Here is a 70,822-nt window from a genome sequence, read left to right on the forward strand (position 1 = left end):
AACCTGTTCCATGGCATCCAAGAGAGGTGAGAATAAACAGACAACAAAAATGCATGAATGCTAATGTCTTAAGCTAAACGTTATGCAAAAATAAAAAGTAGAAAAGAAGAAAATAAAATCTTTTTGAAATTTTATAAAATAAAAAAAAATGAATGCAAATTAACTTAAACTAATATGTTATGCAACCTAACTAAAAATGCATGAAAAAGAGTAAGAAAAAAAAAAGGAAATGCCCCACCCCAAGCTTAAGAACAAGCATTGTCCTCAATGCTTAAGGAAAGGGCGGAAAGGACCTAAATCGGAGGGTCGGGCGGCGGGAAATGTCTGTGGCGGTGGTTTCGTGAAATTACGACCGGTAGAACTCCGCCAATCTTGAATTTTCAAGCGAGGTGGGTGCTGGAAGGTTATATGAGAGGAATGGAGTGGGAGATCAAGATGATTAAATGAAGAAGAAGAGAAGCTGAACATTTTAATCTATGAGTCAAAAAGGGTCAATTTCGGTCAATGTTGGTCAAGAAAAGTCAAAAGGTCAACTCATTAAAACCTTTGGTCAACACCTGGTCAAATAATAGCCAAAAATAGCCCAAATTGCCCAACACAGTGCGCAGGTCGCGCAGACCTTGCAGTTAAGTCTTGGGCCAATGTCGCTTCATCACACCTGGCCGCGCAACCCACCCGCGCAACAGCACGCGGGTCGCGCAACCCCCTGATCCTGATCTTCATTTTTGCTTCATTTTTCTTCGTTTTTCACCCGTTCTCGCTTTGGAAGGCCCCAAAAACCTAGAAACTCTTGATTTCTTCAAAAACAATTCTTTTGAATCCCAAAAGCATCTTCAAAAGTCATTTATTCAAATTAAAAACACAAAAACACAATGCTTTCCAAAAATGCCATTCTTTAACGTCTTTGGCGAGACGCCTCCAAACTTCACTTTAACACTTTGGGGCGTCCAAATGGACGACATCTTGGACATTTGAATCAAAAACTTCATTGAATGGCTTCAATCGATGTCCATTAACCTTGTAAATTTTCCCCGTGTCGACATTTTTTAATTTCCACACCTCCATTGAGACTCTTTTCTTGTATTTGACTTTCTTTTTACGGGAGAACCATACCGGACTCAAACCTTTGATAATAGCAATCATCCAACCATATTCTTTCTTGTACTTGTTCATTAAGGTGACCAACTCTTCCTTCTTTGACATGGTTTTTGAGTAGGTGACCGGTTGGGCGTCTTCTTTCTTGTGATACGTATCCTTTGAAGAGTCCAACAAATTTATCGCTTCCATCTCTTGTGGTTGGTCTACCAATGGAGTTAGTTTCTTATTGGTAGTGGGTGGCTCAATCACTCTTTCCTTAACCCTTATTACTTCGTTTATAGTTTCATTGACAACATTCTCAATTTCTTCTTCCTCTTTGACAACTTCTTCCACTTCTACTTCTTCTTCCTCTTCTTCATATAACACTCTTGAGCCATCAAAAGTTTTCTCATCTTTCAAAGGAATGCAACATGCGTTATGACATGGGCTCTCTTCAGATGGTAATTTGTGTTGAGCTTCCACTATACTCAATGATTGAGCAATTTGTGCTCTAAGCTTTTGAGGCTAGCTTGAGTTGTTTCTTGGAAAATTTGGGTAGAAGTGGCAATGCTTTTCACAATGTCCTCTAAGGACATGCTTGGCATTTCAGTTTGTTGAGGAGGGTAAGGATAGGGTTCTAGGAACAGTGGAGTTGGTTGGTATTGGTTATTTCCCCATGTTTGGTATGGATTTTGGTAATGGTTATTTTCCCAAACTTGGTTGTTGTCCCACCATTGATCATGTTGAGGCTTATCATAACTCCATTGGTTTGACCGGTAGTAGCTTCCCTTATCTTGCACTTCTTCCCATTCTCCTTGTAAATATGGACACGTGTCGGAATGATGTCCATTTTGGGCACAAAAATCGCAAAGAAGAGGTGTGGACTGCACACTTTGGTCACTTTCAATCATCATAACTAACTGAGCTAGCTCAGAAAGTTGGTCTTCAGTGCAAGGAGTGTTCATCTCCGAACCATACTTCTTTTTTTTTTTTTTAATTTCAGGATTTTAAATTTGAGTACCTGCACAATGAGATCTAGGCATACAGAAACAAATTGATTAAAAATAAACCAATCCCCAGCAACGGCGCCAAAAATTTGGTGGTTGTCGAGGCCAACACAAATAATAACCCTAAATATTACACACTAAAATAGTGTATAGTGGTAAAGGGATCGAATCCACGGAGACTGGTTCAATTTGATAACTCTATGAAAAATCTCTTTGTAAAATACTTGGAATGTGACAATAAATTAAAAATGGGGGTTTTGATGTTTTGAAATACTTGAAACAAACTAGAATTAACTATGATTTAAATAGACAATTGCAACAAAAATAAGAATTTGATGTAAAATCAATAAGGGAAAGATGGTTGACTTAAAGTTTTCTCACTTTGACTTTTGATGAACATATCATTAGAATTCAATGGTGCAATACTTGTTTTAAATCCTTAATTTGGCTATAGTAATCCAAGGAGCTTGAGATTACCTAGACTTTTCTTAATTGTTGAAATGGCTAGAGAAGCTCATAACAATTTCCTTAGTCAAAGTCACTAATTCCAAATAGCATGTAATTAGTGAAAGTCAACTAGCATTAAGAACCAAAAAGTCACCAAATCCAAGAGGGATCAAATGCTTTCACCACCATGTTGGAGGAAATGTTTTTATGATTGTGTGAAGCAAAAACAACACAAAAATCATTTGTTGCTTGCTAATTTGAGGATCCTTTACTTAATCAAGAAATTAGCCAACTAATCACCACAAACACATTTAAACTCATGAACTAAAACATACAAGTAATGATAAGATGTTAAAACACAAAACATTCCCATAAAGATTCAAGAACATGTTCATGGATTCTTCAACATTCAACCAAAGTTCAAAGGATTAACCAAAAGTCAACCAAGATTAGCTTAGCCAAGCATGGCTAAACCCAAAGAAACAAAGTTAGAGAAATTTGTACCAAACATTAAGCAAGAATCAAGAGGTAAAAATATGATGTTCTTCAAGGGTTCTTGGCCTTCAAAAGTCTCCAAAACTCCAGAGAGAATCTTCAAAAATCGGATGTCCAAGAGTATGCAAAAGATGGGCACCAACCTTCCTCAAATAGCTCAAAAGAAGAATTTCCGAAATTGCCCCTGCAGGAGGTTGCACGACCCGCGTGCTCTTGCGCGGGTGGGTTGCGCGGGTGGTCCCTGGATGTAGCATCTTTGAGGTTTTGGGCCTCCATAGCTTAGCCCACTTGGCCCAGATCGAATCCAATCACCTCCTAGCCCATTTTCTTCAAGTTTTTCTTCATTTTAAGCCCAATTTGACCTCTCCAAATCCTCCAAAGCTCGTGAATTCGCCCGATTAATAATTTACGTACGCTTGAATATTCCCCCGCATCTTGCAAATTTAAAGTTTATTTCTCTCCAAGTCTTCAAATAATCATCAAGATCACTCCATGCATCATCGCCACTACCCATCAAGCCCAACATCATTTTTGTCTACCAAATCTCATCGCCTCCTATATGTCCCGAACACTCCCGCTCTGCTAGACCCGAAAACCTGCAATTATGCTCACAAGATTCGAGAGTACCCGAAATAGTCATAAAATAACAAAAAGGAAAATATGCATGGAAATTATCTAAATTATGAATGAAATATGCTAAAATAAACTATAAAAAGAAGTAAATAAAATGAAGCTATCAGTTCACATCGGATGTGTATCGATTATCGGGAGTTGAACAAGTTGACGGTTAAGAACCGATATCCGTTACCTAGGATCAATGATCTGTTCGATCAGTTGCAGGGGGCATCTTGGTTTTCCAAGATTGACTTGAGGTCGGGATATCATCAGATGAGGGTTCGCAAGGAGGATATCCAAAAGACTACTTTCAGGACTCATTACGGACATTATGAGTTTGTGGTGATGCCTTTTGGGCTCACCAATGCCCCAGCCGCATTCATGGATCTCATGAACCGGGTGTGCCGACCGATGCTGGATCGGTCAGTGATCGTATTCATCGATGATATTTTGGTGTATTCGAGGACTAGGGATCAGCATGAGGAACATTTGAGGGAGATTCTTGGGGTTTTGAGATTGGAGAGACTGTATGCCAAGTTCTACAAGTATGATTTCTGGTTACGAGAGGTCCAGTTCCTCGGGCATCTTGTTAACCAGAAAGGGATATTGGTCGACCCGGCCAAGATTGAGGTGGTGTTGAGGTGGGAGGTGCCAAGATCGCCCACCGAGATCAGGAGTTTTCTGGGTTTGGCTGGATATTATCGCAGGTTTATCAAGGATTTCTACAAGATCGTTGTGCCACTTACTAGAATGACCCGGAAGGGTGTTACGTTTTCATGGGGACCGGAGCAGCAGTCCTCATTCAAGACGCTTCGTCAGAAATTGTGCGAGGATCCAGTGCTTGCACTTCCAGAAGGGATGGAGGATTTTGTGGTATACTGTGATGCCTCTATATCGGGTTTGGGGGCGGTGCTTATGCAGAGGGGTCATGTGATAGCGTACGCTTCGAGACAGTTAAAACCTCATGAGACGAGATATCCCACGCACGACCTGGAATTGGGGGGGGGTGGTGTTTGCCCTCAAGATCTGGCGACACTATTTGTACGGGGTTTGGTGTACGATTTACACGGACCATAAGAGCTTGAAGTACTTGATGGATCAGCCAAACCTGAATATGCGACAGAGAAGATGGTTGGATGTGGTGAAGGATTACGATTGTGAGATCCTGTACCACCCGGGCAAGGCTAATGTGGTAGCCGACGCATTGAGCCATAGGGCGGATAGCGCCCCGATCCGAGATATTTGTATAAGATTGACGGTATTGACCCCGATTCTGGATATTATTCGAGGAGCTCAGGTGGAGGCTGCAAAGCCAGAACATCAGAAGAAGGAGCGGGTTGTAGGTCAGGTATCAGGATTTATCACGGATGGTCGAGGGCTTATGACTTTTCAGGGTCGGATTTGGGTGCCGTTTGTGGGCGGTGCGCGCACTATTTTGATGGAGGAAGCACATCGATCGAAATTCTCGATTCATCCTGGTGCTACGAAAATGTATTTGGACCTCAAGAAGGAGTACCGGTGGCCTAGTATGAAAAGGGATGTCGCTTGGTTTGTCGAGAGGTGCTTGACTTGTCGGCAGGTCAAGGCCGAGCACCAGCGACCGCACGGTAAGCTGCAACCGCTAGAGATTCCCGAATGGAAGTGGGAACAAATCTCTATGAATTTCATCACCAAGTTACCGCGAACGGCGAGGGGAGTCGATGCGATTTGGGTGATCGTGGATCGGCTGACGAAGAGCGCTCATTTTCTAGCCATTAGCGAGAGCTCTTCTGCGGAGAAGTTGGCCGAGTTATATGTGAGGGAAGTAGTATCTCGGCATGGGGTGCCGATCTCGATTATTTCGGACCGTGACGTGCATTTCACTTCCAAGTTCTAGAAGAAGTTCCATGAGGAGTTGGGTACTAGGTTACATTTCAGTACTGCATATCATCCCCAGACAGACGGTCAGAGTGAGCGGACGATTCAGACACTCGAGGACATGCTTCGGGCATGTGTGTTGGACTTCGGAGGGAGTTGGGACACCTATCTACCTTTAGCAGAGTTCTCGTATAACAACAACCATCATTCGAGCATTGGTATGCCGCCCTTTGAGCTGTTGTATGGGCGGAGGAGTCGCACCCCCATCTGTTGGGGTGAGGTGGGACAGCAGGTTATGGGTAGCACGGAGATCGTGCTTCAGACGACCGAGAAAATTCAGATGGTCAGGCAGAGGTTGTTGACCGCTCAGAGCCGACAGAAGAGTTATGCAGACAGGCGACGGTCCAAGCTTGAGTTTCAAGTTGGTGATCTTGTACTCCTGAAGGTCTCTCCTTGGAAAGGAGTGATTCGGTTCAGGAAGAGGGGCAAGTTGGGGCCCCGATATATTGGTCCTTTCCGTGTGATCGCGAGGGTGGGCCGGGTAGCCTACCGTTTAGACTTGCCAGCAGAGTTGGGACAGATTCACGACACTTTCCATGTGTCGCAGTTGAGGAAGTGTATAGCCGACGAATCGGCGGTGGTTCCATTAGGGGATATTCAGGTGGATGCAAGCCTGAATTATGCTGAAAGACTAGTAGCCATCAGAGATCGGAAGATCAAGGTTTTGAGGAACAAGGAGGTACCCCTGGTATTGGTTCAATGGCAGCATCGGAAGGGATCAGAGATGACCTGGGAGCCGGAACGTGAGATGCGGGAGCAGCATCCGGAGCTATTTGCCTAGCGGGACTTCGAGGGCGAAGTCTTATTCTAGTGGGGGAGAATTGTAACAGCCCGCATCCCCAGGTATCTTTACTTTCATATTTTTGATATTCTGTGAGGAGACTCGGTGAGTTGGAGGTCGAACTCGCCGAGTCGGGTCGCGGTTTTGGGCGGAGGTTCGCGTCCGGACTCGGCGAGTCCAAGGGATGGACTCGGCGAGTCCGCGCTGTTTAATGAAACCCTAATTTCCCGGTCCTAAGCCCTATTTAAAGGACCTTATGGCCTTCATTTGCGGCCACCTTGAACCCTAAGAGCACCCATACGACTGTGAGCCCTTGTGAGTGTGTTAGGAGGCCATTTGTTCATCATTTTGTGTATTATTGCAAGAAAGGAGGGAGATGATCAAGCTTGAAGAGTTGGGGAGCTTGGATCTGCTTATATTTCATCAAGGGAGCCTTCTTGAGGTAACTTTCAGAGCCAAACTTCGTATTTTGGGTTGATGTGTCAAATCTAGGGTTTCTTCTTGCATTTCTTGGCTTAAATTGGAAGTATGAAAGGTCCCATGGAGATATGGAACCTAGATCTGGACCTTAGCATGTCCAAGAGGCCCCATATGACAAGCTTTATGTCCATTCTCTTGAGTTAGAAGCTAGGGTTGCCATATTAGAGGTTATTTCTCCAAAATGAGCCTTGTATGCGTTGCATGGCGACCAAGACTGAGACTTTACGTGACAAATAAGCTTGGGAAGGCCAGATCTATGTATGTATGGAACGGATCTTACCGCAAAAGCCAGTTTTAGCTGGTGCATGGCATGGACTCGCTGAGTCTGAAGAATAGACTCGACGAGTCACTTGAAGATTGTCCTTGAGACCACCCAGTGTGTAATCCTGACCGAGTTGTGGGTGACTCAGTGAGTCGCAGAGAGTTAGAAAGGTTTTGACAGGTGGACCGAGTCAAGTTGGGACTCGCCGAGTTGTCCTTGCGACTCGGCGAGTTGAGTCGCAGTGGCCCTGTGATTCGGACCCAGGTGGAACTCGTCGAGTCGGGGGAGTACTCGACGAGCCAAAGGGAAAATCCTTGCGAGTTGGTTAAAACGCGTAGACTCACCGAGTCACTATAGTGCACTCGCCGAGTCCGGTCCAATTGACCAAAGACTGTTGAACAAGTCAACCTGTGTTGACTTGATATGGATGGTCAACCTTATGGGTACAAGTAATAATTATAGATTCATGATATCATAGGAGGATTACAGCTCGAGGGTTCGAGCACGAGTGATTCCAGGATTCACGATTAGCGACTTAGCGAGGCATACGAGGTGAGTCTTCTCACTATACTGTACCCGAAAGGGTTTGACTATGTGACCGGAAGGTCGATTATGATATGAGATATATGTATATGTGTGATAAGATATTCGTTATATGTGCCATGTATGATATGCTTGATTTGGGCCGGAAGGCAACATGTTATGGGCTGGAAGGTGTGGTCATATGGACCGTAAGGTTGACGTGGGTAGGACCGGAAGGTTTACCCAGTCGGGACGGAAGTCCCCTGAGACACATGGACCGGAAGGTCAAGGCCTGGAAAGGCGTACGTGCGTAGGTTGTATTTTGGGGAACTCACTAAGCATTTATGCTTACAGTTGTTGTGTTATGTGTTTCAGGTACTAGCGAGGACCGTGGGAAGGCACCGACGTGATCGTACACACACTCGGGGAAACCATTTTGTGATCTTTTGTTATGTAATCGGTTGTGACTAAATTGTTACATTGGAACCTAAACTTATTACTCATGTTTTGATGATTGTAAAAATGAAAAAATTTTGGTTTGGAATTTTATGACGTTACATCGCCGAGTTCCATAAATCATAAATCCATGGAATCGCGATCCAACTCATCGAGTTCTTTCATGAACTTGTCGAGTTCCTCCCTATCAACATAATTGGGACTTCTAAAAAGCAACTCGTCGAGTATGTCCTTGAACTCGTCGAGTTCTTCATTTTAACATAATCGAGACACTTCGACCCAACTCGTCGAGTTCCTCTATGAACTCGTCGAGTTATTCAGTCTGTTAAGCTTTCTTAATGTATTAAGCCATCACTCTTCGAATCTAAGTCCCATATTCCATATATAGGCCAAATACACATCTAGGAGGGTAGAGTTTCTAACTCTACCCATTAAGACCCATCAAAGAAGAAATGAGCCCTAACCCTAACTCAAAATGGCTTAGATCCAACTCTAAAAGCCATTAAAACTTCAAGATAAGCTATAGGGTCATAGATCTAGAGTCTATGGAAGATTTGGTCATGTAAAGTTCCTATCTTCACTTGCATTCATGACCTACTTGGCTCAAAAGACCAAAAAGATGGTTTAGAAGTTGCATGGGACATCCATGGCCATAAACTTGGCACCTTTATTTCATGACGTCCCCTCAAGACCCTAGATCTGAAGGGTTTACCCACATGGGACGTCCAAATCCCAAAAAACCAACATACTTGGATCAAAACATAAAGAAAGCATCCTAAAACTAGATATAAGCATGATATAGACAAGGTAGGATCTTTATACCTCAGATGAACTTGAAATGAAGCCCAACTTCTGGATCTACTCTCTTTCTACACATCCTTGCTCCTTCTTCTTCAAAATCACAAAGAGCACACAAAAGTTGGCTCAAAGCTCTCAAAAGTGAGTTAGAGTTTCGTGGCTAGGCTTTGGGATAATGGAGGCTATAAATAACGCTAGCTTATGGGGGTTAAGGTGTTTAAATATGGTGCAAAACCCTGAAAATTAGGGTTTCATTCTGCCAGCCTACTCGTCGAGTTGAGGCTTCCCAACTCTTCGAGTTTTTATATAGAAATGAATAAATTATGATTTTAAATACATACCAGAAACCATGCGTTACAAATCTCCCCCACTTATCTCAGACTTCGTCCTCAAAGTCTGCTACATCTAGAAATAGATCTGGGTAGTGCTCCCTCATCTTATCCTCTGCATCTTATGTCTATTTTGAGCCCTTACGGTGTTGCCACTGCATCTTCACCAACTCTACCCTCTTGTTCCTCGGATCCTTCGTCTTCCTATCGAGAATAGCTACTGGTCTTTCGATGTAGTTCAGGCTATCATCCACCTGAATATCCTTCAAATGCACAACTGTGGAGTCATCCACTAAGCACTTCCACAGCGAGGAGGCATGAAAATTGTTGTGGATCTGACTAAGCTCGGCTGGCAGATCTAGTCGATATGCAACTCGGCCCACCCGAGCCAAGTTCCTAAATAGACCAATATATCTGGGGCCCAACTTGACCTTCTTCTTGAATCGGATGACACCTTTCCAAGGGGACACCTTCAGGAGGACCAATTCCCATACTTGAAACTCTAGGTATGATCGACGCTTGTCGGCATAGATTTTCTACCGACTTTGAGCAGTATGGAGCCTGCTCCGGACCTGTTGGGTCTTCTCTGTAGTCTTGAGTACCAATTCGGTACTCCCCATGACCCTCTATCCAACCTCACCCAACATATCGGGGTTCTACACCTCCTCCATAAAGCATCTCGAAGGGAAGACAGTCGATGCTGGACTGGTAGCTATTATTGTAGGAAAACTCTACCAAAGGAAGGTAGATATCCCAGCTACCACTGAAGTCTAGTACGCACGCCCGTAGCATATCCTCCAAGGTATGGATAGTCCGCTTGCTCTGACCATCCGTCTGCAGGTGAAAAGCCATGCTAAAGTGCAAGAGAGTACCCAACTCATCATGAAAATTCTTCCATAATCTGGAAGTGAACTGCACATCTCGGTCAGAAATCACAGAAACGGGTACCCCGTGTTGAGCTACTACCTCCCGGATGTAGATGTTACACGGCTTCTCGGCCAAAATGCTCTCATCAATAGGAATGAAATGGCCACTCTTGGTCAACCTACCCAAATAGAGTCCACTCCATGTGCGGTCCTGAGAAGCTTCGTGATAAACTCCATAGTAATATCCTCCCATTTTCACACCGTAATATCCAACTACATCTTGTCGTGAGGTCTCTGGTGTTCGGCCTTGACCTTCCTGCAGGTCTAGCACCTCTCTACATACTTGGCTACATCTCGCTTCATGTAGGGCCACCAGTAATTAGGATGAAGATCTCTATACATCTTCGTCACCCCGGGATGGATGAAAAATCTGGATTTATGCGCCTCCTTTATCAGGATTTGGCGCACACCACCCGCGTACAATACCCACACTCTACAGTGGAGTGTCAATAGCACACGGCTATCATAGTCGAAGGAGGAAATCTGACCCATGATACGCTCACTTTTTCGGTGTTCCTATTTCATAGCCTCCATCTGGGCCTCCTGAATTCGCTCCAAAAGTGGAGTCACTACTATCATCCTCAGGTAAATGTCTCTGATCAAGGTTGTGAATACCTTGCGGCTAAGTGCATCGGCCACAACGTAGGCCTTCCCCTGGTGGTAGAGGATCTCACGGTCGTAATCCAACACCATATTTAACCATCGTCGATGTCTCATGTTCAGATTTGGCTGGTCCATCAAGTACCTCAAACTCTTGTGATCCGTGTAAATCGTATAACGAACCCCATAAAAGTACTATCGCCAAAGCTTAAGGGCAAAAACAACCGCCCCCAACTCCAAGTTATGCGTCGATTAGTTCGCCTCGTGAGGCTTCAACTGCCTCGAGGCGTAGGTGATGACGTTCCCTCTCTACAAAATCCAAGTTGGACGCATCGCAATACACTACAAAATCCTCAACGCCGTCTGGCAGGGCTAAGATCAGCGCCTCGCACAACCTCTGCCTCAAAGTCTCGAACATTTCCTGCTGCTCAAGCCCCTAGTGAAAGACAATAGCCTTCTTCGTCAGCCGGATCAGGGGTGCCGCTATCTTGGAGAAATCCTAAATGAATCTCCGATAATAGACTGCTAAACCAAGGAAGCTCCGAATATCATCCACAAAATATCATCCACAGAATATCATGTGACATATATATATATATATATATATATATATATATATTATATATATATATATATATATATATATATATATTGGGTGAGGTTCAATAGAGAACCATAATTAACCAAGGAACCAATCTTTTTTTCAACTTTTAAAACTTATTTTTTATATTATATATATATATATATATATATAGACACAGAAATTCATAAATTTTTATCCTTTTTCCAATGATATCAAATTCGATTTTTTTTACATCAAGTTCACAATGTGAATTTTTGAAAATTCACAACGTGAATCCGGATTCACACGTTGAATTCGAAAAATATTTTTCAAATTCACAATATTAATATATGAATTTATATATTTTTAGATTTTTTTTCGATAAAGAATAAGGTATAGAAATTGAAAAAAAAATTGTTTCCTTGAAAAACAAATAATTATGGTTCTCTATTGTACTTTTCCATATATATATATATATATATATATATATATATATATATATATATATATATATATATATATATATATATATATATATATATATGGATCAAATTAGAAACACATAAAAGATTGAGAACGCGAGGATATGTATATTTATTTGTAATTCCATGTATTCATTTATGGAGAAATTATAAATTTTTATGTACAATCAACATTAATATGCTTTTTCTCTTTATTTGAATTTAAAGGCTTAAAAATCTATCATTTTTCCACAAATGAATACTTGGAATTACAAATAAATATACTTTGTTATCGCGTTCTCAACATTTTTGGTGTTCTCATTTGATCATATATATATATATATATATATATATATATATATATATATATATATATATATATATATATATATATATATATATATATATATATATTAAAAAGAAAAATATTTTAATGATAATTTTTAATAGAATAAGTAATTATATAATTGGTAGTGCCTTGAGAATTTTTCAACCAACTATTATCGAAATCTTTTATATGGGTAGTGACTCGTAAACAACAATTTTTTATCAAAAAAAATTATTCAGTATGAATCAATTCGTAGTTGAGAATGCACTGGAATTTGGTCTGCGTTAGTATGTTACAACATTTTTCGTTCTGTAATAATAACTCCCGTGTTCTAGCAGTGTATGATGCTTCTAATAAATAAGCTCACAATCTTTAATGAGCCCAACCTAACTGATAGTGGTTAGATATATGTCTCTTTCTTGAGTTATATATATATATATATATATATATATATATATATATATATATATATATATATATATATATATATATATATAGTGAAGCATCTAGGATATATACGCACAGAAGCCGCCTAGCTAGATGATTGAACAAATTCTTATACGGATTGTCTCTGTTGAATTGAATTCCCAATAGCTCATGCTACCCTACGTACACTCTAGAAACAGATGCCAAAAGTTGACTGAATATTGTATATATTGCAAACTCCCTCCATCAACTAACATCATTAGGCACAGCCAGATGGACAATGACATAGAACAAGCTAATGGTGTTTTGGGCAAAGAGATCACATGCACTGGTTGGTTTAGATAATGTAAATTATATGTGGTTTATCGATCTTAATGTTCATGATGCCTGAAGCTTTTTGTATATTCATGATGCCTGAAGCTGCTGTGGCTTGGGGTCCTGGAAAACCTTTCTCCATACAACAAATTCGTGTCCAACCACCTCAGAAGTTGGAAGTCCGAATCAAAATCTTGTACACTTCAGTTTGCCATACTGATCTTAGTGCATGGCAGGGCCAGGTACGTTTGTAACTAACATATGTATACTGAGATATACATATCATTTACACTTAGTTATTAATATATGCACATATGTATAATTAATCACATGTAGAATGAATCACAACGAGTGTATCCTCGTATTTTTGGACATGAAGCCTCCGGGTAACAACTTGAATTGTAATTTTTGTTAATGTACGTATTTATTAATTTTTACATTGTTAGCTGTGGTAAGTGAGTTATGTTATGTGTGGATTGATGGGTAGGGTGGTAGAGTGTATAGGCGAGGGTGTGCAGGATATGAAGGAAGGAGATCATGTTCTTACTATCTTCAATGGCGAGTGTCGTAAATGTGCTTATTGCAAGTCTGAAAGCACCAATCTATGTGAAAAGTTTCGTGTGGATCCATTACGAAGCGTGATGAGGAATGATGAGAAGACCAGGTTCTCAACACAAGACGGGAAACCCATTTACCATTTTCTCAACACATCCACTTTTAGCGAGTACACAGTCATGGAATCGGCATGTGTTGTCAAGATCAATCCAAAAACTCCCCTTGACAAGATGACTTTACTTAGTTGTTGTCTGTCCACAGGTTATAGTCAATATATACACATATTCGCTATTTATTTTCGATCATAATTAAATATTAACCTACTGATTTCAACATAAGTCCAACGATTAAAATATGTGTGTCAAGGATTTGGAGCTGTAACCAATACTGCCAACGTTCAACACGGTTCAACAGTCGCAGTCTTTGGTTTGGGTGCCGTGGGACTGGCGGTAATTATATTAATAGATCTATGATTTTGTGAAATCAATTTTCATTTTTTTTGAATGAGGCGTCTTTGATATCAGGTCATACAAGGGGCCAAAACAAGAGGAGCATCTAAAATCATAGGAGTCGACATTAATGCGGACAAGCATATCAAAGGTATGTTATAAACTACAACTAGAATAAAACTTTAGTAACTCTCCTTAAAAGTCTTAATATTTTACTCTAATTTACGAAAAAATCTAAAACTAAAATTCGTTTACGAGAAAATCCAAATTACCGGTAAAAATAACGATTTGATCCATTTTTCCGGTTTATCGGTTTAATTACTTTCCTGTTTTTAATAAACTCTCATAATTTACGAATAAATTCCAATTTATGGTAAAATAATGAGACTATAATGATAAGTATGATAAAATAATTAGACTTTAATGAAACCCGGTAAGTATTGAAACCGATAAACCAGGAAAAAATAATCAAATCGTCATTTTTACCGGTAATTAAAACTTTTTCGTAAACAAATTTTACTTTGAGACTTTATCGTAAACTAAGATTAAATATTATGACTTTTCTGAAGATTTTCCTAAAACTTTATTGTTAAAACTTAAACAAATATATATTAAAAATAATTAACTATATAATAGTACTTTTTTGCATTAATTTGCTTTTGTTAAAATTTAACAATTTAACCATTTTATAACATCTATTAAAATCCTTGTTTGCACTTGACATATGATTAAAACTTAATTTAATTCCAGCAATATTACTTTAATTGTTGTGATTAATTAATTTAGATATTATTTATTTGAGTTTTGATAACATAATATAATTTATAAGTTTATGTTATTTTATATTATTGTTATTGTAATTAATTTAAAAACCATTTATTTGGGAAATTTCCAATTATTATAAAAAAAATTTGTTTTTAGTTTTTTTAGTTAATTTGACATGTCGGGTTAGTTTTACATTAAAACATTTAAACGTTTTAATCTATTTAAAAAAATAGTTTTTGAACATTTTAATGTTTATTTTATAATTTAATTTATATTTTAGATTTAACATAATATTACATCCATCACATATTAGTTTATTGTCCAATTTTAATTTTTGAAGCTTTTATTCTTTAACTTTAGCCTTATTATTTTTTTTTATATATAATAATTGATGCAAAATATATGAATGAATTTTGTTTTAAATATTTTTTTCATTGCTATAAGATTCATCAACTGATATATAACACAAATAAAAATATTTAAGATCAAAGTTGATAAATAAATACTTTAAAAATAAAAAATGAACGATAAATATAAGATAAGACAGATAGAATATTTAAATTAACATTTAAATTATATTATAACAGATAATTCAAAAATCTACCATTAGTTTGATAATATTTCACAATTAAATTAGTAAAATAGATATATTACAATAAAATACGAAAGACTTTGAGTCTTTCAATCATGATGAAGCAATTCCTTTATAATATAGTATATATACATGAATTGTCTTTAAGAGTTGAATGAATCTACTCATCAACATTTAATTAACTAATATTTACCCATAAATCTTTCCACTTTAATAAACTCTATTAAAGTTTAGTAGAATGACATATCACCATATTTTTATATTTTTTATATGTATTATTAAAACATAAAACTAAAATATTAAGTTAAATAGAAATTAAAAGATAGAAATTACTAATTAAACATTACAAGTTACAAATAGTACATTAAATTAATGTACAGTAGTGATATTAATCATCTAATACGTTTGAGTCAAGAACTCATCGAAGAAGTTCAATATTAGATTCAAAGAAACTTTAAGCTATAGATTCAAAGAAACTTTAAACTATGTGATAGTGGGGTAATCATGTTCTTCGACATGATTTAATGGGGATATTTGGAAACGTTTTAATAACATGCAATTTCATTATGTTCCGTTAAAAAACAAATTAAAATTATTGTTTAGACATTTAAAAGTAAGTTATAAACAAAATATATTTGCCTAGAAAATTAAAATATATCATTTTAATTAACTTAATAAACTAATTTATTGAATATAAAATAAATCTTTTATATATATATATATATATATATATATATATATATATAGAGAGAGAGAGAGAGAGAGAGAGAGAGAAAGACTATTCAAAATAACGCGCCAAGACGTGCCATGGCACGAGGCGTGAAAAAGTGGTTATGAAAAAAATGCAAAAAAATTTCTAAGACGTGGCGCCCAAATAACATGGTTAGGCGTGTCTTAAGCATTATAGCGCGAGTTTTTTTTTCAGATCAGCAATGATAGAATTGACTTGTTAACTTTTTCATGTTAAGTGTTGATATCACACTTTTAAAAGCTTGTTATATATATATATATATATATATATATATATATATATATATATATATATATATATATATATATATATATATATATATATGATATAATTCTATAGTTATGTGATTAATCTTTTTCAATGTATAAAAACTTATCATGCCTGGCTTTAAACTTGACATTGCTACCACGCCACGTGCCCACGTCTCACACAATTTAGAATATATATATATACTTTAAAATCCATAATACCCCGTTCAATCACGATTGAACTCTCGTTCAATAAATTGAGGCTAGAATAGTGGGTTATATAGCCACATCATCACTTTTTATTTAATCATGTTTGCCTGTTTGGTGGTGGTCCAATACGTGCATGTATATGATAAACTTTTCATTCAAAATATATATATACTTACATGCATGCATGATATATTAACTTATTCAGTTTTATATTCATAGGTCAAACGATGGGAATGACACATTTTATAAACCCGAGGGATCTTAAAGTGTCGACACATGAGGTAATTAGCTAGCTAGTATATGTGTGTATCATAAAATGCTACTTTTCTCAAGTATTCGATGTCATTTATATAAAGACAATTAAGAAAAATGTGAACTTATATATATTAGAGATTGAAAAGTGATGGAATGCATACAGAAAATAAGGGAAATAACTGAAGGAGGGGTAGACTTCAGCTTCGAGTGTGCAGGAAATCTTGATGTTCTTCGCGAAGCCTTCTTGTCGACCCATGACGTTAAGTATCTTTATGCCATTTTTTTGAGTATGGCTATTCTGTTGTAAATTAAACTTGATTATATAGTAATTATTTGGTATTTGTATACAGGGATGGGGACTAACAATAGTATTGGGGATTCATCTAACACCAAGAATGTTGCCATTGCATCCAATGGAGCTGTTTGATGGACGAAGAATCACAGGATCAGTGTTCGGTGGTTTCAAAGGGAAATCCCAACTCGCTCTCTTTGCTGACCAGTGTATGCATCAGGTATATATGTTTGTATGTATGTGTGTATGTATGCATGTATGTATGATTGATAGTATGTGAATTGAATGTGGACTCGTTGTTTCAGGATGGGATAAAGTTGGAAGAGTTTATTACCCACGAGCTTCCCTTTAACAACATCGACCATGCTTTCCAACTATTAGTTCTTGGAAAATCAATACGATGTTTGCTTCATCTATAAGACTATAAATCAAAAGAAAAATAAGTGATTCATTAACGTATGGTTGTAAGCTTTTCAATGAACTTGCAAGTATGTGGGTCAAATCTTTTTTTTTTTTATCGATTTAGGGTTGTTTGTTTTATTTTCCGATGGATCATATAATTTGAAAACCATTTCTTTCTAAAGTTTAAACTGGGACTCATTAGAACCATTTGAAAAACAACAAGATTTAAATATCTAAAATATGTATTTGTTCGTTTCCTTAGAAATCACGTAGATAGATTCAGGTCTACAATAATTAAAAATGGTGGTGGAATAGAATATTACGAGGGAATGAAAAAATCATGTTTCTTTGCTACGAAGAGATGTAATGAAGGAGTTCTCATGGAATGTTATTCTTCTACTCGTTTTTTATTCTTTTTTTAGAACATCAACGGTTATTGAATGAAGTTGGCGAGTAGCTAATAGTTACAAAGGCATTAAACATTGAGACTTTGGGCATCTAAGCCATCTATTCCAATCAATACAAGAACCTCTCCCGACTCTTTTAAGTCAATTAAGGGCCAATCTTGGGATGCTAATAGTTATCCGCATTCCCACCATTTTCAATCTTGGGATGCATGGATGTGTGATGATCTAAGTTCACCATTTGTGGGACTGAGACGTCATCAGTGGAAAAGTCACTCCACCTCGTTTTGTATTATGTGTAGGAAGAGTTTATTTTTCATTTCTTTAGGTAATGAAATGACATATAGTATAAATATAAATTACTATTAATCACACAATATTCAATAATACTAAAAAAATTAGGACTTTATTTAAATGTTTTTTTTTAAATAAGGAAAAATGACATATAGAGCTATAATGTTTTTGAAATTGGTTTAATCAATCCCTAAATTTGTTTTGGTGCTTCAAGAGGCATAAGATCATTTTTATTTGGTATAATTGATCATTTTGGAAGAATTGAAGGGGTAAATTAGTTACCATTATGTCATCTCATTTAAGAGATTGACTAAATTAGACATCTCTCTCTCTCTCTCTCTCTCTCTCTCTCTCTCTCTCTCTCTCTCTCTTTGAGCTTCATCATCTAAATTTAGTTTAAACCCATCTACAAAACCCCCAAATTGTGCCCCTCGATTTCTTTACATCGGGTAGAAGTTGTTATTGTATAAGCATTTCACCACCACTTCTTGACCATCGATCAACTACCATAGTAAACAGTTTCAAAACCACCATCTCCAAGTTCTTATGAATCGTCAAAGCTATATGTAGCTACTTCCAGTTCATTACAAATAAGAACCCTAGTTCTAAAATAGGTGTTGGTTCCCAATTATGTTCTTAAGGAACAATAAAAAGTATACTTATCTGAAAATTAGTAGCAAATCATTTGCTTGAAACAGTCAGCACACTTTCTATAACGACCCAAAAATCACGACTAAAATTTTTTTAAAACATTACTAAAACCATATTTATAAAATTGTATCATAAGTCATAACATAATTTTCGAGTATTAATTCAAAACATAATCTCATTATCAAAGTAAAATATTCCTAGGCTAACTGACTATGGTGTGTGCACTGCAACCTCTCCGGGCTCCTCTTTTGAAAATTGAGTACCTGAAACCAAAACTGAAAACCGTAAGCACGAAGCTTAGTGAGATCCCCCAAACTACCACATACCATACAATAACATATAAAGCACATACTGGGCCTTGCCCATTGCATCGGACCGAGGTTCGGACTAACTGGGGCCCTGCCCCTGCATCGGACCGAAGTTCGGAAACTGACTGGGACCTTGTCCCCTGCATCGGACCGAAGTCCGGAAACTGACTGGGACCTTGTCCCCTGCATCGGACCGAAGTCCGGACTAACTGCATCGGACCAAAATCCGGATCTAACTGAACATAGCATAGCATAAACATATTAACTAGCATGAACACATATACTGCATACTGCATCGGGCCGTAGCCCGGAACACATAACATGTAAATCCTGTCTGAGCCACGAAGGCATCAAACATACTAACTACTGCATCGGATCGAAATTCGGAAACTACTACTAGCTAAACGGGTCGGCATTGTGGCCTTAAACATGTTCCTACTGGAAGGAAACTCACCTGGTACTGCTGAACTTGCTGATAACCCTCTAGCTGCTAACCGACAACCTTCTGAGCCACTGCTCCTCTAGCTCTCTGAGCTACCAATATCAAAATGATACTTAGTCTGACAGTCCTTCAAAAGTCAACTAAGTCAACTCTAGTCAAAGTCAAAGTCATGGTCACAGTCAACCTTCCAGGTTGACCCTACTCGGCAAGTCAGCTTACTGACTCGCTGAGTTCAAAAGCTATGAAATCCCTTTCATTCGCGACTCGACTCGCCGAGTCTACTGATTTCCGAGACCTGACCTATCCACTCACTGGGTCCCCACTCAACTCACTGATCCTAGTCTTAACTCGAAGGGTTTGGGGTTTCGCGACTTGACTCGTCGAGTCCAAGGCAATCTTCAACAGACTCGCCGAGTTGTTCTTCCAACTTGTCGAGTTGCTGCCTAGCTTCATCCAACTCGCCGAGTCCACCCATGTGACCCGCCGAGTCTCTTCAGTTCTTAATCCATACAGTGGCTTTTCGAGCCATGCAGGGGCTCAAATCCATAGATCCATTCCTCTAGAGCCTAACCCCCACGTAAAGTGGCAAACTTTACGTGTAACCAACGAGTTATAGGCTTAGAACACTCTAGGGCTAGGGTTGTAACAAAGGGGCTTCACCAACAACTTATTGGCCTAAACTTTATGACTTTCTGGGTTATTACCAACCTAGATCTGAGGTAGCAACCTCAGATCTACTCCAAACTTGAAATAGATCTCATCCATACTCAAAATGCCCAAAAATCAAACATAAGATAGATCTAGATGCACATAAGCCCAAACAACAAACTATTACCTCAAATGAAAGCTCCAACTGAAGTAAATCTCGGATCTACGCCACTCTTTGCTGCAAAGCCCTTGATCTTCAAGCCCCTCTCCAAGATTCTCTCCTCCAAGGCTCTATTCCCTCAAATAATGAAGGCTCACTCAATTCTAGAGTTTCTAGAACTCAAAATGGGAGCAAAGAGGCTGAGGGTGGGTTATAATGTGCTTTATATAGGGCACAACCTCTGGGATTAGGGTTTTTCTCGCCCAGACCAGACTCGCCGAGTCGGTCACTTACTCAATGACCCGGATCCCGCTCCGACTCGTCGAGTTCCTCCCTGGACTCGACGATTTGACTCTTGATTTAGAGCTTAACCTTTCTTTTCTTGATCTTCCTGATTATGGGTGTTACAACTCTCCCCCCCTTAAACTAGACTTCATCCTCGAAGTCCACCACGACCAACTATTTCACAACCCATTTACTGCTTACCACTAGCTATATACTGGACACTTTCGCTACTATAACTTAGTATTGAGTACTCATCAATCAACTAGTCGAATTCTACCATAGTCTACTTTCCATTGCTGCCACTGATTGAAAATTTTTGTTGTCCCTTATCCGCCTTCCGGATGAACCGAGACCACCCTGGTCCCTACTGATGTCTCCATATCTAGGTTACCGGACTCCTACCGGTTACTACACCCCATCGCAATCTCCTAGTCGCTTTCAGCGACTTCTGAAGATACCTCGACTACCTATAACTGTTCTATCCACTCTTCCACTCATACTTAATCGATGTTGTTGGAACCAGCCTGCTTATCTCTCATCTGACTACTCAACTTCCAATAACTCGAGCCTTCCATCCAAAAATAAAGGCTACCTGCCTAATTATCCTTGCAGATCACTTATACTTGGCAGAAAACTCAACTGATCCTGCTGAGAGGGACTTGCCATTTCAAATCGACCAACTATACTGTCAGCACTTACATTCCAACACAAATACTAATACTGGCCATCACACTGAAACTATCTGAAACACTGAACTTCCTGCAATAGAGAACTGCTTGAAACACTGAACTACCTGAAACACTGAACTGGCTGAAGCACTGAACTTGCTAAAACACTGAACTGGCTGAAACACTGAACTGACTGAAACACTGAACTGGATGAAGCACTGAACTGGCTGAATCACTGAACTGGCTATATGGCTGTTTCCCACAACATCTCAAGATCTTCCTGGTTTCCAATCATTCATTGGTTATCTGCAACACTAAGTTCCAACTCAACTGTGGAGCCCAAGGACTCCTTACTTAACCGCACCCACAACTTCTGAACAAAATCTTTCTCTGGAACTAGTTCCCACTAGTCATCCTGACACTGTGACTCTAACAACCTCCCGATCCAACCGACCGGGTCCATATGTCGAATCCTGACATCATCAAAATCCAAGGCTAAAAATGGTGGCTCCCAGACTCGATGGTCTGCTAAAGCTCATGAAACTCCGTAACCAGCCATTACACCACGATAGGTGGTGCAAACTCCAAGTAAAATCTCCTAACAAACTTGGCCCATGTCATCTCAGCCACACCGGCTGCTCCTACCTTACTAGTCACCTTTCCCCACCAAATCTCGGGCCCAATCCCTCAGCATATATGAAGCAAAACCCACCTTTTCTGCATCAGGGCAAGAACTCGTGCGATGGGCAGTCTCTATGTCCGCCACCCAGCGTTAGATAACAATAAGGTCCCTGACCCTGAAAAACTTCAGTGCCCCGCACACCTTGAACTCTCGAAACGAGGGAGTTCAGGCCTCGACCTGGCCCGCATCGATCTCGGCTCTGAATGCCCTGAGCCTCTCCTCCATGATCTCCATCATACCCTCCTTTACTGTCCCAAAGATAACTGGGGTAGTGTTAAGGATGCCCCTGGTAACCTCTATTGGAATAAGCTCTCGCAGCCTCTCGTCAATGGCCTCGGTAGTATCACCTGACCCATCCCCGAATCCATATCCCAATCCTGATCCCCTTGTTCCAAATCGTGTCACCACCATATTGCTCTGCAATCCCATAAAACATAGTGATCAGGATGTCCATAGAAGGGATCCACCCATACCAGTCCTCCTTATAGTTTCCAGATCTAACATTGGTTCGGGTACAGGTCATGTGCTTTCAGTAGTACGGGCCCAATACAACCTTCCACACCTACCTCTACCTTCCCAAGGCTCTACCTGATAACTCTAATTTTTCCCAAAACAAATCATGCCTCACAGACTACATATAGCTCAAATCCTAGGCTAACCTATTATTTCCTCCATCCATATCAAAAACAGAACTCAATCATACTAGGTTGCCTTATGCATGCAAATTATACACAAAAAAGGATCAAATAGACTTTTGAATAATAGACTCTACCCTAAGACCATAACCAGACAAGGAACAGGAAATAAGACCAAATCAATCATTCCAAGGCTATAAGACCCTAACCATATACAATTTTGAAAGCATATACATAGCAAAATTCATACGATTATCATAACTCACATATCAATATAACATGACTAACATACTGAGGGAACTACTTACTTGGCTTGGTCGATCGTACGCATTGCACTCTCTTTTTTCTCATTCTAAAAAGTTTTTAACTTTTATTTTTGAAAACAATTTTACCATTTCCTTAAGTGTGCCTGAATCCCTCAAACCAAGGCTCTGATACCAACTTGTAACGACCCAAAATTTTCAAATAAAAATTTCATTTTTAATTAGCCAAACATTCCCATAAAATGTGAAGAAACATTAACCACTGTTTTCAAAATTCATAACATTAAAATTTTATTCAAAACATTAGAGTGTCCGATCAAAACAAATGTCGGAGAGTGCTCGTCGCACCATCAAGCCTTGCCCTTGAACTTAGGCTCCGAAGTACCTTAAACAAATCAACAAACTGTAAACTAATGCTTAGTGAGTTCCCCAGAGCATACCCTACGCACAATCTACATATCATATTAGTTATAAAAGCTACATGTACCACATAAGCCATGCATACAAATATATAAGGATGTTGTGGGCTCCTCTCAAGGTCTTACTCCAGGACGCCATAGGCTCCCCCACATGTTCTTACACCTAAGTGTCATGGGCTCCCCCATGGTATTTAGCTATAAATCCATGGGCTCCCCTACATGGTCTTACATCCAAGTGTCATGGGCTCCTCCCATGGTCTTTGCTTGAAAGCCATAGGCTCCCCCACATGGTCTTACATCCAAGTTCCATGGGCTCCCCCCATGGTCTTCCCTGCAAGTATCACATATATAGCTAGCATAACCCTAAGCATAACTAACTATCATACCACATATCTCTACAATAGCGAGTGTACTACATATCATAAAATGGGTCGGCCTTGGTGCCTTTGACCCATTGGTATGGTAAGGAGACTCACCTCACTTGAATGCTAAACCGTCAAACTAAGATCAAATAAATCCCCCGTGTTGTTCCAACTCAACCGCCTATAATCAACATGTAATTAACTTGTCAAAATGTGAAATACCATAGGTGCCCTCAAAGTCAACCCTTATCAAGTTCAAGGTAAACAATCAAGGTCAACAGTCCATGTTGACCTTAACTCGTTGAGTGCATCCTAGCAACTCGTCAAGTTCCTCCCGAGTCAATTCCACTGAATCCCATGTCAACTCGCCAAATCACCTAAGTGACTCGTTGATTTCATCAAATGTCCAGAAAACTAAATGTCCATGCAGTCCAAAAACCCTAATCCTTCACTGCACTCATTCCGAATCTCGAAAACGGGTAAACCCTACCCGATTCATCGAGTCAACTAAGGGACTCGACGAGTTCTTTCAACCCCTTTTATGTTCAGCCCTTTTCAATGGGATCTAAGGCCCCAAACTTTAGATCCAAATTCCCCTAGTTCATTTACCACGTAAAGTTCCAAACTTTATTTGCATGTAAGGCCTCACAAGGCTAAAACATCAAAACTAAGCTTCCTACAAGGTTTTAGTGCATGGAAAGGGCCTAAGCTGGATAAAGTGAGCAACTTTATGTCATTAGGGACCAAGAGAGGTCCAGATTTGGAACCATATCCTTGTAATAAGACCAAATCCAAGTATGACTCCATTTTGCACCAAAAATGATCATTTACTTCAAAGAAAAGGGATCTAAGCAACCAAAGATCAAGGTAATGACTTTATACCTCCAGATGGTTGCCAATACAGAGTAGGTGTCGGATCTAGTGCTTCTTTCCTTTAAATCTCCAAAATGCTTCACAACCACACTAAAATTACTCACAAAAGCTCTTTCTTTCTCTCTCTCTCTCTCTCTCTCTCTCTCTCTCCCACTCAAGGAGGTGCAAGGTTCAACTAGGGTTTTCAATGGCTAATGAAGTGGTAAGGGAGGCCACAAGAGGCGGGTTATGTTCTTCAAACATGGTGCAAACCCTTAAAATTAGGGTTTCCTTTATCGCGCCTACTCGTCGAGTCGGTGCCTTCCGACTCATCGAGTAGGATTTAAAATCCGCATCCTCAAAATGACTTCTACTCGGCGAGTTGGAGCTCCCCAACTCCCCGAGTCCATGCACAAAAACCCTAAAATGTGATAAATTAAATAATACCTGGAACAGGTGTTACAAAATGACTTTTCCTTGGCTTCAGCTGATTGTATGATCACGCCTTTGCCTGGAATCACACAAGTGTTCATCCAATTCTCTCAAACCATGGATCTGATACCAATTTGTAACAACCCAAAAATCATGATAAAATTTTTCATTTTTATAAAGATTTTCACAATACCATAAGATGATCAACCATTATTTTCAAATCAAATTCATAGAATCAGAGTAACAAATGATCTCTCAAAACATAAATTAATAGGAAGATGTGTATAATCACGCCTTCACCTTGCCCCGATCATCTGATGTACTTGAAAACATTGAAATCTACAACCGTAAGCCAAATATTAGTAAGTGCCCCCAAAATATCTCACACAACAATACATATATAATTCATGCACACCGGGCCTATAATACAAGAGTAGACCGCCCCCAAGCCCATAACATAAGACTGGAATGCCCTCCCGACCCTCAAATTATGACTGGATTGCTCCTGAGCCCACATCATAAGACTGGAATTCCCTCCCGACCCTCAACTTATGACTGTAATGCTCTCGGGTTTGTTGGATTACGGCGCAAAGCAGTATTGCCTCAACCTAATCGCACCATGTCGACATATGCAACCAATAATTAACAACAAGCAAGTACAAGGAATCATACAGATCTACCAAATCTAACAGGTCACTACATTATATCAACATTATACACACAAGGACACATACTACAGTACAAAGTATAGTAAGAAAATGCACCTTGCGGTTTAGAAGATAACAATATCGATCACATATCCGATAACCAGCTCTACATGTCACCTATATAGCATATTGGGACAAAATCTCAAACTACAGCCTAAAATCCTAATTTTGGCCTAAAGTTAAATTTGGTCAAAAAGTCAAGCCAAAGTCAAAGTCAACACTCAAAGGTCATTCAGCCATTCGCCACGTTGTGACCAACCATTGGTTACATCGTGGCATAATAAAGACAAAATAGTTACAGATCAGACTCTCGTCACGTTGTGACGACCAAAGTGTCATGTCGTAAGGAACGTTCTACGCAGATTAATGCCTTAAGCTCTTAATCTTTTAAGCCACGCAACCAATCCTTCCAGAAGGTTTTCTCCATCTCTGAATACCATAAAAATTGTAGCTTTTTAGATATGCATGTCGCAAACACAAACTAGGTCAAAATGAAGGGAAAATAAGATTAGATCTCATGCATGAAACCTAAAGCTCTTAATATTCCAGATCTAGGACAGAGGGTATCAAAGAAGTATTGAGAAGTCATAAAGTTGCTAACTTTATGAGATCCCAACACTCAAACTTCCTAAATGATGAGAAAAGTGAGCCAAACACTAAATCTAATTAGCTTGAGCTAAAAAGGCAGAAACTTGAGGACTTACAAGAGTCCTAATGCAACTCAAGATGATGATGGAGTGGCTAGTAAGCTGAAATGATGCACTAAATGCCTTCTCTTCTTTTTCAAGGCCTCAAATCACCAAAAATGGAGCTCAAAGACCAATAATGGAATATTAGGGTTTTTGGAGGGTGAAGGGAGGTGATAGAGGTTGAGGGGGAGAAAACCCTAGCCCTCACTTCTCTTAAATAGGGAGACAACCCCCAAAATTAGGGTTTGGGTGTGCAAGGGTTGTCACGTCGTGGCCCACATGTAGGAACGTCGTGACAACTAAATAGGATGCATGTTTTCTCGGGCACCTCTTGACACAGTAGTGCTCACGTCGTGACCAAGATTTAAATCCTTAAAATTTTACTTAATAACTCGAAAGCAATGCTTACCTGGAATTGAGTGTTACAAATTCACACATCCATGAAGCAAAATATCAAACCAAACATTCTGAATCCAACTGATTCAGAGTCTAACTCTTAAGAGAACAATTATGAAACTTAACAGACCATTGTTCAACTTTTCATAACATAAATTTAATACTTGGGCAAAACTGCAAGATTGGTCCCTATAGTATTCAAAAAACATTGGATAGAGTCCAAAAAGTTCCTAACTTGCATGGAAGGTCCAAAATAAAAAAAATTTCCTTGATTTTGATCCAAAAAAACTTGAAAAGATGATTATGCCCTTTTATTTTTATTTTTGTATTTTTTATAATTATTCTAATACTATTTTAATTAAAAAATAAAGAAAAAAGATGTAACACCGTAAATTTTCAAACAAAATTTTCATTTTAAAACACAATAAAACTCATGTATATTTTCTCAAATATCACAAATATCTAAAATGTTAACAAATCCACAAGTAAAATCACAATCCCGGAATCATAAAAATAATCTCTATCTAGTGTGTACTATCAAGCCAGTGCCTTCCCGTGATCTTGAGAGGTACTTGAAACACATAACACATAACACGGTAAGCACGAAGCATAGTGAGTTCCCAAAAATACCACACACAACTCATTAGCTACTCGAGGCTAAACTCAATAAGACCCTCCGATCAATGTGTCTCAGTGGGACCCTCTGGTCCCACAACTTGGGTGGACCCTCCGATCCTAACTCAGTAGCTAAGAATAATACACAAAACAAATCACAAAGACATAATGCAGGATATCACAATACTCAATATAACACATAATACCCTCCGGTCACACAAAGATTACCACTCTAGGTAAAGTATAGTGAGAAGACTCACCTCGTAGCTAGCAAGTAATACTCTCGTACACGAATCTCGTACTAGCCTTCGCCTAACACATAAGATAACAATCTCTAATTAACACTTAAATCACGACTCAAAATAAACTAGGTTATTGACTCTCTCAAACTCTTGGAATGGGTAAAAGACCATTTTACCCCTCTATGGTTCCCATTCTCACTGCCTTGACCAAACCCTAAAATCAACAAAAGTCAACACTCGAGTCAATTGTTCAAGTTGACCTCATTCGCCGAGTGCATCTATGTGACTCGCCAAGTCTCCCTTGTTTCTTCAGAACATCGCGGAAACCCAACTCAACTCGTCGAGTTACCCGTGTCCAGACTCATCGGGGAACACCTTAGCCGACTCATCGAGTCAACTCGTTAACTCGGCGAGTCCCTCCAGTATGAATTCTCATTTAGACGTTTTAAGACATATCCACCACTCAACATTCTAGATCTAGGCTCCCAAGGCTCTAATTTCATGTAAATCTTTGATCTTTACGTTCATGCATGACACATTTTGCTCTAAAATGCCATTACAACTCTAATAAAGATGTTTAATCTCAATAACTCTTATATGGCTGAATAAAGCTAGGATCTTTGGACTCTATGGACCTCACATGGTCCAGATCTGAAGTCTAGACCTTCTGATAGACTCAATGCACTCAATGTCCCAATAAAAAGGTGGTAAGAACCCTAAACTTCCATAATCATGAGATCTAACCATTAAGATGAGAAAGGTGTAAGCTTTTTACCTTCCACAGAAGCTCTGGACAATATAGCACTGATTCCAACAGTTCCTCCTCATTCCTTGCTGGATAACCTCCTTCTTCTCCTCAAAAGATGCACTAAAATACTCAAATATTAGCCTTAGGACTCTCTTAGCTCACTACACACGTTTAGGGTTTCACTAAGGGATGTTGGGCAGCTGGTGAGGTGCAAATGAGGTCATAAGTTCCCTTAAATAGGCTCCAACCTTGTAGATTTAGGGTTTCTTCTCACAGTACCAACTCGGCGAGTCGACTCTCTAACTCGTCGAGTTGGTTATTAGACCCACGTGGTCAAATCAGTCTCTACTCGACGAGTTGAGGCACCAACTTGTCGAGTTGCTCAATAGATCTCAAAACTCTCAATGTGGAAATATATACCATAAATCTTAAAATCCATACCAAAAATTCAATCAACAAATTCAAATCCACAATTCTCTCTTTTGCCTCCGGACTATTTGATATATCACAACTTTGTACAATTAGGATGGATCGATTTATACATACTAGTCTAGCCTATCTCTCATTACTAGGAATGCTTATAATTTCAGGTCTCTTTCTCTTACAGTTGCAGTTGCAAGTTAGAATCCAAAAGAAAAAAATGATATGCCCAGCTCCTACTCCGAATCTTATTTTTACAAGTTTGAGTGTAAAGAAAATGAGAAAATTGGTCCTTTTTTTTCTTCTTCTCTACGTGATTTATGTATTGCGATTGCAAGTGGGTAATGTAAAGAAAACGAGAAAAATGATATACCTACCCCACCACAAATCTTCATCTTCGCTCGTCTCTGCCTCCGCTTCCACCTTCGCCTTCGTCAATCTCTTATTCTCTGCCTTTACCGACCTCTACGCTTCTCTGCCACATATCAATATAGTTGTATTGGTTAAGTTGATTCATTGCCTTGGTTTTTACTGATGAACTTGAATCCCCAAATAAATTCAGAAGTTGAAGTGCAATCATAAAATGGTTGTCGATTTAATCACTGAAGATGGTACTAGTGAAGCTACGATGTCGTCAATTTAATGGTAGCGATGGAGGAAATCAGAGAATCATGATTTAAAGTTATGTATTCATGGGCATCTGATAGGGTTTTACCTGGGCTACCATAAAAATTGCATTTTCTTTTAGTTAGACTTGACAAATTAGGGTTAAGGTTTGTGATAGGGACATGAACAAAAGCTGTGAGAGTCATGATGTATGACTCTGACCATGTGATCATGAAACAACTTAGTAGTTCACGTATAAGATGAAGTTTAGAAGGAGTTATGTCACTAAGAGAGAGAGAGAGAGAGAGAGAGAGAGAGAGAGAGAGATGAGTGGAGTGGAGTGGGGGATAACTTTTTTTTTAAATTAAAATAATATTATAATAATTATAAAAATATATAAAAACAAAATGACACAATCGTTTTTTCAAATTTTTTTAGATAAAATCATAAAATTGTTTTGATTTTGAACTTGCAGTTTTTTAAATAATACAATGAGGATATTATAGTTTTGTCTAATACTCGAAAACAAGAATTTTACTAGGCCGAACTACACATCTTTGATGGCAGGCCCATCTACATTTTGGAGTTTGGTGTTTGGACAAACATCGTCGGATAAACAAATTCCCAAAATCAATTTTGAGTTGACGGACGCCACGCCACTCAATTTCATAACCCGCGTATTCCAAATTGCTTATCTTTCTTCTTCATTCCGACTACTTTCACGTCCACATAGACGTCACCAGATAAAAATCGTCGTCTTTGCTTGCTACTTCAAGAATTCCAGGCATCGCAAAAGGCGGCATCGGCCATACAAGATTGTTTTACCCCTTCAACCGGTTTTCTCACGGTGTAAATTCTCCAATTCGGGTATTTTTTTTTTCCTTTCTCTTAAATTCGTCTTTTTTCGAACCCCTCTTTGATCGATTTTTTAAGAAAGCGAACCACTTGCTTTCGGCAAGTTTGAAAAAATTAAATAGACCGGGATAGATGAAACGGGCGATGGGTTAGCGTGGGTGCTATTGGTTTTTTTGGTTCATTTTTGGAGTTTCGGGTTTTCTAGAACTAGGGTTTGGGATGAAAAGCCGATCTCATCGTCTACCGACGATTTCGGACACACCGGATGACTGGGTGGACGAGTCTTGGACGGTGGATTGTGTGTGTGGGGTTAATTTTGATGATGGAGAAGAAATGGTCGATTGTGATGAATGTGGTGTTTGGGTGCATACCAGGTGTTCGAGATATGTCAAAAGTGAGAAACTCTTTTCTTGTGATAAGTGCAAAAGCAAGAAGCTTAGGAAAGAGAGTGAGGAAACGGAGGTTGCACAATTGTTGGTTGAGTTGCCTACGAAAACATTGAGAATGGATAATCCGTATCCCATGAGTTGCCCTCCTCAAAGCTCATTTCAGGTTTGGACTGAGATTCCTTTAGAAGAAAAGGTACACGTGCAGGGTATTCCTGGTGGTGATCCTGCATTGTTTAGTGGGGTGTCTCCACTTTTCAGTCAACAGCTTTGGAAGTGCACAGGATATGTTCCAAAAAAGTTTAATTCTCAATACAGGGAGTTCCCTTGTTGGGATGAAAGACAGGATGATGATGATGATGATGATGACAAAGACAATGAAGGACTTGAAAATCCTGCCTGTAAAGGGGCTGATGCCTTGTTTTCATTGTCAACTTCTGGTGGCAATAAAAGCCATGCTAATGAAGGAGGTATTTTGGATATGGGCCCACCAACTACTGATACTAAGAAGCAAGATGTGAGAAAGGAAAGAAGCTTATTGAAGCCTAGTGTGATTCATTCAAGCAACCAAAAGAAAGATGATTCTAAGGTAATCAAGGACCAAAACAGGAAGAAAAATGTCAAAGCGATGGATAAAGATGGAGATTCTAAGAAGAGATCTTTTGAATCAGGTATTCTTCTATAATTTCCCTTGTTTTGAGATTTGGTTTCTGGTGTCTAGTGATAGTATATTATCTGCATGAATTTGTGAATACCAATCAGTAATATACTATGGAAGCAAGATTAATAATTCATGTTTACTTTACTATGATACTAGTGTCCACCATGTCAAGTGATGCAAAACAATCAGAATCATATGAAGGCAAAGATCATAAGGCTTCCAAGACTGATAAACAAAGTTTTAAACCTGAAAGCTCAAGAACAGATGTGCAGGACAATCATAAATCAGAAGATAACATCCCTTTATCTAGTGGACAACCTTCAGAGAGTGTACCCATTGATGATTCAATACTAAATCCCTCAAAAGAAGAAAAACAAATACAAGAAAAAGATGGAAATCAAGTTCCTACGAATGTGGAGATTTCTGATGGCATGGCATCATCACTAAAACAGAATCCTGTTGAAACTAGTAGCATTAAAGATGAGGTATGTGACAATGAACCCTGGAATATGATTACATCTATCTGCAAATCACTTAACTTATAAAGCTGCTAAGAACTTAATATGACATTCTCCTGAAAACCTAAAGAATCTTGCTTTTCTTTGTTTGTAAGGTTATGGCTGGTGGTTGACATATATCTATATATATTGAAACTATTTTACCCTTTCTCACCAAACTCTGTGCTGTGTTAAATAGGATTTAGTTACAACTTTGTGCTATGCCAAAATGTGTCTATAGTTGGGAAATAATTTTCATGTTCATTTTTCTTTTTCTTTGGTTAAAACTTGCTTATTTAAAAGACGAGTGAATCTTATTCCTGTAAAAATGTATATACAAGAAAGAAGTTGTTTTAAGTATGGAATCTGTTTAACTTTATTTTATTGATCTTGATGGAAGTTGGGTTCTATACTTCTATATACTTTCTTGAATTGCATTTATCTGTAACACTCTTTAATTTTTCTTATTTAGGTTAAGCATGATGATGTTGATGATGCAAATAACAATGAAAGAACTTGTAGCACAAGTAATGGAACTCAGCCCAACATAACCAATCTAGAAAAACTAGACTTGACCCCAAATGTCGATCTCCATATTCCATCACCACCAATCGAAGTAAAACCAGTAGAAACCACCCATCCTGAAAAGACTTCTAATTACCAAAATGCCCCCGCTAGTGATTCAAAGTTAGATAGCTCCAAGACCTTGACCCAAGATCCAAAAACTTCTGATGATCGTTTATCTCCAATTTCTGAAGTGAAAAAGGAATCTGCATCTGTATCTGTGACCCATAAGGTGCAAAATCATGTTGATACTCATACTCAATCAGAAGGCCCACCTAAATCACATGGAACTGTTACAAATCATCGCAAAATTACAGGTAAGCCCTCGTCAAAACCATCTATTCCAGAAAAGCCAAGATATTCCAACTCAGAGGGCAAACAGAAAGAAAACAATAGTAAGATCAAAAAAGATAATGCAGATGTTTCTGAGAAGCCAAAAAATATTGTAAAAGAACTTCCGAAATCATCCTCGACTTCTGCACTAAAATCATCACATTTGAGCAAATCTTCACATGTACCCAAAAAGAACTCGTCTGATTCCAAAGATCCTGCAGTCTTATCATCATCTAAAGCCACCACCACCACCACCCCCGCCCCAGATTCCGGTGACTCTGCAAATTCATTGAGATGTGAAAGTGGTGGTGGTGCAAATGAACAGAACAACAAAAGCACTTCAGAATCATCACAAAAAGGTGAAAAGGTTAATCAGATAAACAACAACAGACAACAGGCTGCAATTAAACATGTTGTTCACCCTCCTCCATCTACAAACTTAAGTGATGAAGAGCTTGCTTTGCTTCTTCATCAAGAGCTGAATAGCTCTCCAAGAGTTCCTCGGGTGCCACGTATGCGCCATGCTGGCAGCTTACCTCAGCTAGCTTCAACCACACCCACAAGCACATTAATGAAACGGACATCAAGTTCTGGAGGAAAGGATATGAATAATGGGCCAAGAAAAAGAAACAAGGATGTAACAAATAATGTTGAGGGGGCAAAAAAAGGTTCAAGGAGACATGAGACTTTGAAAAATAATGGATCAACCAATAAGAGTGTGCCACCTGTCTCAACAACTGTAAGCAGCGGGCCATCTTCTTCTAATGAAGCTAATGAACATAACATGTCGTCACCTCAAAATGCTTCTGATGATGAACTTCCTACCCATCGCACTTTACCAGGTCTGTTTGCAATTTACATAAAGAAATCTTGAGTAAATTACATTTTTGGTCCCTGAGTATAGATGATTTTTTGCAATTTTGGTCATAAAAATAGTCATTTTACTTGAACCATGGACCAAAAACACTATAGAAACCTCAAATGGTGACCAAGTTTGCAAAAGAAAACTTTTTGGGATTAAAATTGAAAAATCCAGCTATACTCAGGGACCAAAAATGTAATCTACCCTAAAATCTGGAGATTAATATATATTTTGTTGTACAGGCTTGATTGCTGAGATTATGAGCAAAGGAAAGCGAATGACATATGAAGAGCTCTGCAATGCAGTTCTACCGGTATAATTTTGTTTTAATTTTACAAAATAGACCCTTAAACTCAATAATATATATAAAAGCCACCATTAAAATAGACCCTTATATGCTTTAATTGTTGATTAATTCGCATCATGATATTAATTTTCAGCATTGGCCTAATTTGCGTAAGCATAATGGAGAGAGATATGCGTATTCAAGTCACTCGCAAGCTGTTCTTGATTGTTTAAGGAACCGAAGTGAATGGTCAAGATTGGTTGACCGTGGTCCCAAGGTAAAAACCTAAAACCCTAAACCCTGAAATGGTGTTTGCTATATATTTCAAATGAAACATTTTGGTATCTGTATTTGTGTTGCAGACAAATGCAGGTAGAAAAAGACGAAAGTCTGAAGCTGATGCACAAAATGTTGAATCTGAAGAAGAAGCAGCAGCAGCAGCAGAAGAAGAAGAAGATGATGATTATAGCACAGATAGGAACACAAAGGATGTAGATAATAACAAGAGTGTAGGTGATGAATTCCCAAAAGGAAAAAGAAAAGCTAGAAAACACAGGCGACTTGCTATGCAAGGAACACGGATGATCAAAAGGAGACGAAAAGCTGAAGTTGTTAGTGATGATGATGTGGATTCATCTTCTTCTTCTGATTCTAGTGAAGAAAGTGCATTCAGTGATGAAGGTGGAAAAACATCGGTTGCAAATGAAGCATCTGCCAGTTCAGAGTCATAATGTTTACTATTACCAGTTGACTTTTGTTGTATGATATTAGAGTGTTAGATGTATAACTAGAGCTTGTATTATTAAAAAGATGAAATCTTTCTAACGTGATTCTTATCTTTATAGATAAAGAGGCTAAATGGGTAATGATTTCTATCTGAATAAACTTTGATTAAGTTGCAAAAAGATATATAAAGATGAGAGGATACAATTATACATGAATATGAAAAACCTAAAGCATCGAATGAAAGAATAGAAATGGATACTAATAATAATAATAAAGAAATACAATTTTCCTCCCTTCTTCTCTCTTTATTGATTGTGATCGTCTCTGATTGATGGCTTTTCATGGCAATGAAATCGAAATCAAAATCAAGATCAAACCCACCGCCGATAATATTCCGATACTTCTCCTCCAAATGAGTCTTTCCTGTAAAAAAAAAAAAAAAAAAAAAAGATGCTTCAGGTTTGGAATAAAAATATTCTCTGTAAAAAGGAAATGGAATAAAGGGAAAAAGAAACTCACAGCCGGCGAGATTGACATGTAGCCGTTGTTTGGGTTTTCCGGCGGCAAAATATACGACGGCGGCGTAGGCGTGTTTGTTCCAGAGTTGTTGTGGCCGGAATTACCTCCTCCGGAGGATATCCCGGAGAATCCGAGACCATAAGCCGGAGTTCCATCTGGTTTAAATAAACCATAGTTTCTCTCTGAAGTTGGTCCGGGTTTTAAATTCTCATTAAACATAGCAAACACAAAAATGTTTAAATCGTATTCAGGCATCGCCGGTGTTCCTTTCTTCTGACTCACCACCTTCAATAGGTTTCCATTGTATTTCTTTGCATTTTCCGGCGACGCTCCGACTTCATCATCATCTCCCTTTGAAGGCCACCCTGTTTCCGATATCTGAACCGGAAGCTTCTTGTACCCTAACGAACCAAGAGCTGCATACACAGCGTCAATCTGAGCAAACAACATATTGTCGTAATGCAAATTGTTTCCGGAATCAACAATTCCGTCGTTGGGCTGAAACAGAACGAAATCCAACGAGATTTGCTTCGGATTAGCCTTGTATGCAAAGAAAGGATAAGCGTTGATCAGAAACGGGGAACATGTTTTCGAAAGGAAGTCCAAAATAGGAGAAAGGCATCCTTTTAAATCTTCCCGGAAAGCTCCGGCCGACGGCGGATAAGAGGTTTCAAGTATGGCGAGAGAATGTGCGGTTGTGACAGTAACCTGCCGGTCCAATTTCAGGTTAATTAGGGCAGTGTGTATACTCTGCATCGCCGGAAGTAAACAACCAGAAAGAGAGGTATCATTGAAGGTCAAAACTTCATTGCCGACAGCAATAGAGGTGATTTTAGTTGCAGGGAGGTAAGCTTGGACGTTTGACTTGACCCACGATTGAGCTTCGGTGGGATCTTGCATTTTTGTTAAGTACTCATTACCAAGGCCGACGATGAACTCAACGCCGGTGTTGGCAAAAGCTTTAAGGACGTCGGGATCTGCATCATAGAGCTTCACTCTGGTGGCGCCAATGGACTTGACTAACGGAACCACCTTTTCCGGCGAGGGAAGATTGTTGGCAATTTGGCCGTAGTTGATCCCTATTGACGACACTAACACCAGTAGGTTGCCGGAAAAGAGAAGGACGATGAAGTGGAGGAGGTGAGTGGTGAAACGTTCCATGGATGACTGGATGAGTGGACTTCCAGTGATCGAAAGTGGTGGTGGTGGTGATATTGAAGATAAGCCAAGTGACACCGACTGCTAGTAGTGACGCATTAGACGTTACTTTCGTGGACAAAAATTAACCGAAACAAATGGCATGTACTTTGATATGCTCCTTTTTACTATTTTCTGTGCCAATAATAAAAAATATATGTATATAATATCAAAAGAAAGAGAATAATTGAAGAGCAAGAAAGCATGTGATTGTCAATTCATATGTCACACTAGATGAATTAAATGGCTCTTTTAATGATTTAAATTAAAATTGTTTGGTGTTTAATGGAGATATTTTTTGGAGTTTGTTGAAATGTTAGATACAAGTCCCATTCATGTTAATGTGTTGAAATCGGTAAGAATGGAAACATGTATCTATTACTAACAAGGTTTATTTTTATTTATTTGTTTTTCATGGGCTTCCGATTGAGTTTTTCACACTGGTGCAAGTTGTTTTAAAACCCTCACATTCAAAGTGACAAAATATGCATGAAAAATCAAGATGCTTTTTTAACTTTAGTGTTTGATACTTTTGGTTTATTTGCATAAGATAGTGTGGAGTTTTTCATAAAGTTTAACGAATCATATATATATATATATATATATATATATATATATATATATATATATATATATATATATATATATATATATATATATATATATATATATAATGTTACGATTTAAGATGTATAAATATAGTTAAAAAAAAAAAAGCTAATTTTATCTAAGAAAAATTAGCAGTTCAACTTGTTGTCTATATGTTATGTATATATAAAGCTTTTATTATAATTCTTAGATTAATAAAAAATTCAATAATTATTCAAAACTGCATATATCCAACAAAATTTTAGATATCAAGCTTGGTATTTTCAAACTATCAAAAGCTTTAGAAAAATTACATTTATTTTAGAAGTTTACCAAATGGATAAAGCTAGGGCTAAATTCGTTCGACTAATCAAATTATGGCTGGATATACTACATATATTTTAATTTAATTAAATTACGAATTATTTATAAATAAATAATTAACTAGGTAATTTGTAACTAACTGTCTTGAGAGTTAGAAAATTTCAGTTTTGATAGGTTTATGGCAGAGTATAAATATCAAGTTCATTTGAAAGATTTTGGATTGGAATTTTCTCAAAGAAAACTATGGTTTCTTGTCCATGTTTTCTTCTTTCTTCCAAAATTGAGACATGATATTCAAGTAATCCATGTTTTATTATGTCTCCCAAAACTAAGACATGTTTGATTAGTGATATTCAAGTTTACTTGATTTATAATTGTTAAGGTGGTAATAGTGTCACGTTCAGGTTGTAATGGGTCAGAAAACATGATCCGGACCAAAAATTGACAAGATCTATACAGGTTCATAGGTTTGAGGGTCATAATCGTGTTTACCAGTTATATTCCAGTTCACGAGTTTGTAAGTCATAATCAGGTTCACAAGTCATTGTCATACAAGAGCATATATACATCATTCATTTTAAACATACTTCACACAATTTATAAAATTATTTACCTTTATTTTTAATAAATAAATCTTAGAGTAAATTAAAGTTTTGATCCTTGTGGTTTGTTCAGATTCGTACTTTCTATCCAACATTTGAAAATTTGACAAGATGAATCCCTATGGTTTAAAGAAATTACACTTTACATCCTTATTCCATTTAAAAACACTATTTTAACCTATATATATATATATATATATATATATATATATATATATATATATATATATATATATATATATTTATATATATATGATGCGACCTGGCTCCGAACCACCGTAACTGTTGAGAGATGGCCGTCGGAATGGAACCTAAAAGGTCACAAAGAAAGAAGAGACGTCAGCCGCTCTTCGAGAGGAGGTCTCGGAAAGACGCTCCAACGGTCAAGTTAGTGAGGTAAATCTGTGAGTATGGAGGTGGATGATCGGGGTTGAATAGCTTACCTCCCAAGGCAGAGCGACCATCCTTTTATACTGAAGATCTTCCTCGGTACGTACGAGGGACAAGGACTACGGTTAAGACAGGATCCGCCATTCTTATTGGAGGGTCATGCTCCACGTTTGTATCCAACCCAACGATTGGTCCAGGCGATAATGCTCTGACTGCGCTCTTTGTCGCCTAGAGCCGTTATCCTTGTACTATAGCTAAAGGACAATATTTAGCGAGGACGGACTTCCTACGCGGTCGCCTCGCGAGAGTCCTGGGTCGCTAAAGCGGTCGAGTCCTTGGGTCAGTTTCTCGTTGCAAGTGTCTCGTCGGGGGTTTACTTGTCTCTGGGTCGGTTTCAGATTCGTACTTTCTGTCCAACCTTTGAAAAATTGACAAGATGCATCCCTATGCTTTAAAGAAATTACAATGTGCATCATCATTCCATTTAAAAAGACTATGTTAACCTATATATATATATATATATATATATATATATATATATATATATATATATATATATATATATATGTATTTGTTTAATTTTTATATTTTTCAGCTTACTTTTTATTTTATTTATATTTTTTATGATTTTTGTTTTTTTTTTTTTTTTGAAATTTTATTCAAATATATTTTAATGTTTTTTTTTTATTTTGTTAGTTTACATTTTTTGACGTTCTTTTAACAATTTTTCAAGGTTTTCTTTTAATGTTTTGTTCGAATTAATGTTTTTTTTTATCTTTTGGTTTTTTATATTTTAGTAAAGTTTTTTATAAATATTTTCTGTATAAAAACATAAAGTTTTTTGTTAAATGTCAATATGATTAACACATATTATGTAACACTCGATTCCGGGTACTACTTCTTATGTCCTTTAAGTTTGAGAAAATGGAAAAATTTTCCCTCGTATGTTGGGCGTACGTTTGGTACGCTTAGCGTACGAGATCGTTTTGGTCGTGAGGATTTAACCACGTACGTTGGGCATACGTGGTGTACGTCGGGTGTACGGTTGCCAGGGTCAAACCTTATAAATTAGGGTTTGAACCTTATTTGAACATCATTATAGCCTTTGAACCTCTACCCTCATCGGCCTCCATTGTTCATTTCGTCCCGTTGAAACCCTAATTCATTCTTTGAGTGTTATTGAGCTTTGAAAGTAACTTTGTGGCATTTTTATGTGTATTCAAGAAGCAGCTTGGAGACCAAGCATTTGTGGAGGTTAAGCTTTTAGATCCAGAGTCTTCATCAACTTTGTGAGCTTTAGATGGTATAAACTTCTTACCTTGATGATTCATTTTGATAGTTTGAGATTAGAGCTTGTTTGTGAGCTTTATTTGGTCCCATGGGTTCTTCTTATGAGTTTGAACAACTACATGAGTTAGATTTGTTAGATCTTAGCCTCTTTGTTATCCATGATGCATAAAAAATGCCATCTTGATGGTTGTTATTGATTTATGCATGAGTTTGATTTCTTATTATGAGTATTGTTGGACAAAAATGGATGTTGGGTTCCATTAAGACATGCAACGGGTTAAAGTTGCCAACTTTATGTATTAGAACCCGAAAATGGAAGAGATCTAAGAGTTGGACCTTATGGTTGAATGGATTAAGCACTAAATGTCTTAGGGTGGCAAGCAACCCAATACGTTGCGTGAACTGGCAATTGGTTGCGTACGCCTCAAGTGGCTCTTTGTGGGCTTTTGGTCTTTGCTTGGGGTTTAGACTTTAGGGCCTTTGTTAGGTTTTGGGCCTTGGAATGTTTGAAGCTTGAGTGGGACTCGAGATTTTGTTAGCGAGCCTTGAGTAGTATGGGTTGGGCCTTTTTGGGCTTTGGGGGGCATTATTGTGTTATTAGGCCAAGTTTGGTTAGGCCCATTATGGGAAGGTTAAAATGGTCTTTGACCCTAGGTAAAATGATCTTTTACCTTAGGAGTTTGGGTTTGAGATTTAGACCCACGATTATGGTTTATAACCTAATTTTGATTAGGGTTATTTATTTGTGTTTAGTGTAGGATCTTCCGGTTCTATAGTCGAGCATCTAGTTATTTATCAGCGGATTGATGTGAGTTTTTTCACTATATCAATGGGTCGAAGGCACCAAGATCGACCCATTATTTATGATATAGGATACTAGCGATCTTTGTGATATGTGTATGAAAGACCGGGAATTGGCCCCTACAATTGTATGAAAGACCACGATGTGGCCCTTGACATATGTATAAAAGACCAGGATCTGACCCTTGGCACCTATATGGAAGACCAGGATTTGGCCTTCGGCAGGAATTACTTGTAAGACTATGATTTGGCTCATAACACTGACTTATTTATGTATGGTATGTGGTACTTTGGGGAAATTAACTAAGCTTTTGCTTACATATTATATTTATGGTTTCAGATACTTCCGCTACTAAGGGAAGGGTCCAACATGATGACACAACATTCTCCCCTCACTATTTTGCGCACTTTTTGATATTGTTACTCTGATAATTTGATGATTTTACTATGTGATGGTTTTGGAACAATTTGATGACTTTAACTCTTGTTTAAAAATGAAAAATTTTATCATGGTTTTTGGGTTGTTACATATTAGATATAAAATTATTTATTTTATTAGGATTATTGTACAGGCTAATCGGAATTCGAAACGAGTGTTAATGGCTTCGAGTTCAAGTCTTTTAGTTTTATAATCTTTTTTACATTTTGTTCTGAATGACAAATGCTAATCAGAATTCCTATAACTCAAACACATATGTCAATGTTTTCGAGTTCATTTTTTTAGTTTTAGAATTTTTGTTCGTTTTCGAGTTATACTGTTTCCAATTAGTCATTTTATAACTTGAAACCTGTTTTTGAATTTCGATTAACCTATCTATTAATCATGTTAAAACAATAATTTTATACCTAATCTATGTAATAGTATTCACATTTATCGAACTTTTTTACATTTTCTATAAAAAAATATTTTACAAAATATAAACAAACAAAGCGTCAAAAAAAATGTATTCAAACAACACATCAAAAAACTAGAAAAAATTATTCAAAAAAACATTAAAAAAATATAAACGAACTAAATGTAAGACCATTAAACAATATAGTTAAAAAAATGTCAAATAATAAAAAAAATATAAATAAATTGTAAGGGAAAAAATAAACAATAATATATATATATATATATATATATATATATATATATATATATATATATATATATATACTAGATGCGTGCCCATGCAAAACGACGACAATAAATAACTTTTTTGATAAATAGTTCTTACCGAGAAATAATTATTAGATTTTATTATTAGTTATTATGTAAAAAAAAATACTTGTTTTAAATAAAATATTTCTGTTTAGATCTTATATTTATATTGTATGTTTATACAGTTTAAAATTTAAAGATGTACAGTGTAATTTCTTTAAACCATAGGATGAATTTTGTCAAATTTTCAAATGTTAGACTGGAAGTGCAAATCTAAGCAAAACAAAGGGACCAAAACTGTAAATTACTTAAATCTCATATTCATAAGAAAAGTTATCGGTAAAAGACTTTATATTAAATAATAGACGATTAAGCATAGAGCCTTGGAATGCGAAAGGGATTAGACGTGAGAGATTAAGACTAAAAGTTCAAACCTTGTGGGCAGATGTGTTAAAGGGATTTTACTTTTAGGGGTACATGTGTATTGAAAAATAACAAATATGTTTTGCTAACCTAATATAATTAAATTGAGAAATAACAAATATGTTTTTTAACCTAATATAATTAAACAGGACCGATCAACGTGTAAACAACCTATAGACCTACCAACCAAGCCGAACACAACCTATAAACCTACCTACTAACCGGAATACGACCCGAACCAGAAAACGATTCGAACCCTTTTTAAAGTCAACCCAAACACATTAATTTGTATACCCTAATTGTATCTTCTAGAATTATTAGGACCCTGCATATAGTTGCAAACCTCTATCAAATTCGCTTCTGGACAAACAATTTATACATCTTCTGTTTGTTAACTTTAATGCTATCAATTTGTAGTCGCGCTTCGGGTAGGTAGAATATTTCGAACTACAGATTCAAGATTCATTTATCAAGGTTTTGATTGAGATGAACATTTTACCCATATACACACAAATTGACGATTTGGGTTTTGATGATATTTACATATGTTGTTATTGATTACGTTATACAAGAACACTTTCCTGCTGGAAAATTGGACCGGAGTTCTCCCGTTCATCCATCCATGGCTTCTTGTCCCACGAAGTTACAAGAATTCACCAAATTAACACCAATTAAGTATTATTTTATCCAAAATTAGGCCAAAAAGTTATGTAAATTCAGAATCGATAAAGAGAAGAATCTCAAATTCAAACAGTAATACAATCGGCGCCCAACAAATGGGATTTTACACTCTGATAGAATACAAAAAGAAATAAGAAATAAGAAACCTGAAACCCAAATCCATCACACCAAATCAAAACGTCACAAACTAACAACCAATTGGTCCTTTCCAAATTGTAAAAACGAAAAGAAAAAGATTGCGACTTTGGCATGATGGAACCTGAAATTGCCTAATCTCTCATCTGTGGGCTGTCACCAATGTCTCGATGAACCTTAATCCATCGAATCTAGGTGCGAATTTCTCCTTCTCTACTACACTGCTTTCCCCACCATTTCGCACTTTCAATTCCTGTTAAACCATCCCAACCCAATCACATCCATATCTTTTAGGTTTCAGTTTCTTTAACAAAAATCATGAAATTTGGGGAAAGTGTTGTGTACCTGAGCAGTTGCATTGGAATGGGAGGAGGAGAGAGCCGCGGTGGAGGCAGCGAGGACAGATGCGACGACGGTGGAAGAACAAACCTTCATCATGATCGAATTAAACGAAATCCGACGACCGCCGCGCCGGATCTCGACGTATTCTTGTAATTAAATTGATAAAGAGAATTACAAGAAAGAGGGATTGACAATTTTATACGTCGATTTGTGAATTAAACTGGATTTAATTCTACTTTGGGTTCCGTCTATGCGGCTACCCACCACGGTCTAATAAAGAAGTACAAGTTTTGTTAAGCAACGTACAAATTCTCTCTGCTTCATATTTATGAAGTTGTTTTAGGGTTGGCCGGTTTTAGGTTTTCACGGTTAGATAGCGACCGATTCAACTTTAAGATGGTTTGGTTTGCTTTGGGTAGGTTAGGTTAGGTACTTAGGTTAGGTTGACCCTTGTTAATTGCTTTTGAACAAGGCAAATCATAAAGATTGACAAAATGAAAACGGTAATAAATGGTCTTGCTATTAAGATATTTTTTAGACACATTATAAACATATTTATTAAAAGTTAATTTATATATAATTATTTTTAATTATCTTTTAAAAAAAACAATGCAATTTTAATCAATAAAAATACCTTAAAAACTATATAAGATCTCTAAATGGTAAAATGAAGTGTTCCTGTTAATCAATCCCTATAACAAAATAACTCAGTTTTTAATATGGGAAATTGAGTAATATAGAGGGTGTTTGGGATTGCGTTTAAAAATATTTATTGGCTTTTTGAAAAGCTAATAAGTAAAAAAAATTGTTTGGCAAACTCAAAAATATTTTTTAAAATAGTTTTTCCATAAGCTTCAAAAAGCATTTTTTTAATAAGCATGTAAAACGTAGCCTTTTGAAACTGTTTATGGCTTTTCAACCAAAATAACTGTTGGATTAGTATCAATCCTGTAACCATATTTGGTAAGTACTTGACCCCGTTGTGCATGGTTCTTTTGGGTTGCCTTCACCAAAAGCAACTTAACTGGAGAAATAATAGAGAAAGAGGTTATTATGGTTTATTAATATATTTTAAGAATAATATATTATAAGAGAAATCATATTTGTTTAGTTAACATTGGTCAATAATTAATTTTGTGATCAAAAGAAGTTAACTGAACTAGGGGGATTGAACTGTAATTATGTGATAGTTGCAAAGTAGGGCAAATGATGCCCTATATGATAGGGTGGACGAATTCAAGGGGAAAAGACCTTAGAATTCATTTATGATAAGGTTTTTAGAGTTATCCTTTGGATTGCTTAATGGGAAAATAATCAGATTAGGATAAGGACTGAAACCCTAATTCCTACACTTATATAAAGACCCATTGGCATAAGAAAATCGGCCACTTGATCCTAGAAGTTCCTAGAGCCAATTTTACCTCTCCCCTCTCTCCCTCTCTATTTTGCTTCTTCAATTGCTCTTGATATTTGTGAGCCATTAGAGGTACTACGCTTGTGGTACTTGCTTTCAAAGACAGTAAGATTCTAGAAACAAGTTGTTATTACAATATAACAACAAGAGGTATGTAATTCATAAACCATTATAAATTTTGAAAGTACTAGGAGCATGTTAGGCTTCTTTTTGCGTTCATAATGGTGTATAACTAATAGTGAAAACATAGATCTGTATCTAGGGTTGCATGCACACATAAGATTGTTTGTATAAAACTCATCAGTGGTATCAGAGCATTTGGTTTTGTTTTCAATTAGTTTTATACAAATGTATGAATTTGACACATTAGGGTTTATAGCCAATAAACCCTAGAGGCATGATTTTCGAAATTAGGGTTCTTAAACCCTTAATTTCGAAATTTGATAGGGTTTCCCAAACCCTTTCCTTCGCCTCCAAGATTTCAAATTCTAGAGTTATCGAACCCTAGGGTTTCGAAATTTGCCTCCTTGCCAAGATAAGATTCATAAATTTTAGGGATTTAGATATGTCATGTCTTTTGATTATCTCTTTAATGGTTTAATTTGGTAATTAAAGATTTTGAATTATCTCATCCCATATTTTTGAATTTTAGGGGATATAAGGGATTAGGACAAATTAATTGTTTAATTTAATAAGATAATCCTTCAAGATTAAATAATTCAAATTAATTGTTTAATTTTGGGATAATTATTATATCAAAGTTTTAATATTTAAAATTTAAAATTAAAAGGCTTTAAATTTTAGGAATTTTAAATTTCATTAAAACCCTAGTATTTTAAAATATTTAAAATACACCCTATACTATTATAATATTACAAGATATATATATATATATATATATATATATATATATATATATATATATATATATGTGTGTGTGTGTGTGTGTGTATAACTTAAAATGCTAGTCTTACCGTTAGTAGGACTCATTCACGAAGCCGATCTATAAGGGGGTATAAGGTTATGGCCTATAAAATGGCCGTTTAATGAGTGTCCACTCTCATCCACCCAATGCATATTAAACTTTATTCATTCATTATTATTATTATTTTAAAAAGTAATAGAAAATCTCATAAATGGTCCCTGGGTAGTGAAATGATAAAAATGTCCCCTACTTAACGGTGAAATGCTAACGTAGTGAGCCGGAATGACCAAATGTTAAAAGTTTTGAAACCACAGGGACCATCTGTGAGGTTTTTTGAACTTAGAGATTAAACTTGATATTTTCAAAAACCACAGGGACCATTTTTGAAGTTTTGTCTAAATATTATACATACATTTATATAAATATTAGACATACACATTTTTAAATAAATATTATACATGCATAGATAATATATTTATGCTTTGGAATAAATTTCCCACAAATGATCAACTAACGCATTTGGTAGACTGAAGTGTGCTTCTTTATCTTTAATACGTTTATATCGAGCAAGAAATTGTTGGAATTGACTGTCTTCGTCTATCGTCAATTCAACCTCTATCATATTTGTAATATATATTTTAATTATAAGTTTTTGTAAAATACGTTATCATTTTTTAAAATTTCAATATGTATTTAATTTTTTATATGAATTTGATAAAAAAACAAATTTTATATTTATAATTAATTAATATAACTTAATATATAAAAAATATTATAATTATTAAATATTATATTTAAATTATAATTAATAGGTAAAAACGAACTAGAAATGTATAAATATATAAACAGAGGGATTAAAACCGACAACGCAAAGTTCATCCCCATTTTGGGGGAAATGAATAAATGGGGGAGTGTTATAAATATACCACCATATATGGTGTAATACTATTCATATCTCCCAAAATAAATGAATAAATAGGGGAGTGTTAGAGAAAAATGAGAGAGAAAATAAGGAAACAAATGGAGAATGAAAGTGGGATGAAAATGCTCTCATATGCCAATCATTTTGTTGAGTTCAATGAATATTGATGTCACTTGATCAATATTTTGTTGAGTTCAATGAGTATTGATGTTTAGATGTATTTTTAGTTGTTAACTATATTATTTTATTTTATTTTTAACTATTATTTATTCGTTTGATTGTAAACCATATGAAATCAAAACAAATATAAACAATTATATTTTGTTGGCATTATATGATATAGAAATTTAAAAAAAAAAAAAAAAAAAAAAAAAAAAAATCTATAAACTCAAAATATTTCTTCAAAATAGTTATCACAATTCACACATGTTTTCTTTGAAAAACAAACAACGAAAGACATACAAAATCTTTATCACGTTGACAATGTCAGAAGCACCTCGTCAATATAAGTCTTGAACAAACACCACAACACACTTTTTATGCCAACCCTGACCCGACCTGCCAATCCGCTATGTATGCCACCTTGTCTCCACGTTCATTTGACTTCCTACTTCAAAATCCGAACGACCAAACCCCTCTTTCTCTATATATATCCCCCCCCCCTTCCGTTTCTCCTCCTCAACCTGCCCTACTCCGGCGACTATTTCAACCCCTCTTCATTTCTAACTTACGATCAAGGTACGAACTTTGTTTCTGTTTATTGGTTGTTCGTTTATGCAAAATCGCATCATCTTCCATGTTTAAAGATCTCCAATCTTTACTTTAGGGTTCATTCGATCCCACAACCAGTAGCTGCTTTGTTATAAGTATGCAGATTCTATAAGTTTTCAAATTAGTAAAAGGGATATTTGTAGTTTTATACGATAATCATGATACTGTATCCAATTTATATTGACAATAGTGGATGATACAGATATGAGTGAACAGAAGCGTACCCCTCGTTTGAATGAAAGGATCCTATCTTCCTTATCCAGGAGATCCGTCGCTGCTCATCCATGGCATGATCTTGAGATTGGTATCTTAATTTCATCGATTCTATTAACTTAATTTTTTTTTTTCTCAATTTATGATTACTAAACCCTGCATGCCTACACAGGACCCGGAGCTCCCCAAATTGTCAATGTGGTAAGTTAATCTTGTTAAATGTACCCAATCTGTATAAAACTTTTCTTCATCTGTTTGGCTACATATTGAATTGGGTTGATCTGTAAACAGGTTATTGAGATCACAAAAGGAAGCAAGGTGAAATATGAACTTGATAAGAAAACTGGGCTCATCAAGGTTGATCGCATCTTATATTCATCTGTTGTCTACCCTCATAACTATGGCTTCATTCCTCGTACCCTATGTGAAGATAATGACCCCATGGATGTTCTTGTCCTAATGCAGGTATTTAAGTGGATTTAATTATGGTGTTTAACTATTTATGTGGATTTATAATTAGGAAATATATATATATATCTTTGAAAGTTAGTAATTGGGTACACTTGTAATTGCAGGAGCCTGTGCTTCCAGGATGTTTTCTTAGAGCTAGGGCCATTGGACTGATGCCTATGATTGATCAGGTGCTCTATCATTATCATTATCATTTATTGTTCATTTTTATGAGGTGAAAGTTATGAACATTTTTTTTTTTTTTTGGAATTTAGGGAGAAAAAGATGACAAGATTATTGCAGTATGTGCTGATGATCCAGAGTATCGTCACTACACTGATATTAGCCAGCTGGCACCTCATCGTTTGGCTGAGATCCGCCGATTTTTTGAGGACTGTATCCTTTTTTAAATAATTGAAATTAATTAAAGAAGAATGCCATTATATATAATAAAGAATTATGTTGCTATTTCTTGTATATATGTTAACATAAATCGGGTTTGGGTTGAAAAGATGTAATGGATTTTCTTGACGAAGAATTAAAGACAAGAAAAATGAGAACAAAGAGGTTGCAGTGGATGAGTTTCTGCCTTCGGATACTGCTCATGATGCCATTCAATACTCAATGTATGCTCTCTCTCTCTCTCTCTCTCTCTCTCTCTCTCTCTCTCTCTATTTGATTATATGTATATATAATATATGTATATCATGTGTTTATGGCATTATGGTATTTAATTAATTGTTGATGAAAATGATGATTTTGTCCCGGGTGTAGGGATCTTTATGCTGAGTACATCATGCAGACGTTGAGGAAGTAGATGGTGATGAGGCCATAACTTATATATCCGCCATCCATAGTTATTGATGGTGGCAATTTTTCTCATTTTGTGTTGGACTATGAAAGAATGATTTTTGTTATTGTTATTTTGTTATTTTCTATTATCACCGATTATGTAATACTCATTGGATGTATCAAATTTGGTATGATGTTTATTATGAAATCAAGAAGCGTTGTATGGGAAGATGATGTTTAAAAAATATTTGAGAAAATGGAAGTATATTTGGGAAAATGAAAGTAAAAACTAAAATGTAAAGGTCATCTGTAAAAAGTTTGGATTTATGAATACCAATTTTTCTAAGTAGTTTTTGTGTGTGTGTGTTACAAATATTCATTTTTCTTGTAATGAGCCTTAATTGCCCTAGTCATTTTCTCGCACAAGGGTTGTGCCTAGACACAATATGTCACGCCCTAAACCTTAAACCCTAAAGTTTATTTAAGATGATTCTAAAATGAATAACCTAAGTCATACTCAAAATCATAAAGACACTAATTATCCACATGTAAAGCATCATAGAGTTGATGTTCATTTATTCATAACTTATATACTCATATTTAAAACTTGTCATGTTCCTTCCTTTGTAAAGTACTCATTTGATCATTCAAAGTATCACATACAACACCAAATCGCACCAGGATCATAATCAATCAAACATGATACACCAAATACATTTAAATGTTATGTTTTTAAATTTTTTTTCAGCACCACTCCCTAAAAATGGAAAAGAATGGCAAAAGTGGCTTCACACCCTTTATCCAATGAAATCTAGTCACTCTATATAACTTGGAATTTGCATATAATATATAATATTAAAAGATATGCGTACAACACAAAACTTAAACTCTTAGGGGTTGTTTGTTTTTTTTTGTAAAGATCTGCGCAATCACTTTTGTTTGCACCGTACAAAAATATGCCCTCGCAGAGTGTTTGTTTTTATAGAAGTGTGCAGATCAAAAAACGTCTGCACGAGGTCTTCTTAGCGCAGACATGGGTCACTGTCTATAAAGGTCTTCAAACCTCATTTTAACCTTTAAAAAAAACATGGACCACCTTGCAGTTTTTTTTTTTTTTTGGCTGAAAATGCATTTTTAATGTTTATGATATGAAATTATGTTTGAAAAATTAATTTATTTCAATAGCTACAGACATTAAAAACAGTCTTTTTATTGCAGACTACAGACATTTGGTCCATCTCTTCTGCCACATAGACTTGCAGATGTGGTCCGCAGACTGCAGACATTTTGGCTTCAAAAAAACAAACAACACCTTAGACACGAGAAGATTTAATGTTCGTATTTTGAATTGTTCGAGTTCATAGGACCATAAAAAAGTGGCATGTAATACTTAATCTTATTCACCATTCCTACTCTCATTATCCAAAAAAATGGATATGGTAGACAAAGGGGGCAGTTTTCAAAAGTTATCACTGACTAACATCACCAATTAGATGGAACTTGTTTGATATAAATGTAACAACACTCCATACAATCAAAATTGTATTATATAACAGACTAACACTGACACCGACACAAACACTTGCATAAATTCCAGATACACCGAAATAATCAGGCATCACTAAAATCACCAATAGAGATAAGAATGTTAATCGTCTGGATATGTTGATAAAAACACAGTTCACTATGTGTCAAGCATCATCATATTATTATGACCTTATTCACTTGGTTAAATAATTTACAAGTTGCAAACACAAAAAACATAACCTCGTTAACATTAAGATAAAAATCTCTTCATAATTAAAACATAACAACATAAATTGTATGTAGAGAGATAGATGCCTTTCCAACTCTCGATTTTGAAATACAACGATTCTCAAATTTTGTTGAATCTTAACTAATATATTTTGTAAATATGGTTTAACAAAATCACAAATAAGCCAAAATACTAATGAGATGACACCTGTTGTATGTTTTTTAATCTTTAACATCCCAAAATCAGATAACTGACTTAATGAGTGTTCCTAAAGAAGGGATGATCAAGAGCTTCTTCAGCAGTCGGACGTTCTTCAGGATCAAACTTCAATAATCCATACAACAAATCAACAATACATGATCTCAAACCTCCATATGAAACACACCCTGATATCATATTCTGCATTATAATTATAACATCACATTAAATTAAACATCATTTCATACTTTACTTCATTTTGTTAAATATTTTAAAAGAAAAAAAAAAAAAAAAAAAAAAAAACCTTGAGGCGATCTAGCTTCCTCACTGCTCTAATACTCTCCCTAGAAACCGCACCTTCTGGCCACTTTAATCTTGATCTTCTGAAGTATTTTTCTGCACCCTGGCTGCAATAACCAGTACAAAGTAACAACAATATCATATTTTTGAAAAATAAATAAATAAATAAATAAGTTTTACCAAAATAGGTCTGATCTTACTTGGCTCTCTGAACCATATGCTCTGGTAAAGGTCCTAACACCCTCTCCATCATTGCCAAGTGTTCTAAATTCTCATGAGTCTGAAACAAAGCTTCACCCTGAAAGATTTCATCATATCTTGTATAAGTACATGATGAAATGATATATGTAAATCAGTTTATATATAAACTTACTGAAAAAGGAAGAAGAAAAGAAAACAAACCGTGAATAATTCAACAAGTATACAGCCAATACTCCACATGTCGCATGGGTAGCTCCATCCAATGCCTGTGATATGGATAAATCCACTCATTAGGGTTTAAAGATTTAGGGATTATGGATTAGGGTTTATGAAAATCAACCTAGAATAACTTCGGGTGCACGGTAGTGTCTTGTAGAAACAATGGAACTATGTTTTTGATTATCATAAGCAGTACTTCCAAAATCAATTAACTTAATCTCACTTGACTTTGGCAAGCATCTGAAATGTGTTTCACCTTGTGAAGTCCTCTGCAATATTTCAAGATAAAATTATCAAAAAACAGAACAAATCTACCAATTGCATTATGTCTCCAACCTCAAAAAGGTCATTTGTTTACCTTGTATCCAGGAAGCTTTAAATAATCAGAAGAGACAAGAAGGATATTCTCTGGCTTCAAGTCAGTATGGATCAACCCTAAACTATGCATATCTGCAATATATGATGCATAACAAATGGATGTTATCCAAAAAAGATTGTGAGAATTCTTATTACTTACACCTATTTTTTATGACAAAAAAAGACTATTAAGAATAATCTACACACATGCTACAGATTCCAAAAGCTGACGTCCAATTTCACGAACAAGATCCACAGGGAATGGGCAGTATTTATTTCTCTTTAAGAAATCAAATAAACTTGGTCCAAGCTTCTCAAACACCTGATCACCATTAAAATGCATTCAAAGGAGGTTTCATGTTCACTTAGGCTAGTTATCAACCTCTGTAAATTCATATTCTAACAAGCATCACATATATATTAAAGCACCTTATCAACAAAGAAGTAGCATGATTGACAAAAACAGGAGAACAAAGTCATCTAGAATTCAAGACACTTACTATGCATATGTGATTGCGGTAATCGAACCAGTTCAGGATCTGGACACAGCTGCAGAAATAATTGAAGAGATGATGACATCCATGAATGATGAAGAACTGACACAAAAGTGAAAGAAACATACTGTGATCTTCCTTTATGATTCTTAGCAAGTTGTTCAAGTACATCAACTTCAATCATTGCAGCATCACGATATTTTCTTATGCTTCGGACTACCTTGATTGCTACATATCCACGGGTTTCACGATCCCAACATTCCAAAACTCGACCAAAGGTGCCTACAGCACTAGCAATTTGCTGATACCCACAAAAGAAGAGTGATAAAAATATAAGATTTTGCAGACAGCGGACACTTTACAGCTAACCTTCACCCATTTTGCTCAGTATTTTATCTGAATGAAATCGTTAAGAAAAATTAAATTGTCAGTTGATGTGATATGAAGAGGTCAAAGAAGCGATAGCAAGGAATTCAAGGACAAAGAAAACTCACATCTTGGAGTTAGATTCTCTCCAAGATTGTACGTATAATGTCCCTCACGATCATCCTTTCTTTTTGGAGGCGAGATATGACGCTGCCGTACTTCAGCCTACAAAGAAAATCTCACCGTGAACCAAAAAACCCTAACCTTAATGTTTCCCAACGGCATCAAGCGAGCATCAAAAACCAACCTCTTGTTGTTCTGCTGGGGATGCTGCCACATCCCATGTAAGACGCCGTCGTTTCTTGTTGTGTTGCTGCTCCTTCTCTTCTACCATCAGAATTCCTGAAGAATCAATCGGGACCATTCGAACGCCCACAGATAAATTGCTCTCTGCAACCAAAAAAATGTAAATTTTTGCAACACTATAGTTCAAACTGAATTATAATATAGAAGCTTTCTTCTGAGTAGTTTGGATTTCAGATTTAGGGTTTGCAACGAAGGGGGAGGAAGACAAAGTTAGGGATTTTGAAGGGATAATCGTGCACTGCGGTCTTCGTTACACGTATTCGTATTACGTGGTAACCCGGTCGGAACCCGCTTGGGTTTGTGAGACCGACGAATGTGGACTTTTTTTTACTAAGGGGGTGATACTTCCACAAATACATTTTTATTCATCCACTATAATTGTAGTTATGGACAATTATACCCTCAGGCCTTCTTGTATACCAACGACGAAGAGGCTCGTGGTCTATGTGGCCACGAGCGTTGTTCGTGCACACCATCCCGGCCTAATGTGGTCGGGCGTTTTCGTGATGGTTTGTGGTGGGGAAGACGAACGACAACGCCCAATGAGGGCTTCTCCTCTTCTTCTTCTTCTTCTTCTTCTTCTCTCTCTCTCTCTCTCTATCTCTCTCTCTCTCTCTCTCTCTTCGTTCTTCTGTTCATGGTCGTGGAGGGTACTCCATGACTTTGTGGTGGGTGGTGGTGATGGATTTGGAAGCTCTCCATGGAAAGCATAGCAGATGGCTTAATTATAACTTTTCTTGTTAAACCTACATCCATTCACCCCTTTATTTTGTCTCTTCCCTAAATCACAATGACACAATCTTAACAATTTCATTTTAAAAAACTCGGTCAACATCACTTATAGTCACATGTGATGTGAGCTTGAAGTCATGAAGGAAACATATAACATGCGAGCTTGAAGGACTTCTGATTTGTTCATTCGTTTTTCCCTCATATTTTCTCCCATTCTCTCTTCTCTTTTTCGCATCTTCACTACCAACGATGAACACCATTTCCACAACATAGTGGGTTGGTTGTGGAATGGTAAAATATTTACGTGAAGCTGAGTTGGCTGGTGGTTTGGTTATGACCACTCCTAACAACCTTAGTCAATGTAGGGATGAGTGCGGGACAGAACGGGTACTGACCAATACCATTATCGATTTCTCGAATACAGAATTTGATCGAAAGTCAATCCCGAATACGATCTCGAGTTAACGTTATCGGTACCAGTACCGGGAATGGTACCGGTTTCGATACTAGTACTGGTACCAACGATACCGTATCCCGAATTTTATGATTTTGAAGAAAAAAAATTAAGGCTCATAATACGAAACATTATGGACATGCTCATCGGAATTTGTTAGTTATAGACTTTTTATTTTTATTTTAGACTTGTTTGAGTTTAATTCATACTTATAAGGACAAAATATCCCTAAAAAAGATAAATTGATCAGAAGGGCGGTTTTGTTATGGTGTCCGAAGTGACACCGACAACACCTAGATGTACACAATGCAAAAAATTTCGAAATTTTTTTAATTCTACTATTATGTCACTGTAAAGTTTCTCGTGTCACCCCTATTATAAAATTAAATGGCCGTCCATCCATCGTTTGATATGTTAGTCATAAAGACAAAAAAAAAAAAAAAAAAAAACACATAAGAAATTTGCATAAGCTATTCGTGGTTTTTACCGGCAATGAATTTTTGTCTAAATTCATAATAAACAAACTGAGATATGCTTGTATGGTTGATAAAAAGTGTACTATATTTTGATAAAAACACGTAATTTCATTGCATAAATAAATGATTGACCAATAAAGAAGAAGCAGCCCACAGATTCTTCAAAACCCCATTTACTGTGTGTAGTTCGTTGTGGACATCGGCTCCATAATCTCGCGTTTCCCCGACGCGACGCACACGAGCCTATAAGAACAATCAATCTCCCATTCATAACATCCTCAATTCTTCATTGCACGCATTGAGTTGAGACTTGAGAGCATCGATATGCAGAGTCTGCAACAGAAAGCTTCAGAGTGGAGTGGCGTTGACCAGGAAGATGCCTTCTCCATTGACGAGGTTAATCTTTTTGAGAAGCTAGGGCTTCAGACTTTCATCAATCTCTCCACCGATTTCTACACAAGGTATTCTTTTTCAAACCCCACTTTGTTATTTGGGGGAATGAGAATCATTGTTGTTTTACTTGATGGGTTTTCGGTAAAATCCGTAAAGATTCATAGCTGTGCTTCTATAATCATCGTTTTATGCGTTATTTGGGGTCCTTGCTGATTCAAATAATGGGTGTTGAGAAAATTAATGGATACAAATCCACACTTTTGAATATTGATTGTTTGAGATTAGTGCTCGACTTTGCACTCAAACTGATCATTACTGATTACCACCTCCGAAATTATGCAAACTTCTTAACTGCTTATGAGCAACTCTGAATAAAACGTATAATTATCTAAGAAAGATACTAAATTTAGATACTTGGTGTTGGATTAGTATCAAAATGCATATAATTTTACAACCAAGCGGGTTTCAAGGATTTAGAGTAATGTTGCTTATTTATTGATTTGATTTGTATTCCTAAAATGCTGCAATGACTAGGGTTTATGATGATGAAGAAGAGTGGTTCAGGTCTATTTTCGCTAACTCAAAAAAGGAAGATGCCATTCAGAATCAATACGAGTTTTTTGTGCAAAGAATGGGAGGACCTCCTCTGTACTCTCAAAGGAAAGGTAACCATACTTTAGCATATCTTCAAGACCTAAATGAAAGAAATATCAACATATTTTCATATATTTCTACTTTCATCTTCATTCTTGTTCTTGAACACTCAAAAAAACGATTGTGTGCAGGCCACCCTGCTCTGATAGGGCGGCACCGCCCATTTCCGGTGACTCATAAGGCGGCCGAGAGGTGGCTACACCACATGCAACAAGCATTAGATAACACTACAGACATTGATCATGATTCAAAAACCAGAATGCTAAATTTCTTCAGGTAAAGAGAGCTCACTAATCACCATTTAGTATACTTTTTTTTTTTCTTCCCAAAATGCCCTTCTCACTTTTGATGGTTTTGCAGGCATACTGCATATTTTTTGGTGGCTGGTAATGATCTGAAAAGTCAAAGCCAAGGAGCTCCACCTTGTAAGAATGGAACCAACAAACCAGCTGCAGAATAATTCTATTCTTTTTTTTTTTTTTTCAGAAAAATGTGATATAAAGAAATTTGTTACTGGAAAAGAGACATAGATGTCATTTAACTTCAAATAATTTTTTTTTTTCAATGATAAATGTTCTTCAATACGCAATATGCTTATGGTTTTATTCATGCTTCCAAAAGAGGGGGTTGCATGTTTGTGCTTTTATTACTTATGTTTGTAGAATCTTTAAGTTATTATGATAAGTGTTTAAATTAGGTTTTGTGATTTATGGATGTTAATTTTATGCATCATTTTAAGTACAAAATCCCATTATAAATCTGTTAGACTCTAATGTTTTCCTACTTAACTCCTATTTTGTTCTTGATTTATTTGTCTTCATGAAGATGAAGATGATCGAAATTTTGTTCATTAATTTTTATCACCATGAAAGACCGATATGATTTTGGAAACTGAAGATTGGATTTGAGGAACATGTGTTTAGAATTTAAATGCCATTTTTTTGTTATCTTTTTGAGAGTTTTTTCAAACAAAACAGTTTTTAAAAATTGAAAACACTATTGGATGAGCTTTTTCCAAGTAACTTATTAATTAACAAGTTTTTGTTAGATTTTCAACCCACTGTAAATAAATAAACTCATAAATAAGCAAATTAAAAAAGTTTTATTGTAGAGATGCAAATAGCTTTTCGATTGAAACTTTAAAATATATATATATAAGCTCTTATATTGTGGATGTTCTTAATGATGGTGGGTGATAGTTGCAAATGTGTCACGGTATCCAGTAAAATTTATATATATTTATTTAGAGACAGATAATAGAAATAATTTGTTAAAACAATTTTAATATTTATAATTTTGGACCAAAATTATAATTAAACAACTAAATCCTTAGGCAATGCTTTTATATTTTTTTCTTTAAGAGCATTTACTAATTAAAATGACCACGTAACAGGAGGGCATTGAGGATACTACAGTACCCCCAAAAAATTGTTTTATGTATATAAAAAAATTAATTTGTTAACATGTTCTATGTTATTATATCCCCAGCTAAAGAGATTGTATCATTTTTTTAATTCACCGAATATGATAACTACATATAATATTTATTGATAATGTGTGTACTCCCATTTAAAAATTTCTAGCTCCGCCACTGCCACGTAAAGCCTCTTATATCACATCATAACCATATTCTTTTGCAATATTAAAAGATGACCGGCAAATCACAAATGTGCATCGATAATAACTAATGTTGCTTGTTTTTTTCTAAAAGAATGTTCTTGTTGATTTTTTGTGAAATTTGTCACAATAATTTATGACAACTTCTCAACCACGTACAACATGTATTCTCGCAAATTACCCCAATTAGTAATTAATTTATATTTGCAAGCTACAGGATTATAGATGGATAACATTGGTTAACATGTTCCTTAGTCATTTTCTTCCCTTTTCTACTTAAGAAATTATAATCCAAATGATTTTGTTTTGAAAATTGTTTGTTAGATCATTTAAGAAGTCCAATTAAATTTTAAAAAAAAGTTCCAATCTCCTTTGATACCAACAAAGATGATTTTTGTTGTAAGCTTTTCTAACAAAGAGTTTCAGTGTCCAATGCTTGATGCTTCACAAGTCCACCAAGGTCATAAGGACTTTTAACCCTAGACCATTTCAAAGATATTTATATGTTAGGCCAGATGGAGTGGGTGAGGGAAGGGGTGTGGGAGACTTTCCCTCTCACCTGAACACCGCACCTTGATCGAGGGAAATTTGGTGAAGGAAGGAGATGGGGGAGCCGGTTGCCGCATTCACTCTTCATTTTCTATTGGCCGATTTTTTTTATCTTTTTTTTATTTATTAAATTACATACCTACTAAAAAATTATAAAAAATATATCAAAGTTCATAGTTTTTAATTCTCTATAAAATAAGTATAATATTTGTATGAAATATATTTAAAAAAAAATGAAGAAGCTTCCCACCCATTCTTTGGGTTTAGGAAGGAAAGGAAAATGAAAAAAATGATGTTGTGGCCCACAAAAAGTGAAAAGAGTCTCATCCACACCATCTGATCTTAAAAAACTATGTAGAGCTGTGAAGAAATCCAAGAGACTGACTTAAAAGGTGTAGGGAAATTATTGTGCATAGTGACCATATTGTAGTGTAATCCAAATAAAAATATTTATCACAATTAAAAAGAGATAAATTACAAAAAATGCATATTTGTTGCCGATATAGACACTTCTTGACTCCAAAATTCCACCATGTTGAAAAGGGAATTCAAATTAGGAAAGGATTTATCGATGTCCAAAAAAACATTTTATCCATTACATCGAAATTGTGGAAATAAATCTAGGTTATATTTGATATACTGATTATAGCTGAAAAGCTAGCTAGAATATATAAAATGACATTTAAAATAATAAGTTTTTTTAAAATTAATAACATATATATTTAGAATATTTAAAAAAAGCTCTTAAAAGCTAGTCTAAAACCTTATTTGACGCAAATAAACTAGCTTCTTTGTAACATCCATAAAAATCATGCCAAATTTAAACTTTTTAAAACACTTTCAAAACCAAGATTATTACAAAACATGTTTCCAAAATAGTATAATGTCAGAGTATCCCAAAATCAAGTCATAAAAACATGAGATATGAGGGGTTATACGATCACGTCTTCGCCTTCCCACGGCCATCAAAAGTACCTGAAACAATAGCCGATAAATGTAAGGTCGAAGGCTTAGTGAGTTACCCCCAAAATATCAACGCTATACAGATATAAATATATCATATAAACATATAAGCAAATAACATACATAACGAGCCATCAGGCTCACTGGACAGACTCCTGATCCTCAATCTATCTGGACCACTCTCTGAGCCCTTGGCACGTCTAGACCGCTCTCCGAGCCCTCGGTTGGTCTGAACCGCCCTCTTTGAGGCCTTCAGCCTATCCGGACCGCTCACTAGGCCTTCGCCTCACTAGATTTGCCCGGCCCGAGCCTGCAGTCTACACGGTCCGCCCAAGGTGTCTTGGCCTACTGCACACAGCATGTGACAACCGTCGATTTCCGAAAAAGCTAAAGTCAACTGAAGTCAACAAGTCAAACCGTTCGACTCAATTTGCCCGTGGGTACTAGAATTTACATTATGTAATTTCTAAACAACTCGGTATTCTAATGAGAGATCATAAATCAAAAAGTGTGTACATCTAGATCTCCTTAACCTAAAAACTATGGAATGTAACGAACAAAACCGATAAAACATTGCTGCATACTCATTGAGAGTGTGTAAGATCCTTAAACATGACATAATGGGGCTTATGGACCTTGCGTTGCGAAGCCGGACACTCACAATTGTCACTCATGAAATCTCTCCAAAATTGTGGAATCTCTCCAAGAATGTGGAATCTCTCCCAAATCTCTCTCCATATGTGAAATCTCTACCAAATCTCTCTTTGTATGAGAAATCTCTCCAAGAATGTGGAATCTTTCCCAAATCTCTCTCCATATGAGAAATCTCTCCCAAATCTCTCTTTGTATGATAAATCTCTCCAAGAATGTGAAATCTCTCCCAAATCTCTCTTTGTATGAGAAATCTCTCCAAGAATGTGGAATCTTTCCCAAATCTCTCTCCATATGAGAAATCTCTCCCAAATCTCTCTTTGTATGATAAATCTCTCCAAGAATGTGAAATCTCTCTTTGTATGAGAAATCTCTCCAAGAATGTGGAATCTCTCCCAAATCTCTCTCCATATGTGAAATCTCTCCCAAATCTCTCTTTGTATGAGAAATCTCTCCAATATTGTAAAATCACTCCAAAATCTCTCTCTGAATCTCTCTCGAACTTTTTATGCGCTTTTGGAGCATTCCGACACTCGACTTGGTGAAAAACCACTCAAAAGGGAAGATTCATTGGAAATAAGCCTCTTAGGGCCGAAGCCTCTCTATAGGGGCCATACCCTTATAGAACCGAGGTCAAAGGGGGAGGACCGGAGTCCCCATGAGTAGCCATCCGAAGCCGCAGTCAGCGAGCCGCAGCAAGCCGACCGCAGTCAGCGAGCCACAACAAGCCGACCGCAGCCAGAGAGTCGCAGCGCCGAATCCAGAACCAAGGCCCCCCGCAGCGAGCTTCTCTTCGGACCGCAATCCCTTCCCTTTGGATTCACTTCAGCGACCAAGCCCTCCCTCCGGTTCTAAAGCTGCTGAGACCGAGGCCCCCTCCTGACTTCGGATTTCACCATTTTTCACCCGGTTTTTGATTAATTCTCCGTTTTAAGCCCGTTTTTAATTATTTTAACGCGTGATTTTCTCCAGAAATCATATTTTAACATATAAGACCCTAAATATTCATAATTTAATCATTTTTTATGAAAATATTTATTTAAGAATAAAATCTAGTGGGTGAATATTTAAGGTGGAGTGTTGACTTATCTTTGATTTATGACACAAGCAACCACCACACCCACTCCATGACTAACCCACACACCTCCCCACCATCCCTAGTCACTTCATAGTCCTCTCCCACTCAATTTTCAGCCACTCCCATGTTTTAGAGCTGGAATAACTCTCTCTCTCTCTCTCCTCATTCTCACTCACTTCTCTCATTTCTACCAAAGATCAAACCCACTTTTCTCTCAAATTCTCTCCATCAAATTCGAGATTCAAGGGTTGATTATTAATACATTTCCTTGTACTCAAATCATTGATTCTTACACAAATTTCCATCATAAATTGTGCTAGATTCTTGAATCTTCAAGCAATCTTCAAGTGTTCTTGAGTTGAACACTTCTCATATCCAACACTCATCTTCTGAAATCACATAAGGTGAGTTCATACCCCTACATTTTAATGTTTTCTCAAGTTTTTAGGGGGGGGGGAATACAAGTTAAAACACCAAGAACATAACTAAACTTTTCTAACAGCCTTCATCAGAAAAGTTCAACTCCAGTCACGAACTGTTTTGGGCAACTTAAACATTTTTGTTTTCAAAACTGTACAAGGTGCAAGTAGTTCAAGTTCTTAGCTTTAAAATTACTACTTGAACATCTCCATACCATTTTTCTACAACTTATGGTGATTTTTACAAAACTGCCTATCATTTCAAACACCAATCCGGACCAGTCTGTGATTATGGACTTCTGCACCCAAGTTGGAGGTCATTAAAAATCATGATAGAAATTATGAGTAAAATAGACACATTTTGGGAACTCTCAGAATTTACGGATTTAGTTTTCGACTTCGTATGATTTTTCTATGACTTTTCTAAAACAGCGTAGAAAGGTTAAATTTAGTTAACAGCATATAAATTTCATAACACTTTGTATTATGTTGAGCAAAGCGTATAACAATAAGTTCTAAATATTGAATGTGTTTCCTTGTTAGTTTATCATCATAAACTGAAACTTAGTCATTCATGATAATATTATTCATTCATTTAGAACACGTATATTAAGCTATAATAATCATAGTTTATGGATTCATAACACTAATGCATTTTCATAAAAGAGTTCTTATACATTACAAACGTTTTGGATAAACTATAATAGGTATAGTTTATGATTCATCACATAATACACTCATACAAAAAGGGTACATTCATACAAAAAGGTTCTACACTCACGCACACTACACGTAAACTCGTTAACTCAGGATGTGAGACTATCTCTCCTCGTACGTCTAAGTACGGGATCCCAATTCCTGTAAGTTATAACCAAAATCTCTTGTAGGGAGAGCGTGATAATTGTGTATAGATCTATATTGGGGTTGATATCCCACACCTCGCTGCTAGCTACAGCCGGACCGGCAGGTCTGCGGGTGACAAGAGTCATAGGATCAGGGCGTCTAAAAGACGTTATGCAGGTTACCTCTAGTCATAGTATGGTTATAGCGACTCACATAGGAAGCTAACAATACATAAAGTTTACGGGATTTTTTTTATAAAAAAAAGGGGGTTTTATGTCGATTTAAAATCACTTTTATATCAATAAGTATAGATATTACTGTACACTCTCGTTTAGGTAGTTATGACTACACATCATTTGAAACCACTTTTATATCTTTAAGTATGACAAATACTTGTTCGTTTTCAGTCCTGGTATTCAGGACCACATAACTTTTATAAGGAAAATATTGTATTTTTCTTGGTAACATATATCTCTTTACAAAGATCGATTTTCAAACTCTTACTGTCAAAAGCTTATGAACTCACCAACCTTTGTGTTGACACTTTTTTCAAAACTACTTGTATTCTCAGGAATTCAGTGAAACAGGAAATCAACAACGTTTTGAGGATGAGACGATAATTCGTCAAACAGTTCATTTTGTATCATAATGTAATTGATTTGAATCATGTAAAATATACCTTGGTGTAACTTTTTCAATTATATTTAAGATGGTTGTATTTACTTTGAGCACTATTATACTCGTTGTTGTGATACTCTACATAATGTTCTCCACCCCCGGACGTTTCCGCCATCCTTGGTTTGGGGGTGTGACACAGCAGGACCTGCCTCAACCCTTTCCCCAAACCAACAAACATGTGCACATACATATAAACAAGTAAGCATGCATATCTAACAGATCAATAATCATGGCAATCATCCTATAACTAGGATACCAATCTAACCAATCACCAGCATAGCAACCGTCCTATAACCAGATATTGATCCAATCGATCTCTAACATAACAACCATCCTGTAACCAAGATACTGATCTAACCGATATCTAACATAACAACAATCCTATAATCAGAATATATCACATATCATAACGTGTAATAAACCCAGATACAAATCTAAAAGGGGCCAACATTAGTGCCTTAGACCCAATTGATATAGTGAGGATAACTCACATCACAATTGTCGTGTTGAAGTGATAAGCTCAAACTCTAGGATCACCGTCACCAACTCCACCACCTATATTCACCATAGAACCATATCCATAAATTTCCAATTTCCCAAAATACCCCAGAAGTCAACTAGTCAATCCTTGGTCAAAGTTCAAGTCAATTGCCAAGATCAACAGTCTATGTTGATCCGACTTGTCGAGTGCAGTTCACCGACTCGTCGAGTCCTTCGTGAACTCGAGAAGTCATGAAATCCCCCATCGACTCGTCGAGTTTCCCTGCAACTCACCAAGTTCATGGATGTTCAAAAGTCAAGAAAACCCTAGCTGACTCGTCGGGTCTTCCTATTGACTCGTCGAGTCTATGCAGAAACCCTTACACGACAATCTTCATTGGACTCGCTGAGTTGACCATGCAACTCGCCGAGTCCCTTCAGTCCTTTTTCCATTCAGATACTTTTTAAGCCATTCTAGAGCTCCATAACGTAGATCTAAGCTCCTAAGACATACTTCTTACGTAAAGTTGCAAACTTTACGTACATGCAAGGTGATAATGACTTAAATCAAGCCAAAGAAGAGATTCTAGGCAAGGGAAATACATTAGCATTCTAAAGATTGATACTTTATGATTGTAAGGTCCAAGATGAGCCTAGATCTGAAGTTGCAACTTCAGATCTTGGTTCATCACTCGAAATGAAGTACCAACATACCAAAATGGCCCTAAAACTCAAATATAGAAGGATCTTGCTAGATGAAGATCAATGTAACAACTTGATACCTTCAAATGATGCTAAATTGGGGTAGACTTCAGATCCACACACGTTTCTTGCCTCAAACTTCTTGATCTTCAAGCTCCTCTCACCAAGATCCACCTTCCAAGCTTAAAACACACAAGTATTGAGAGAAAACGGCGATTTAGGGTTTCTGGACTCACAAGGGGTTGTAAGGGAGGCTAATAACCCTTTAAATAGGGTGCAAAACCCCGGAAATTAAGGTTTCATCCTCTAGCTCCAACTCTTCAAGTCGTGTCCTCCGACTTGCCGAATTGCTCACTTAAATTCGCGGTCCAAAAGCGTTCATACTCAACGAGTCAGGGCCTCAAACTCGTCAAATAAACTTTTCAATATGAAAGAATAAAGTTGAAAATTAATACCTGAGAGTCGGGGTGTTACATTCTTGTAATTTGTTATTTGATAAAACCATAAAAATAGCTTATTGTAGCTTATATACTAGTTTTTTATAAGCTACTTTTAAATAGTTTTTGAGAAGTTATGTCATTTTACATTTGTAATCTAGCTTATTAGTTGTTTTTTTATCAAACACTAATATAAGCTAGCTAGTTATGACAACTTAAAAAAAATAAAAAAATAAAAATAAAAATAAAAATAAAAAACCTCGAAAAATAAATTAATTGTTAGGTGTCAAACATACAATTTTAGTTATAATTTAGTTAAATGTTAATTAATGTAACATCTAGACCTTTCACTTTTTCCGTGTCACCTTATCGTTATTGTCATGTTATTTTTCTTTCACGACTGATATGAAATAGCCACGTCTCACTCTCATTTTTTTAATAGATATATAAAACTATAATTTAATAATTTTGTAAGTATTTAATATAACAAAAAAAGAATATTTCATTAATTCAATAATAAATAACATTACATAAAAACAATAATTAAATAAAAAACAATATAAAATAAGTATACTTGATATATTTTTTCCTCTCTTTCCCTTAAAACAATGACAATTTTGTCTTCGGAAACACGGTCAACATGTGATTTTTTGATTATTTTCTTACTTTTTTTGCTACTTTGCTCGCGCTTTTTCTTTCTTGGTCGATTTCTCTTTTCGAAAACAACTTTGAAATTCATGTTATATAATTCAAAACTATCTTGTGTATGTCATCAACTTTGTTGGCTCCCGATTCATTAGACGGATACCTTTTTTTAACCTTATCTCTACCTATCGGACGGACTATCGCTTCAAGTCCAATTTCATCATATTGGTTCAAATCAAACCCGAAACGAGCATCCGATGAAATTGTGAAAGTCTTCTTAGTTCTTTTTGTTCTTTTTGAACCACCTTCTTCGTGTTTTCCATAATTGTCATTCCATTTCTGGCAACCGAATAAAAACATCCAAATATCAAGAAATTTGAATGACATCCTTTTATTGTTTGATCTTAAATATTTCTATCACCGTCTCGAAAAAAATTGTATCATTTTCCCCGCTTTTTGTTGATTTTTCAAGTTGTTATACATCCATTGAACTTTTTAACCGTACTCACCACGACCCATTTATTTATGAAACTACTCTATAATGTGTAACCAAAAATGATCGTTCGCTTGCACATTTTCATGCTCATGCTCCTCGGAAATGTCGACGCTTTTCCTTTTCCTTTCGAGTCGAATGGTCACGGGTGAGTTTGGTTGCGTTTCCCATAGAAACTCAATTTCCGACTCAATTGGAGGTTGTCTTCCCAAACTAATTCTGTGAGAGGGGAAATTTTGTGAAATAAGGTAGTACCAACAAGTTGCATAGAGTAATATTGTGATGCATTTTGATAATGATAATGTTGGGTTTAGTGTTGAGGTGCAGATGAAAAAATAGGAACATTTAGTTGTGGTTGGTAAATCGACCGATCAAATGCAAAAATATTTTGAATCATTGTCGTCGAACCACTTCCATACATTTGTTTCGAATCTTGAAGTGAGATTGGTGGAAATGTTGTGGATGTATCTTGGTAAATAGAGGTTTGAATAGTGATAAAATTTAGTAAAAAGTTTTGTGAAATAGTAAGTAAAATGTCTATATTTATTAAGGTAAAAAAAAATTAATAAGAAACAAAAGAAGTGGGGTATTCTTCTGCAGAGTACCTCACTCCACTGAAGCTTTACCAACAAAACGGTGTGGTGTGCACCACACCACCACAATAAGTGTTGTGTGGTGTTAGTACATCTCAAAGTCTGTGTTGCTGAAATTTTGACAAAAAGTAACAATGAGAATGCTCTGTCAATGTAACAATATGTATCACTTGCACAAGTCATCAAATTAGGGATGTGTTGAGCTCAAAAATCGAAATAACTGACAACATAATGTGTAAGAAACTGATGAACAGACCGAACAGACCGATATAAGGGAACTGGTTCTGGTTCAGTTCTAGTTCGGTTCAGGTATGGTAGGTATGGTGCTGGTTATGACGGAAATTTAATGGCATTTTGGCTTTAGAACCACATTGGCTTTAGAACCGGTTTAGAACCCGAAATACCCTAAACTCGATTGGCCCAAAAACTGAAATTGGAGGATTGCAAGAACTCATCACCAGACTGGGTATACCAATTCAGTTCCAACCGGTTCCGGTTCTTTGGTTAAATCGTTCATCCCTATATAAGATCATATGACTTGGTGTTTGATGATTTGTCCACTAGTAAAGTTCACAAGCAAGCAAATTAACAAGCACTAATCATGAATTTTTTTTTTTCTTTTAACTAATCTTCACATTTCTCCCAAGGAGGACTTTGAACCCTCTACAATCACGTTACCAAGTAAAGAAAGAATGACCATTTTGGTGAAGGATGTTAAATAAAGGTAAAAACAAAAAAGTTAAAAAGTAAAATATAGATAGAGGCTTCAACATAAAAAGAAAAAATGGTAGATACCATTTTTGGATCCCACAAAAACCAAGTGGATTCAATAAGGATCCATCAAAATACATGTTACCACCAGCTATCATCTGGGAACTACCAGACATCCATTGTCCATGGCTCCTTCCTTCAAGGTGGTGCTGTACAAACCCTAATTTTTTTCCTGCAAATCAAGAATTATTATTTAATATTCATAACCCACATAAGTTTAAACTTTAAATTTAATAGGTCATCAAGCATACCTCAAAACTATTTCTAAACTATCAACAAATCCACTCCCTTCTTTTGCAGAAGCATATCTCATCAAAATCAAACTCCATGCTCATTTTTTTCAAGCTTGGCCTCCAGCTCTCTTACCTCATTTCCTTGAAGCTAAAATGGATCAAAAGACAAAGGGTTCAATGCACAAATATATATTAAAAAAAAAAAAAAAAAAAAAAAAAAAAAAAAAAAAGTATATGTGTAAAAATTATGACAAATTCTAACCTCGTGAACCATCTCCCACCATTTTTTGGACTTTGATTGCATTAAAAACCACTCCATGGCCATGTCATATTCAATAGTATTTGGTTGTGAAAAATGTGATGTGGATACTGCTTCTTCCTGAAGAATCAAACCAACAAATCATCAATTCACTAACATATCACATGCATACATAGACACATATTGATAAGAGAGAAAGAGAGGGAATATATACCATCTCACGTTGATTGATTTTAATCCTATCAATAGAAAGATGGCCAAAAAACTTGCAAGTTTTTCTTGGTATGATTGGAGGACAAGGGGTACCAACAAGAGGCCTGTCAATAAAAAATGATAATTAGAATTTTTAATATAACATGAACAAGAAGTTTCAATTATAATTTTCAACCATAAAAAAAAAAAAAAAAAAAAAGCTAAAAAAAACTACCTCCCATTTGATAACATCAAGCAGTCTTCATCCAGTTTTGCAAGGACCCTTTGTGCTGCTTCCTTTGTCTTGAGTAGAACAAGAGCTTGATCTAAAAAATAAAAGTGTATAACTCTCGACTTAGAGTAAATACGTTTCCATTTCCTTTTCCAAAGAAAAAAAAACAAAAAAACTTACAACAGTGTGGGCTAGATATTACAGAGCATGGTAGAATCTTGGCTTCACAGTTTTCCGTAAAAGCATGCCAAACTAGATCCTAAGATGAAAAAACAAAACAGTGACATTTAATAAAAAGAAAAAAACAACATACAATTTAATATTAATAATTAATATTATACCTCAACTTCTCCTGAAGTATAGTCTGGATCAACATTATGAAGCAGTATGGCTGATCCTTGATCATATGCACTCTTTAAACTTTGCTCCCAAGGCTACATACATCAAATTGAATACACCACCAAATTAAAACAAAATGGAAAATAAATGAGACTTGTACTAAATTAGGTTATCAAATAACATCATATACTTACAAGTCGCTCAAACCAACCGCTTTCATCCTGTAAAAAAAAAAAAATTATGTCCTTATTGGAATAAAAGAAAATGACAATTCCTAAAAAGCAACTTACAGCATTTGGTTTTGGACCAACAACAAATTCCTTGTACATGTCCTTGGGTGATTGGTTCATGGAAAGCTTCTTTTTGCTCTCATTGGATTCAGATTGCTTCTCCTTATTAATATTATTATTATTATTATTATTATTAGTCCCAACAGCAATAGGTTTTGATTTTCCTTCACTTGCTATTACCAAATTCTTCCCATTACTTCCATTGGAATTAATGGTAGAGGTGCTGTTTTTCTTATTATCTGGTATCTTAAAAGAAGCTTCAGCCTTTGTTTTCTTCAATCTCCTGCCTTCCAATTCATCTGAAATCTTTCCCTCATTATTATTATTCTTTCCGTTTGCTTTTTCTTCTTGTGTGCCTGATGTTCCCAAATTATTCACATTGCGAGCTGACTTAACTTCATCTTTTGATTTCTTGGAGGGCAAATCCGTCGATTTCTCAATCTTTTCACCTTCAACCTCAACCTGTTTTTGTTTTTCATTGGGTGCTGACTTATCTTCAGCTTTAGATTTCGATTTCTCAATCTTTTCACCTAAAACCTCAACCTGTTTTTGTTTTTCATTGGGTGCTGACTTATCTTCAACTTTAGATTTTAATTTCTTAATCTTTTCACCTACAACCTCAACCTGTTTTTGTTTTTCATTGGGTGCTGACTTATCTTCAGCTTTAGATTTCAATTTCTCAATCTTTTCACCTTCAACCTCAACCTGTTTTTGTTTTTCATTGGTTGCTGACTTATCTTCAACTTTAGATTTCTTGGAGGGCAAATCCGTCAATTTCTCAATCTTTTCGCCTTCAACCGCAACCTGTTTTTGTTTTTCATTGGCAACTTTAGACTTCATTTTCTTTAAGGGTCGATCATCTAGTTTATCTGATTCCATTGGAGTCTTTTTTCTCTCCTTAGAGACTTTACTCACTTTTGTCTCATCTTTCTCTTTACTTGACTTCAAATTATCCTTGTCAGTTTTAACAACAGAAGTATCAGTTTTACCTATTTCTGAAATTTTGCTACCTGTCCTCACATTATTGTCAACCTTGGATTTCTTGGAGGGCATCACATCCTTCAATCCCACAGAATCCCGATCAACTTCTACTACTTCAACCTGTTTTTCCTTGGGAGGGTTTTTATCAGCAAGTTTCATTTTCTTCGAGGGCTGCTCATGTAATTTATCAGATCCTGTAGTAGAACTCTTCTTTCTCTTGTTAGCTTCCATCGCATCCTTATCAGCTTTTTCATCTATTTTGGGATTTGTTTTTTCTAAAAGAGCTACAGATGTTGTTTCAGCCGCCAAAATTGGAATATTTTTGTCTTGAGCATCATCATCTTTAAGGTTGTTAGTGTTAGGCAGGGTTTTTGTTAAAAGCAGCTGCTGCTTTGGTTCACTACTAGTAGTAATGGTAATGGTGTTGTGGTTTTCCTCCTTTTTGTCAGTAGAGGTAGTAGTAGTAGTTTCAGGGAGAGTGCTGATGCTTTCATCCTCCCTTGTGTTAAATATGTGTTTAACTGTAACAAAGTTGAAAACTGAATACAAGAATTGACCTAGTTTTGAAAAGCAAAAGTTTAAGGTGGAAGAATATTCGAGTAGACAAGACATACATACTTTCAATCCCACCGATTTTTTCTTCATCCATGTTATCCAATATTGTACAGCTTTCAACATCAAAAGTACGATAAAAGATGAAGTCTGCTGCTTTAAGTTCTTCATCTGAAGGTTGAGGATTCCTCGGGTCCTTTGACACACAAACAACATTGCATTTGCCAGCAATGGCTTCCTGCTCAAATAATAATGAGAATTAGCATGTGTTGTGAGTCATCACACTCATCCAACATACATATATAGGTTGAATTCAAAACTTTGATAAAAAAGCCACCCGTATAAAATTTTCCCCTTGGTTTCAATAAAATCTTCTCGTTGCACAAAAGTCAACTATATGTCTTAATGTAAAATGTCATCATTCTAAAAAAAACATTCTTTATGGACATAAACTCTCCTTTGAATGCAATATTTGCTCTCTGATACATACTTCTACTCTACCATCATTACGTACAAATACAATGACAAACTCCCAGGTATCTAACCTAGCCTTTAGCTCAATCCTAAATTCCAATGGGAAAAACTGTCACCAACTAGGGTTTAGATACACGTCATGTCATAGAGAGATAGATAATATTTATCGCATATAGCCCTCGCTTCTAGTATGCTTCCAGAGTCCTCCAAATCATCTCTCATGGTACACTATCATACAATGTTTCCAGGCCGATAAAACATCATATGAAGATTCCTAATTTCCTATTTCTTCCACTATTTTTATCTAATGGAATATGGTCGCACCCCCATTTTATTCACGTGAGATACAAATATTACAGTTTTGGTACCTCAAGTATTATAAACATGACAATATATAATCCCTAGTCTAATATTATCATCCATATGGCGACGCCGCCTGAGGAGGTAGAGTCATCGACCTCCCTAGCAAGAAGTCGATTTAATTTTTTTATGCGGTTGGCGACTTAACCTCCAACACTCTCTCCTATAGTTATAGTTTCAGGGTATGACTAAGAAGCTTTCTACCATGACAGTTGTCATTTATTATTGTATATTGGTATCATAGTACTCGATCTCTCCACTCCTTTGGCATTTTGGTCGTTGTTAAAATAATGTGAAGAGGTTTGTCACCACCAAACTCCCTCCTACCCACCCACAACACAACCACACACCGATAGGGATTCAGTCTAGACCTATGGTTTTGTCCTTCATCATCCATACTGCTCTCTTCACTTGCTCATTTTTAATCTTCATGCAGAAACACTAACTTTATGTTTGTTAAACGTCGTTTAATGCCATCCACATTCTTATCCCTCACCAAACAAAGTTGCCTCGTTATGTAAAAGACAAAAAGTAACTTAACCACCTTCCTCTTAATATCCTTATCTTTTACTACAACACAATCGTTGTCATTCTTAATATACCTTGCATTTCCTATATCCCTTTTTCTTTGTTTCTGGCTTTTGTGTCCAATCATATGTACATCCCTTCATATGTTTTAAC

At 36.4% G+C, this 70,822-nt stretch overlaps 7 protein-coding genes across 13 annotated transcripts in view; 4 read left to right on the top strand and 3 right to left on the bottom strand.

Moving 5' to 3' along the window:
• The first annotated feature begins 12,570 nt into the window (after window positions 1–12,570).
• On the top strand, window positions 12,571–17,461 carry LOC145001023 (alcohol dehydrogenase-like 4). Of its 3 annotated transcripts, XM_078960341.1 has the most exons (10): window positions 12,571–12,820; window positions 12,910–13,046; window positions 13,141–13,190; window positions 13,292–13,620; window positions 13,726–13,808; window positions 13,884–13,959; window positions 16,594–16,655; window positions 16,793–16,888; window positions 16,980–17,141; window positions 17,227–17,461. In XM_078960341.1, exons 1-10 carry the CDS (start codon window positions 12,661–12,663, stop codon window positions 17,338–17,340), a joined length of 1,269 nt encoding a protein of 422 aa, XP_078816467.1. In that variant the 5' UTR covers window positions 12,571–12,660; the 3' UTR covers window positions 17,341–17,461. The 3 variants fall into 3 exon arrangements, with proteins under 3 accessions (XP_078816467.1, XP_078816468.1, XP_078816469.1); XM_078960342.1 differs by lacking the exon at window positions 13,141–13,190 and having other exon boundaries at window positions 12,572–12,820; XM_078960343.1 differs by lacking the exons at window positions 12,571–12,820; window positions 12,910–13,046 and having other exon boundaries at window positions 13,152–13,220.
• A 12,433-nt stretch (window positions 17,462–29,894) lies between these two features.
• Window positions 29,895–34,520, top strand: LOC145000378 (RING/FYVE/PHD zinc finger superfamily protein). 2 transcript variants are annotated; one of them, XM_078959589.1, is made up of 7 exons: window positions 29,896–30,118; window positions 30,481–31,163; window positions 31,310–31,638; window positions 32,123–33,389; window positions 33,652–33,722; window positions 33,850–33,972; window positions 34,058–34,520. In XM_078959589.1, the coding sequence occupies exons 2-7, from the start codon at window positions 30,611–30,613 to the stop codon at window positions 34,424–34,426; spliced, it is 2,712 nt and encodes a 903-aa protein (XP_078815715.1). In that variant the 5' UTR covers window positions 29,896–30,118; window positions 30,481–30,610; the 3' UTR covers window positions 34,427–34,520. The 2 variants fall into 2 exon arrangements, with proteins under 2 accessions (XP_078815714.1, XP_078815715.1); XM_078959588.1 differs by having other exon boundaries at window positions 29,895–31,163.
• Window positions 34,521–34,564: 44 nt separating this feature from the next.
• LOC145000379 (glucan endo-1,3-beta-glucosidase 11-like) lies at window positions 34,565–36,270 on the bottom strand. Its single transcript, XM_078959590.1, has 2 exons — window positions 34,941–36,270; window positions 34,565–34,844 (listed from the first exon to the last, which is right to left on the bottom strand). The coding sequence occupies exons 1-2, from the start codon at window positions 36,099–36,101 to the stop codon at window positions 34,761–34,763; spliced, it is 1,245 nt and encodes a 414-aa protein (XP_078815716.1). The 5' UTR covers window positions 36,102–36,270; the 3' UTR covers window positions 34,565–34,760.
• Window positions 36,271–46,678: 10,408 nt separating this feature from the next.
• LOC145002129 (soluble inorganic pyrophosphatase PPA1-like) lies at window positions 46,679–48,573 on the top strand. The gene is made up of 8 exons (XM_078961424.1): window positions 46,679–46,856; window positions 47,092–47,193; window positions 47,275–47,303; window positions 47,394–47,567; window positions 47,678–47,743; window positions 47,828–47,948; window positions 48,097–48,178; window positions 48,327–48,573. The coding sequence occupies exons 1-8, from the start codon at window positions 46,694–46,696 to the stop codon at window positions 48,367–48,369; spliced, it is 780 nt and encodes a 259-aa protein (XP_078817550.1). The 5' UTR covers window positions 46,679–46,693; the 3' UTR covers window positions 48,370–48,573.
• Window positions 48,574–50,100: 1,527 nt separating this feature from the next.
• On the bottom strand, window positions 50,101–52,917 carry AME3 (Protein kinase superfamily protein). Of its 2 annotated transcripts, XM_078960399.1 has the most exons (12): window positions 52,543–52,917; window positions 52,364–52,460; window positions 52,239–52,265; window positions 51,998–52,151; window positions 51,876–51,924; window positions 51,583–51,697; window positions 51,377–51,468; window positions 51,140–51,287; window positions 51,001–51,065; window positions 50,799–50,896; window positions 50,603–50,705; window positions 50,101–50,499 (listed from the first exon to the last, which is right to left on the bottom strand). In XM_078960399.1, exons 1-12 carry the CDS (start codon window positions 52,657–52,659, stop codon window positions 50,356–50,358), a joined length of 1,209 nt encoding a protein of 402 aa, XP_078816525.1. In that variant the 5' UTR covers window positions 52,660–52,917; the 3' UTR covers window positions 50,101–50,355. The 2 variants fall into 2 exon arrangements, with proteins under 2 accessions (XP_078816525.1, XP_078816526.1); XM_078960400.1 differs by lacking the exons at window positions 51,583–51,697; window positions 52,543–52,917 and having other exon boundaries at window positions 51,998–52,265; window positions 52,364–52,466.
• A 1,474-nt stretch (window positions 52,918–54,391) lies between these two features.
• GLB3 (hemoglobin 3) lies at window positions 54,392–55,894 on the top strand. Its single transcript, XM_078962537.1, has 4 exons — window positions 54,392–54,724; window positions 55,191–55,321; window positions 55,442–55,586; window positions 55,671–55,894. Exons 1-4 carry the CDS (start codon window positions 54,588–54,590, stop codon window positions 55,768–55,770), a joined length of 513 nt encoding a protein of 170 aa, XP_078818663.1. The 5' UTR covers window positions 54,392–54,587; the 3' UTR covers window positions 55,771–55,894.
• A 10,160-nt stretch (window positions 55,895–66,054) lies between these two features.
• Window positions 66,055–70,822, bottom strand: part of LOC145000182 (protein ANTI-SILENCING 1-like) — a 9,189-nt gene continuing 4,421 nt past the window's right edge. For 2 of the 3 annotated variants that reach the window (XR_013661150.1, XR_013661149.1), the window contains 10 exons: window positions 69,374–69,545; window positions 67,775–69,276; window positions 67,679–67,705; window positions 67,487–67,579; window positions 67,326–67,404; window positions 67,149–67,239; window positions 66,936–67,038; window positions 66,725–66,841; window positions 66,481–66,610; window positions 66,055–66,401 (listed from right to left, as the gene is read on the bottom strand). Coding sequence is in view for 1 of the 3 variants with exons in the window: in XM_078959374.1 (XP_078815500.1) it covers window positions 66,548–66,610; window positions 66,725–66,841; window positions 66,936–67,038; window positions 67,149–67,239; window positions 67,326–67,404; window positions 67,487–67,579; window positions 67,679–67,705; window positions 67,775–69,276; window positions 69,374–69,545 (2,247 nt within the window). In the remaining 2 variants the exon portion in view is untranslated. Of the gene's footprint in view, window positions 66,402–66,479; window positions 66,611–66,724; window positions 66,842–66,935; window positions 67,039–67,148; window positions 67,240–67,325; window positions 67,405–67,486; window positions 67,580–67,678; window positions 67,706–67,774; window positions 69,277–69,373; window positions 69,546–70,822 lie in introns of those variants that run through there. The other variant, XM_078959374.1, reaches the window with a different exon arrangement.

The sequence above is a fragment of the Lactuca saligna genome, chromosome 6, assembly GCF_052625555.1.
Source record: "Lactuca saligna cultivar CGN05327 chromosome 6, ASM5262555v1, whole genome shotgun sequence".
NCBI classification, from domain to species: Eukaryota; Viridiplantae; Streptophyta; class Magnoliopsida; order Asterales; family Asteraceae; genus Lactuca; species Lactuca saligna.

Coding starts and splice junctions, on each gene's coding strand:
- LOC145002129 (XM_078961424.1), top strand. CDS start 46,694: ATGCCACCTTGTCTCCACGTTCATTTGACTTCCTACTTCAAAATCCGA. Junction 46,857..47,091: donor ATTTCTAACTTACGATCAAG/GTACGAACTTTG, acceptor TGGATGATACAG/ATATGAGTGAACAGAAGCGT. Junction 47,194..47,274: donor ATGGCATGATCTTGAGATTG/GTATCTTAATTT, acceptor ATGCCTACACAG/GACCCGGAGCTCCCCAAATT.
- LOC145001023 (XM_078960341.1), top strand. CDS start 12,661: ATGCTACCCTACGTACACTCTAGAAACAGATGCCAAAAGTTGACTGAA. Junction 13,809..13,883: donor TGGGTGCCGTGGGACTGGCG/GTAATTATATTA, acceptor CTTTGATATCAG/GTCATACAAGGGGCCAAAAC. Junction 16,656..16,792: donor TTAAAGTGTCGACACATGAG/GTAATTAGCTAG, acceptor GAATGCATACAG/AAAATAAGGGAAATAACTGA.
- LOC145000379 (XM_078959590.1), bottom strand. CDS start 36,101: ATGGAACGTTTCACCACTCACCTCCTCCACTTCATCGTCCTTCTCTTT. Junction 34,845..34,940: donor ACATGTCAATCTCGCCGGCT/GTGAGTTTCTTT, acceptor TTTTTTTTACAG/GAAAGACTCATTTGGAGGAG.
- GLB3 (XM_078962537.1), top strand. CDS start 54,588: ATGCAGAGTCTGCAACAGAAAGCTTCAGAGTGGAGTGGCGTTGACCAG. Junction 55,322..55,441: donor TCTGTACTCTCAAAGGAAAG/GTAACCATACTT, acceptor GATTGTGTGCAG/GCCACCCTGCTCTGATAGGG. Junction 55,587..55,670: donor AGAATGCTAAATTTCTTCAG/GTAAAGAGAGCT, acceptor ATGGTTTTGCAG/GCATACTGCATATTTTTTGG.
- LOC145000378 (XM_078959588.1), top strand. CDS start 30,326: ATGAAAAGCCGATCTCATCGTCTACCGACGATTTCGGACACACCGGAT. Junction 33,390..33,651: donor TACCCATCGCACTTTACCAG/GTCTGTTTGCAA, acceptor TTTGTTGTACAG/GCTTGATTGCTGAGATTATG. Junction 33,973..34,057: donor TGGTTGACCGTGGTCCCAAG/GTAAAAACCTAA, acceptor TTTGTGTTGCAG/ACAAATGCAGGTAGAAAAAG.
- AME3 (XM_078960399.1), bottom strand. CDS start 52,659: ATGGTCCCGATTGATTCTTCAGGAATTCTGATGGTAGAAGAGAAGGAG. Junction 52,461..52,542: donor CCCCAGCAGAACAACAAGAG/GTTGGTTTTTGA, acceptor TTTTCTTTGTAG/GCTGAAGTACGGCAGCGTCA. Junction 51,469..51,582: donor GCTTTTGGAATCTGTAGCAT/GTGTGTAGATTA, acceptor CATATATTGCAG/ATATGCATAGTTTAGGGTTG.